The sequence below is a fragment of the Monodelphis domestica genome, chromosome 3 (assembly GCF_027887165.1).
Source record: "Monodelphis domestica isolate mMonDom1 chromosome 3, mMonDom1.pri, whole genome shotgun sequence".
Lineage (NCBI taxonomy): Eukaryota > Metazoa > Chordata > Mammalia > Didelphimorphia > Didelphidae > Monodelphis > Monodelphis domestica.
Genome location: NC_077229.1, coordinates 205,586,450 through 205,658,538, shown reverse-complemented (window position 1 = coordinate 205,658,538; position 72,089 = coordinate 205,586,450). Strand labels below are relative to the sequence as shown.

The 72,089-nt window shown below is 35.2% G+C and overlaps 1 protein-coding gene across 1 annotated transcript; it reads right to left on the bottom strand.

Annotated features, from left to right (window-relative positions):
• Nucleotides 1–13,517: 13,517 nt before the first annotated feature.
• Nucleotides 13,518–61,264, bottom strand: TMEM170B (transmembrane protein 170B). Its single transcript, XM_001377209.5, has 3 exons — nucleotides 60,783–61,264; nucleotides 23,822–23,992; nucleotides 13,518–21,150 (listed from the first exon to the last, which is right to left on the bottom strand). Exons 1-3 carry the CDS (start codon nucleotides 61,117–61,119, stop codon nucleotides 21,020–21,022), a joined length of 639 nt encoding a protein of 212 aa, XP_001377246.3. The 5' UTR covers nucleotides 61,120–61,264; the 3' UTR covers nucleotides 13,518–21,019.
• Nucleotides 61,265–72,089: the final 10,825 nt, after the last annotated feature.

The window sequence follows — 72,089 nt, the reverse complement described above, 5'->3', positions numbered from 1 at the left end:
TCCAATTCCAACCTGGCCCTCATGCAGGACAAGGTATTCATCTCTACCACTGAGGAAAGAGGCTCATACCAATGGGTCACATCAATCACAATTCCTGGTAGCAAGAATCCAATGAAACCTTAAGTTTTAGAGACAACATTGCTTCAAGGAAGACTTTGTTCTCACTTTCCAGTCCCTCAAGCTCTACCCCACTCCCTCACCCTGCTCCATTCTTCTAGACAACACTCAAATAAAATAGGGCTACTAAACCATACATACTGACTTTACCACTGATTAACATTAACCACATTTTATTATATTCTTATTTATTTTATTAAATATTTAAAATCACATTTTAATCTGTTTCAGGACATTATCAGAAGTGTTACAGGCTGTAATGTTTGCCACCTCTTCTTTGGACCCAGATTACATAAAAATTTACAATATGGATAAAAATCTATTCATAATATCTTGAATTCCCTTCCTCTTCAGTTCTGTGTATCTCTGAGTCCACAAAACATCATTATCTTAATAACCTGAGCCCCAATTCAGATTTTCAAGATGAGGTTGCTGTAATTACTCTCTAGAATTCTTTCCAATCTATTCAGACTTTCCATATAGGCAAGCAATAGAAATATTCCTCAGATGCAATCACTTGATTTTCCCCCTTTTCGTTATACTTCTTAGGGTTTTGTTCAATCTTTTTTTAATTTTCCTTTAAAAGTCTCCTAAAACATATCACTAAGATCCTGCCTTTTTCACTATTTTAACTTATTCAACTTTAATCTCATTGCCAAAATTGTCCTCAAAGCCTGTTATAGAATTACGAGCATGGATTTAGAACTAGAAAGGACATTCCGGGTCATCTAAGTCCAGTGATTTGGAAGTGGAGATGTAGATGTTAGCCAGATCCCAAGAGATGTCTGATCCACCAATAGGAGGATGGGAATATAGGTTTAATAACAATCCTTTTTATGACAATCAGTTGTGAGGCACACTTGTCTCTAATACAGCCACATCTTTTCTTATCCTTCAATAATCCTCTACTCCACCCTTTCTTTGAAAACTATGACCTCCCATCTTCTGAGATGGGGTTTAATCCCTTAGAGCAGTTCTAACCTTAAATAAACTGATACTCACACAGGAATTGTGCAAGTGCCATTGGGAAAATCATGCCTCATACTGCCCTCATCCAACAAGATCACCTTGTAGTTTCAGTAGAAGGAGTGGTCTACCCTTGGATGGCTCTTGCTCTGCTTTTATTTACTGATAAGAGCCTCAGCCTCCCCTGTTTGTATCTTGGGTGGGACAGAGGCATAGTATAAGCAGGCATAAGTGGATTGTGATCTGGATTATAGATATTATTATATTATCTTTCCCCCAAAACTTCCTCCCAACATCTTCTAAATGCCCCTATTATTGTCAAGGGCACCACCATTCTTATAATCATCCCAAATTTTAAAACCTTAGTGTCATCTTCAACTCTATTTTCCTTCACACCACATCCATATGTGAATCAGTTGCCAAATCCTGTGAGTTCTATCCTCACAACTCTAGCATCTGGCTCCTTCTCTTTATTCACATAGCCACCACATTGGTTTAGGTTCCCATCACATTTCTCACCTGCATTATTGAGGCAGCCTCCTAATTGGTCTCCTTGCCTCTAGTACTTTTTCTCTCCAATCTTTTGGGTGCCGAAGTACTTTTCCGCAAGCTCAGAACTGATATCACTTCCTTACTCAAATTCCAGGGATCTCCTATTCATTCTATGATTAAATATTATTTTCTCAAATGTTTATTTTTATATGTTTTATATTATACCTAATTATTAGTACAGTACTACATGTATAGGGATAAGACCTAGACCTGTGAGTTCATCAGATATGGGGAATTCCTGGGTGAGCAAACTCTTTTGATCAATGAAGTCTACAGTTTCTCTGCACCTTACAGTTTCATGGAGTTAAAGCAAAAGTATCAGACCTGTGCCTGATGGCCACATTGACTCACAACACTCCCAAGTTCAGCCTGAACCAAAGTCAAATATAATTGGAAATATTTAATAAATAAAATTATAATAAATCATAGACAATATTGATATGTTGTTTTCCAAGTCAATATGCCAACTATAGCATTCTTCATGTGTGGTTTAAGGATTTCATTTCTATTTGAGTTTGCCACTGATCAAGAACACTGAGGTTAAGTGACTTACCCTGGGTCACACATCTTTGTAAGTATAACAATTAAATTAGTTTTTTCTACTAAAAGTATTATATTTTTAGAGGTTTATTAGAGATTATTAGAATTAAGAATTAAAGAAAATACAAAATAAGAAACCATGTGCTTAGGGCACAGAGCCCATTCACAGCCACTCACATCTTGCCTGTGTGTAGAGAGAGATGCATGTGCTTAGAAGCAGAAACAGAGAGACCAAGTAGGCAGTACAGTCAGTTTAAATACAATTTTTGTTCTCGGCCCAGGTGGGAATTCAGGTGATATTATAGGGAATTCTGGGAACTGCCAAGGACTTCTGGGGATTGAAGTCTGGGGTTCAAATCTCCATTTTTTACATTCCACCATTTGATCCTATTGGGAAAAGTTTCCCCAAAAGGATCATGAAAACATAATCAACTTAAAGATTACAATAATTTGAGGATAAGAGGAAAAGAACAAAACCAATAATTGCTAGATGCATTGACAACATTGACAAAAAGCCAGTTAGGGGGCAGTCCCCTTTGGCATGAAAGTATACATACAAATAAATGTTCAATCAACCATACCCAAAGTTCATTCTTGATCTTCTTGTGCATTGTACAGCTTGTGGTCTGGAGGCATCTTCATAGTGTCTTCTCCAAACAGTTCAGTTTCTGGATTCAGAGAGGTAGCATGTTTCTTAACCTAAAATTCTTCTCAAAAGGAATTTAAACTTTGCAATTTAAAATAATAATATTTTTACATTCCCCTATGAAGAGGGTGATTGAAAAATACAGAGATCATTTAGGGATGCATGGCTGAGTTAAGAAGTATATGAATCAATTGGCAAGAAAAATTAAAAAGACATCAGAAAAAATCCAAATAAAAAAAGATAATTTCCGGATGAAAATATAGACTATCAAAGTCTTATGTGTAAAAATTCTAAGTAAAGGAAAAATAAATCTATAACAGGTCCTTGAATCAGGGCTCAATTAAAATAATATAAGCAAGTAAGCATTTACCCAGTCAGTAGCAAGGACTACAGAAAGTTTGCCATGCTATGAAAGACAGAAAAGGAACTAGATTATAGTAATCAGGTTAGGAGCCAAGTTTGGGATACTCGTCTATAAGTATTTTCAGAAAGAGTGTGGATACAAGGAAGGCCTACGTCTTAACGTATGTTAAGCGTCACAACCTTGAGTCTTCACACTAGGTTCAAGTCCTTTGTATTGGCTTAGATGTACATCAATCCTTCCTGGATTTGTTTATTTGTTGACCTGTGTGCTCTTTTGGCACAATTCAGGTTTAGTTTTGCTTTTTTGGCCCTGTGAAATGGCTCTTTTCTATATATTGTCCTGGAATCAGACAGAATCATTAAGCAAAGTCCCATAATTTTTTTAAACAATTAGTGGCATCATTTTTATAGTCTCAAGTTTTGGGGGGCATGCATTGACATTATAGCAAATGTATTTTAAACTTATATTACTGCTAACTCAAAAAGGTTAAAGAAAATCTTAATACTGGTGATGTGCTTCAAATATAAAAAGGAGAGAAAAGATAAAAAACTGAAATAGTATATTGCACATGCAAGAAAATATAATAATAAAAGAGTTTTAAAATTCAAAAATATAGCTTATAATCATTGACACACTGTATCAGCTAAGAAAATATAGAATACAAGGCTTTCTCACCAAAAATGAGATCCGTTTCCTCTTCATATCTGGCCATGATCCACTGTGAGTACAAGCAAATGAATTTTACAAGTAACAGTATTTTTTAATAAAGAACAGTAGTACAAATATGTAGGTATCAATATTCCCAAAATTCTCAATAGTCCAGTTAATTACAATAGCAAACAAACCCACTATCATATTTCACATAAGTTGCTGTATGGTATTTTTAAAAGCCTATGAACTGTAGGATATTTGTCAAAATGTTTACAAACATAGCAAATCTTTTAACCTTGGCAAATACATTTTTAAACAAAGTAAAACTTATTTGGGCCTAGAACATCAACAAGGAATCTAGATATCATTCTGGTGGAAGTAAAGTGATGAGCTGAAGAGTTATAAATGAGATATGCTCCTCTTTTGGGAGTCTTCTAGGGGTACAATGCCCTGGGATTAGCTTCCCAGCTTCCATTCACATTTTTATAAATGTGGGAGTTGGGAATTATAATTGTATTTCACTTCAGCTACTAAAATGGGTCTTACTTACTGTTAGGAGCAGGCAAAATGACCAGATGTTAAAAATTTTCTAAAAACCATGTATAGCAATCCAACCAGAGGTTGCTACATAAAGATTTTCCTTTGTGGGTTGTAACTTGAGAAGGAGAAAGGAGTCTAAGGAAAATGGGTGATAAATGAAGACTCAAAGACAAGTTAATTGAAATAGGGAGTGGTGCTGTATCCTGATATGTTTCCCTTGAAAATTAATAAAAGGAAAACATGAGAAATAAGAAAACACGTGGAAGTAAGAATTCCGAGATAGACAGCACGTGGACAAGAGTGGTGCTAGGAAAGATAAAGAGAGATAGAAGGAAGATCTCCAAGGTTGCAGGAATCAAGAGAGAGAGTAGTGCCCCTCACCCCAGCATTGTGGATTGAGAGGTGATCAATGAATACGTAACATAGCATGTATGTATGTAACAGGCATGAATAGACAATGACAAGATCGGAGGAGGTGGGGATTCACCTGACATGCGCTTTTCAGAGGAATGAGGTTTGACAAGGTGAGTGCTAAGCCTTTGAGGCTTAGGCTCAGGAATTCTCCTGCCCTTAGAACTGTCTATACATTGATCATTAACTGATCTGATCAAGTATTTAATACATCAACCATACTTTCATGCCTGGTATGTTACACCATGTCTAAAGAACCCTTAAAATCAATTTGAGATAGTTAGCTCATTAAATTTTCCAAAGGTTGTTATACAATTGTAGCAATTTTCTGATGGAGTCCATCTATTCTCTATGTGACAATTTACAAAGTCAAAAATAGAAAAGCTGTTTTTATATGGGCTTACTCAATAATGTTTATTCAGTATTCAGTATATATTTTATTATTTATTTATTTTTTAAATTTTTATTTATATTTATTTTTATTTCTATTTATTTATTTATTTTATTTATTATCAGTTTATTCAGCATAGGGAAAAGCAACCGAATATAACAGTAGTTAAAATCCAGTACATTAAAATGATTCAGTATAACAGAATAATATTGAATACATTGATATATCAACTTAAAATCACCAAGTTAAATCTTAAAACAATCAGTAAATTCAATAGAATACAGAGATTTTTATAAAACATTGGAGTCTGAAATGCCTTAAAAATATAACCTCCAGTCTCTTTAAAGTTCCTTGGGTTTTTTTTAATTATCCATTTAGATGCCTATTATCAGAAAGCAGAAGATCGGTGAGGGGTAGGCAATGGGGGTTAAATGACCTGCCCAGGGCCACACCGCCAGGAAGTGTCTGAGGCCAGATTTCAACCCAGGACCTCTCATCTCTAGGCCTGGCTCTCAATTCACTGAGCCCCTGAGCTGCTTCCCCCATAGTGAGGGTGGGTTTTAGGAATCTCAATTCTTGCCAAAGAATTACAGGGAGTTGAAATTTTCCCCTGACTCTCAGGGGATATAAATAAAAGGATCAATGCAGTCAAAAGATATCCTTTTAAATACCCCATGCTTGTAACTTCCTGTTTGGAAAAGTCTCTTCCTTCTCTTCATTCTTATCCCCTGTGCCCCCTGCCCCTTGCCACATGGAGTCTAATCGTAGCCTAAGGAAAAATCACCCCCGTTTTTTTACCAGCTGGTTTTTGATCCTGAAGAAATTGGGTCTTCTACCAGCAGCCTGGGTCCTGGGGCTGGGCTTGGGGTCATGAGCCATCTGGGTTGGAGGCCAGAGTTGCTGGGGTCTGGATCAACTGGGCCAGGTGAATGAGAGAGAGGCCAGGAGCAAGAGTCGGCCCGAAGCCGAGGTGGGCAGCTGGAGCAGGATCGATCTGAATCAAACAGGTCTGGATTGCAGGCAGGAGTGAGATGAGTCAAGAGGCCTGATAAAAAACCTTGGAGAAACTTGGCTTAAAAAAAAATCTAGGCAGTAGCTATTAAAAGCTGAACTTAGTCACAGAAGAGAAAAGATTTAGGAAAGTTAAGAAGATTGAGGGTATTTCGTCACAACCAACGTGATTAGCCAAACTTAAAATTAAATTAGTTTCTCTTTTAAAAGTATTATATTTTTAGAGGTTTATTAAAGATTATTAGAATTAAGAATTAAAGAAAATACAAAATAAGAAAGCACGTGCTTAGGGCACAGAGCCCATTCATAGCCACTCACATCTTGCCTGCATGTAGAGAGATGTGTGTGCTTAGAAGTGGAAGCAGAGAGATCAAGTAGGCAATACAGTAAGTTTAAATACAATTTTTGTTCTTGGCCCAGGTGGGAATTCAGGTGATATTATAGGGAATTCTGGGAACTGCCAAGGACTTCTGGGGATTGAAGTCTGGGATTCAAATCTCCATTTTTACATAAGAAAGATTAAAATTCAGTCCTTCCTTACTCTGAAGTTCTCTTTCTATCCACCACGCAGGATATAAATATCATTTATAAATAAGTAAACATACACATATTTAAATAATTTAAATATGCACATTGAGTACATGCTCAAATGATTTCTAATGATTGAGGTATACAATCAAAAAAAGTTTGAAGATCAATAATTAAGTCATTCCCCTAATTTTTTACAGATTGTATGGGCAAATATTCATATATCATGTTTTAAAATTTGCAGAGAACTTAAGTTGTATCATTTGTTTCTCTTAAATGTATTACTATCTCCATTTTAATAATAATAATAATAATAATAATTAACATTTATATAAAGCTTACTAGTACCAGGCACTTGACCAAATACTTTACAATTATAATCTCATTTGATTCTCTAAAGAGTGAATCAAATTTTCTTTGTCTATCAACTTTTAAATTAACCAATCAAAAACTTAAGCACCCCTATTTAACACTAAGTAAGATTGTTCAAAAGTCACTTGCTAAAGTGGGTGACAACTCCAGAGGCCACTGCCCTGCCCTGGGCAGTGCTAGGCAAATTAAAAGACTGGAATTGGTCTCATAAAGTAGAGGAAGGGACAAGAAGTGACATGGAAAAAGAATTATAAAAAGTTCTGAACTTTGACTTCGACCTTAGACCTTGGACCTTGGCTCTTGGAATGCTTCTTGGAGGACTGCTCCTGGATGTTCTCCTTTGGATTTCAGTGTTGGAGGACTTCACCTTGGGACTTGACCTTAGGTCTTCTCCTTTGGAGTTTGTCTTAGTGGGTGAGTAGCTGACTTTCCTTTCCTGGCTTCTAGAGAGATTGGTTCTGGAGATTCCTGCCTTGGCTTTGGAAGAGACTGTGTTGGTATAACTCTAGCTGAAGACATTACCAGATGTGGGGAAGCCCCTGTGGGGCTGAGCCTCACTTCACCAGAGAAGAATTAGTAGGCTTGTTAAAAACCTATCTCTTTAGCTACCGCTTCCCATTTTCACTCTTTCTACCTCTTTGTAAATAAAGCTACTAAAAGTCATTTTTGACTTAAGTTATAATATCTTTAAATTGGCAACCATAATATTACCTTAGGATTCTCATATTTAGTCAAACCCTAAATCGAATTTCTTATAATTTTCAAAACTCTGAGAGGTAGGTGCTGTTATCCTCATTTTACAGATAAGGAGACAGCAGCAGAAAGAGGTTAAGTAACTTGCCTAGGGTCACACAGCAGATAAGTGTCCAAGACTAGCCTTGACCATTTGTGTCACCTTGCTGATTGGTAAGGAAACTGAGGTCCAGGGATGTTGTGACATCCAAATGGACATCAATAAAAAGGAGAAGAGCTGCAATTAAAATTCAGGTCTTCTGACTCCAGATGCAGTCTGTTTTACACTATATTACTTATGATTTTCCATTATCCTACAGAAAGATTAAATATAACAACAATATAATTAGCATTCATATAGCTCTTGAAGGACTGCAAAGAGTTTTACATATGTTATTTGATTCTCTCACCAACTCGGGGTGGGTTGGGGGGGAAGTGCTATTATTAACTCAATTTTACAGATGAAAAAAATGAAACTGAAGTTAAATTACTTGCCCAGGATTAAATAGCTATCAAATGTCTAAAATAGAATTTGATCTCATAATCTCCATGACTATAAATCTAGGTATACTTATTCTGAAATCTTCCAAGGCCAATTTACCCAAAGATGCCATAATTTTAGATCAGTGGTTCTCAAACTTTTTGGTTTAATCCTTTAACAATTACTTAGGCTCTAGATAGAGAACTTAGCCAAATTCATAAGAATATGTCATTTCTCAATTGACAAATGGTAAGAGTATATGAACAAGCAATTCTCAAATGAAGAAATAAAAGTTATCAATAATCATATGAAAAAATATTCTAAATCACTCTTGACTAGAGAAATGCACATTAAAATAATTCTGAGGTATCATCTCATACCTATCATATCAGATTGACCAATATGACAGTAAAGGAAAATTATAAATGTTGAGGGAATGTCACAAAATTGGGACACTAATGTATTATTGAGTCAAAAGAGATCCACAATTTGAAATCCTTCAGGCATAGTTCCAAATTATTCTATAGAATGGTTGGACCAGTTCACAATTCCACCAACAGTGTATGTGCCCTTACTTTTCCATCTCTCTAGCATTTGTTATTTTCCTTTTCTATCACATTAGCTAATTTGAAAGTGTGAAATAGCACCTCAGAGTTGTTCTAATATCCATTTCTGTAATCAATAGATAATACATTTTAAAGTTTTATTAATGTATTTTGCTTTTATTTTTACACTCCCTTAACTATCTCTTCCCCTTCCCTTTCTCCTTCCCCTTCCCTTTCTCCTTCCCCTTCCCTTTCTCCTTCCCTTCCCCTTCTGTAGCTTTCCCCTTTTCTAGCAAAGAAAAAAATTTTAAACAAAACTAAGTCACAGTAACTACCTCTATGTACCACACCACATACGTGTAGATCCCCAACTCTCTACTTAGTAGAGGGAACTATGTTTCTGTAACAACTGTCTCATAACTCATTGTTCATAGCATTCAATGGAAGGGGAATTCCAATGACATTTAATGTTATTTAAATAAGTGTAATTAGTATATATGTTGGACTACTGGTTCTTTTCCCTGCATCAGTTCATGAAAATTTTTTCAGGCTTCTCTGAATTCATTATATGTCATTTCTTATAGCACAAAAGTCCAGAACATTCATATGTAACAATTTGTTTAGTCATTTCCTAAATAGCAGGTACCCACTTTGCTGCCAGTTTTTTTTTTTTCTATTACAGAAAGAACTGATGTGAGGAAATTTCGATGTATAAGTGGACCTTCTATCTTGGACAACCTTGGGATTTTTATTCCAAGTATGATGAATAAGTCAAAATTTTTAAACAGTTTGGTGACTATCACACAAATCACTAACACATTTTTGATAATGATGATGATGAAAGGAGACTTTTTTTTTCATTATTTAAATTCAAATTTTACCTCAGAGACTTCTTAGCTATGTGATCCTGGGCAAGTCACTTAACCCCATTTCCTAGTCCATACTATTATTCTGCCTTAGGACAAGTTGATTCTAATATGGAAGGAAAGGATTAGTAAAAGATAAAAGAGATAAGGCCTTGAAGCTTTGAGATCTTTTTAATCTGCTTTGTCTTTCTGATGCCACATGATAAAGCATCTCATCACCTGATGTTAGTCTGGCCTATAAAGGGTTATAAAGGCTTAAAAATTAATACATTAGTTACCATCTAACCTTAGGTGAGTAATGAGTTCAATGTCACTCATTCAGAGAATTGGAAAATTGCTCTTCTAAGTAATTAACACCATGCTTTTAAATGGAACTTTTAAATCATTAGGGGCCAAACAGTTGCTAATTTTTTGAGAAAGGTTTATCATTTGCCCAAAAATTCAGTGAAAGGTAAGGAAAACTAAAAATCTCTGGCTGAATAAGATTTGAGAGAAGGAAAGTTAAAAGAACGATTGTTTTATTGTTTTTAATTGATCATGAAATTATGCTTTTGCTTTGACCTATCATTTACTTTCCATAAATCACTCTTCCAGAGTTTCTTCTTATAAGCAAAACCATGTAATATATGTAACTGAACAACACATACAACTTTTTACTCTTATAATTTACATTTCTGAAGAACATAAAGTAAGTTCACTTTTAACTTTAGTCTTCTGGAATCAATATGCATTAATTAATTAATATGTATTAACATCTTTATCTTTTTGTCGTTACTGCGTATGACATTCTAGTTCTTCCTTTGTTTTGGATCAAGTCATACAAGGCTTCCCCATAACTCACTGAATTCCTCCATTCTTCATCATATCCCTATACCACAGTTTGTTCACTCTTTGGGCAGATGATTCCTTTTGCTGCCTACAAATTGTTCTGTTATAAATATTTTGGTATATGTGCTCTTTTGGGCATTAACCTCCTTTGGGATATAAACCCAGCAGTGGAATTACTATATTCATGAAAATGAACAATTTAGAAACAATTTTAGAAACTAATCTTTCTGTCTCCATCCTCCATGGACTATATATCCAGTTGTATATTCCATAGAATATATATCCAGTATATTACTGGAGTAAAATGTATGATTGGTTCAGTACAGCTATTTTCTCCTATTCTAACATCATTTTTTCCAATTTTATAGATACCGGTTAATATTTTAGGGTTGTTTAAACATGATTTTTTATATGATGGTTGCCTTTTTATAGGTTTTTTATATAGTTGATAGTTTACATTTCTTACTTTGAATGTACTTCACATCCTTTAATCATACATTGATTTTGGAACAATTCTGAGGGAATATAGTTTATTCAACACTTTCCTTCAAGATTTGTCAGTGTGGGGAAACAAAATATTTTCTTTAGCCACAAGGAATTATCCCAAATTTCTGCATGATCAAATCTGCTCTTAAGAGGAAAAACAAAATCTGAATGCAAATCTCAACATGTCATCAACTTACTAGTTAGTTTCTTTAGTTCTAGTTTCTTTAACAGATCAAGTAACTTTTGGTGGCTTAGATACCAATAGATTCTACTGATAGAAGATATTAAGAGTATACTATATATGCTACTTAAGAGTACACCACAGGGCCGAGTATTTAATGCACCTCATGTTGACTCCAAAGCTTTCCCATCTACTCCCAACTATCAGACATTTAACACACCATTTCAAAAAAATTAAATGAGAAACAGTGAGGGAAAGTTCTAGAGGAGGCAAATTTAGGTTCACTGTTTGGTTACAGAGATAATTAGGTTGCCCAGTGGATAGAGCACTGGGCCTGGAGTCAGGAGACCTGAGCTTAAATTTGCCCTCACACTTACTAGCTGTGTGACCCTGGATAAGTCATTTAACCCCATTTGCCCTATTTCCTTATCTGTAAAAAAAAAAAAACAATGAACCCAAGAAGAAAATAGCAAGCCACTCCAATATTTTTGCCAAGAAAACCCCATTGACAATATGCTGATAGGTTAAGTCATGACTGAATGATTGAATCACAACAAATGTGGTCGCAGGACTCCAAAAGTGGAATGGTTGTCTTAGGAAGCAGTCAATTCTTCTTCCTTAAAAGTCTTACATTAAAGGCTTGTTGGCCACTAAGGGATTCTTGGTCAGGTATGGGTTGGACAAAATAGCCTTCAGTCCCAAACAATTATAAGATTCTATGAAACATATACTTTAGAACTCTGGATCCCTTAATTTGAGTAGTCCTACTCAAATTATGTACTAGTACTCTGTCAGTTTCTAGAATTAAAAAACATCCTGGAAAATATGTAGACATCTGTAACAGTCAGCTTCTTTTCTCCTTATAGGCAACATGGTACGATGGAAAGAAAAGTGGGTACCAGAGGCCCTACGGTCAAATCCCGATTCTATTTTTGCAGTGCACAGTGAATTCCGTGTGCTGACTGATATACTGTTTTGTTTTGTTTTGTTTTTTTAATGAGGAACAAAGAAGCAAGACTCCCAGGGAAACTTAAAACCTGCTTCAATCCTATTGATGACAACATTCCATGCTTACTTTCAATTACTTTATCAATTTTAATTACCTTCAATTTTGAGTTAATCCAAAATTATTTAATAAAGGCTTCAACTACTTTGACAGTGAATCCATACTCAATGAGGGTGAACCTATGGCATAGGTGCCAAAGGTGGCACACAGAGCACTCTCTGTGAACATGCAGCTGCTCCCCCACCCCTACCCCCAGACTTGGGCAGAGCTGCTCCCCTCCCTCTCTCTACATCATCCATCCCTCTGCCCAATAGCCCAATGGGAGTGCTTCCTACTTACCCTGTGTGGGGTAAGGGTGGAGGTAGGGGCACACCCAACACTCAATGGGGGGGGGGGGCATCGCATGCTCTCTGGGGGGGCTGGGCAAGGCACTTGGGGGATAATGGAAGCAGGGCCCCAAATTCCCGCCTCTAAAAGGTTTGCCATCATTGCCATAGTGAATCACAATTTTGGTGCTTTTTAAATCTGACTGAGATAAGAAAGGATTAGCTTGGATCTAATCCAATCAGGTTGTAGTCTTGGTTTGTCTTTGGCTTGGTCTTTTATTTGGTTAAGTAGCCATTCCTCTGGAGCTATTCAGTTACTTGCAAAATATGAGTGACTCCTAAAATCCTTTCTAATTATCAATTCCTAAAATATAGTCTACAGTTTGACTAACTAGTTTAAAAAATACATGCACATATTTAAAACATATGCACGCATATAGAAAAATAGTATTTCCAAGATGTACATAAATAAAAATATATTAAAAATCCAAGTCTGTTTCAATAATCTTATACAACACAATAATCTGTGTCCAAAAATTATATTAGCATACTAATATAGTTATTCCAATATACAAAAATTTCCTACGTGACAAACTCATTTAAGTAATTTTACATTCCTTATCTGAATCCCAGTTTGTTTCAGGTATCCATAGGCATCTTGCTTCTTGCTTGTTTTAACACAGGACTAGCAAACAATGGCTCCATTGCTGTAGAAGTCTTTAGTTGTGTAGCATATGTTCACTAAACTCTTTCAAAAAAGATCAGTCTGACCTACTCTAAAGATTTTACTTAAGCCAATGTTTGTCTGAACTACCCCTCTCTCTCTTCTGGCATCATCAACCTAGTTAATATGTAAGCCTGGTCTAGAAAACCCAGAAAACAGGCAGGGACAGAAAAATGAGACCCCAGGGCATTATTACCAAGAAATGCTTTACTCTCTTCCTTCACATTACCAGCATGAAAATAAAAACACGAAATAAGGCTTTTAAAGACAGGTTTATTTATAAGTGCATGAAATTGAATACCGAAAGTTTATTAAAATACTGTATATTACAAAGTTTTAATCCAATAAATCTGTAATGACATTTAAGTGCTGGATGTATTTATAACAGTTGTTTGTCCATGTTATTAAAGAATTCACCCTGTATATTACAAATGACAAGTACCATATATGGATCCCAGAAATGGTCTCATGATTAGACATTGGGTGATACAAATTGTGCATCTTTGCTTTAAAGCAATAAAGTGTAACTTGTAACCTGTCTTTGCAGACCAACTTTCTATAACCAAAATAATTTGCATATGTTTATTGCTGCCCTTTGAAGAAAATGGGAGTGCAAAGAACTTAAAATGAACAGCTAAGACCATACTAAGATGTTTACTGAAATTAAAATACATAAAATTCACTGCAAAACTTTTATTGTCCAAGAAATTATACTATATACAATAATGAAGTTTATACATGAATAGGGAAATTAAAAAATTGTTTTTATAAAATTAAAAATCAATAATATACAATATTTACAACTTTAGTTAATGTATCATAAACATAAATTTTATGCCATCCTTCAAATTAACTGAAACTGTATATGTAAACATGCAGTATACATACACTCATATAGTGTAGGTTATATTCTTAACAGGAGGGGAAAACCATTTTCACATAATGTAGGGTATTTCCAAGGATGTATGTTTTTACAGCATTAAATTACTTCCTAGCTTTTATTGTCCCTATCCTTAAGCTTCACAGTACATTAAAAATCTTTATAACAAAAATAAATCCCTGATGATAAACTTATTTCTAAGGGTTACATAAAATGTCTGCCCCAGGAGTTCAATATAAAACTAATGCTGCCACACTAGATTCATTGGCAATAAGAATAAAATAAGAATTTACATTTGATTTTCTTGGCTACATTCTTCCCCCTTACACATCAACCTAGTAGAGGAAAGCACAATAGAAAGAGAAAAAAAAAAGCCCTCGAAGAAAATAGTTCTCAATTATCACAAGCTTTAAATAATGGACGATAGCAGAGATAACTCAACCTCAAAATCAAATAGGTGAGTATAAGAATAGTATAAGTTGTCAAGGATTTTATTCTTTAAAGAGTTGGTTCAATTTCTTGATATTATACTTCACCACACTATCTTAAAACACAGTAATTTGAGCAAATCCTATTAATCCCTTCTTGATCCTGAATCCAGTAAATTTTCTTTGCAAATATATCCTAAATCTTAGAAGGCACTAAGACATCATTTAGCACTTTTAAAAACAGAACTATAATTTGCTAAATGATTCTTTAGTGGTCTCAGGATTAATATAGTTTTTAAAGTGAACTTTTTACTCATGGTGTCAGCACTTCCACACTGTTAAATTTAAAGATATAGATATTAACTGAAACTATAAGGTTTAATTTTTTTCTAGAATGATTAAAATCTAAGACTAGCAATTACTGTTACAATAATCTGGATTCAACCATATTACTAAATGAAAAATTTAGAGGATTCCAAACACTTAAATATTGAATACTACATGCATGTTTATGTAGCAACTCAGTGAAGGAAGTTATTTTTAATTCTGCATGGTAAATTCATTTAGTACAAAAAAAAATCTAGTTCTAAAAATTATTTCCAGCAATCACTTCTTAGAATAGCACTTTATCAAAGATAAACAAATGCTATCTTTAAAAGAATCATTCAAAAAACTTTCAATTTAGGAAGTAATCTTTTTTTTTTAATTCAAGGAAATCAATATAATTTGATTTCTACAAAGATACCTTGAAAATATTTCATCTCCAAAATACATGACAACAGACTACTAACAATTTCACTTACACACAAAATAAAAACATTCCTATTTATCAGTAATATTTTCAAACTAACATTTGCATAACTGAATTCAAGTTATAACTGATTAGAAAGAAATTACCAATATAGAGTAATAATTGGGAAAATAAAAACATAAAATAATGCAATTAAAGACATAAGAAAAGGGTTTTTAGATGACTGTTCATTACAAGTAGTATCTCTGTGTTTAGGTGTCACATATTACTTATGTACATATTTCCTTAAAAGGATGTAGTCATTTTGACATCAAGAGTATACTGGGTTAACATGTAAAAGTGCTTAAAAAAACATATATGATTTAACAAAATTGACTTTCCTACAGTATTCGTTTTACCCTAAAACAAAATAGCCAAAAGGCTCTAAAAGAGCATACTCTTCTAAACCAGGGCCATGAACAAAACTATGTGTGGTATACATAATTACATATAACTAAAACTTTAAAAAATTTCCAGGTAGGGAACTTTTAAGTAATAGCAAAAATAACTCTCATAATATCATCAAAGGGTGTAAAAGTCATACTTGTGTATTTATATGAATAGTAAAATGAGTTCCTTAATTTTAGGGCAAATGAAAATTACAGCCAATAAATCAACTTCAGTGTTTTCACTAAATTAGTGTAAAATTTATTGGCATATTTAATAAGTTACAATGGAAGTATTATAAAAATTAAGTATCATTCCCTAAAAGGAAGTTGATACCAAATCAAGTAATTTAATCAGCATCAATATTCAATCTTGACAATTAAAAAAAAATACTGCATTCCCTACAAAGAGAGACCATCAAAGAGAAATGTAACATTTGAGATCATTACCATCTGCAAAATAGGAAAGTAGGGCTAATCTAAGATCCTTCCTATTGCTTACAATTTTTAAGTTTATAATTTCAATCCAAGTCTTCAGTATTGACTTTCTGAAAAGGTTAAGTAAAATTTAATTTGATGTACAACATGTGGCACTTGTGCATGCATAATACAAATCAAAATGACATGATTCCTTTTGCTATAAAAAAGGTACAAAATATTTGGAAATTTTTTGTCTTTACTCACATAATTTCTTTCATTTACCCTCAATTTTACTCAAAAATTTTAGGGAGTTTTGATGGGATGAGATTCTGAGAACACTTGGTTACTAGTTCATTGCCACTATCCATAATTTTCATTCAATCTAAAATTTTCGCCTCCTTTATTAAAACAAGGATTCACTCACCCACATTTACATGTTGATTAAGTGCCACTGTTATTTGGGATATAATTCTCTCAGCATTTATTTATCAATTCTTTGCAATTTAGGACAAAATACTGCTTTAAGTAAGGTTGCCTTTTTAAATAAAAAAAGAAAAGTAAAAGAAATTTGCAAAATCACGTTTACTTTTAAGACTTAATTTTTAAAAAAATAGTTATATTACTTGTGCAAAAAATATCTAATTCCTTTTGAATGTCAAACATAAGCCTGAAGTACCTTTAATTCAAGGGAAGGAATAGCTCCAATCTTTTGAATTCACTGCTCATGTCTTCCTTCATAATTGGCAGTTATACTAAAGTGATTTTATAAAAGCCCAGTATATCCAGCTATAAGAGGAAGGAGAGCAATAGAGATAAGGAGATAAAAGTATGAGAAGTACCCTGGAAGGGGCAAAAAGGGGTGAGATTTAACTAATTCTATAATCTTTCTATTCCAGCCAGGGGGTGAACCTTATTTCACCTTTTGTCTAGCCAGTCAAAACATAAAAAAATTCAATAAATGAAAGTGCATTCAACTTAAAGAAATATCTGCTGATAATGATGGGTCCCTCAAAGTAGTGTTAGAGGCCAAAAAGGAGAAATGCCAAAAATAAATTGTTTTTCTTCTCAAGATGTTTGTGCAAGGAATATACCAAAAGGAAAACAGACAAATGTGATTAGATTTGGAAAAGTTGCAATGAACTCAACTGGTATTTCTTGGAAATTATGAATGACCACTCATTTTTGGCAATGACCCTATCTTCTTATAATAAGAATACGGAATTATATTTGATACTGAAAAAACTAGAAAAAAAGAATTGATAGACAAAAAAAAGCATGGGGCTCTGGGATATCATCTACATGTTTTCAGAATCTGGAACTATCTTGTTATATTTTTAATGGATTTACCCTTTTAAAGTGATTGTGTTGGTTAATAAATCAGCATACTTCCTTTCTTTTCAAATTAAAATAATAATTATAGCTGATGGTTACAGATCACCTTAGGTTTTGTTTGCAAAGGGCTTTATATGAACTATCTCATTGCATTCTCACAATTCTATGAAGTTTGTTATACAAATCATTTAACTTTCTTAAACCCTCACTATGAAGAAAACTCTACTATTTAATAAAGTAAATTTTTACCTTTAGAGTAATCAGTCCTTTTCTTTACATTATCCTAGACACTTAAAGAATAAGTTACTGAGGAAAAGAAAAATTACTGAATTAGAACTGTGTTTGCCATAAAGTATACAAAAAGAATAACTATTACAAATCCTTTGGCCTTTCCTTATCACCGGTAACCAAAAAGAACCTTTCCAAGGGGTAAGTTATTTATAACTACTTAGTGTTAATTTAGGCATCAGCCCTAATGAACAACAATAAACTGAATAAGTTGTACTTTATACAGTGAGCTTTGCCTATGGGTCAGAAGAAAGACTGACATCCATCAACTGCTTAGATTGGAAACCCATTTCACAATATTTCCCAAACATTTGTGAAAAGGGAGTGCAAAGTGCAAGAAACAGAATTCAAACTAGATCTATGAAGAGTAGGAATAATGGAAACATAGATGGTCAATTTAAAAGGTACAAGCTGTAGAAAAATGAATATATGAGCAAGTAAAATAAGGATGTTTTTGCTCTATCATAAAAACCTCTTGCCACTATTAATTCAGGAAATGTTTTCACTGTACAAACATTTCAACTAAATTCAAGCAAGTCTGAATGATTTAACATAATTGGTTGGTTCACTAGTCAAAACTGTCCACTAGAACATGCTCCTGTGTTTAAGAAACAATTTAAAAACGACTTTACTATAGCAGCCTTAATATTGTTTATGTAACACATTAAAACCTCAAAGGGAGACAAACTAAGCTAAAAACTATCAGCATGGCTATCAGAAAAATAACAAAGTCACACTTATCATCTGCTCTAACACAAAACATAGGCTATGCAAAATCACAGTAGAAATCACAAGTGATGACATAGCAAAATAAACATTAAGTGGGGCTGGGGAGGTGGGGGGGAGGAAGAGCACACTTAACACATCCTGGAAATGAGATGACCACAATATCCCTATACATTCAACACATCCAATTATACATCTACACTACAATAAAGACAGGAATTTAAAAACCTCTTTGGTCTGTTTCATAAATTCAACTAAGTTAAAATTGTTATTTTTAGAGCATATGTCCTTAATGAGCATGTTACAATATGATCATCTTGAAATTAAAAATGAAAATGCATTAAAACAAGTTAATTTTCATTGTTATGTTTAAAAACAATTTCAAAATTTGATTGGTGATATTTACTAAAAATGGGGGGGAACCTATTTTCCTTAATTTTCAGAATAACAAAAAAAAATCCCTTTCAATTGGACTTAGAAAAATTGTTTTTGGTTATGGTGCCTAAAAGGGCATATACCTAAAAAATTAAGAGAATATAAGGGGAGGCAGCAAGGTACACTGGACTAGGAGTCAAGAGACCTGGGTTAGTTCTGGCTTTATCACTAATGGTAATTGCAAACAAGAACAGTCACTCCACTTTTTCATCTGTAGTACTCCAGTTTTCCCAGATGATCATTAAATTCCTTTATAGCTTTAACAAGCTATCAAAATAAATTTACATGTATTATTATGTTGAACTATTTCTCCTAGTAAGTCAGACTCATATGTTCCATTTCTAACATATTCTTAAACTAAAGGATTAAGACAGCTCTACCCCAACAACTCGTTTGTTCACATAAACTATTAAGTTTCTATTTTTGTTTTGTTTCTGCTAAGATTTTTGATTACTTGGGATTTGAGGAGGAAGAGGCTAAATAACATTTTTTTCACTGTTTTGAATGGAATTGTAGTAAGCTTAATACCCAACTTGAACTACATTATGGCTAAACCGCAATTCATAAATAATCTGGGAGATTGTCTATTATTTTTTTATTTCCTGAAGTTTACCTCTCCTTCCATGTGCACAAATCATCAGTCATCCATAAGTGTAAATGGTACAGAACATTTCAGTAGGAGGCAGATTCACGCTATCATGTTCCTGTTTTCCTTATTTTCTAACTCTCTATAAACAATCACTTAAATTCTAAAGCCTCTTAAACTACTTTATACTAAAGACATGTTTCACATGCATACTACCTTAATCCTTGAAAAAAGAAACAAATCTTAAAACATCTGACAGTCACACTGAAAGTACAAGCTCAAGTCAATAATGGGTTAAACAGATGGAAATAATATAAATTTCCAATTCTATTACTGAGAAACTATATTCCAAATATTGTGTTCAGCAGAATTATAATGCTGCCATATATTCCAAACGTGATTTACCCCCACCCTTACTCATCTATAATGAGGTCTTACCCTCCCCACACTGCCTAATTTAGGCCACACTTTACAGTTAGTGCTTCTGAATGAAAAATTTCTAAAATGTTATTAAAAATCAAGATTTAACTGCAATAAGTAGTATAGTCCCACTGTGATATTAGGAAAGAAAAGCTTTCCTATGAGATACATAGCAAATACTTTCTTTAGAAGGGTTAGGGTATGCAACATGCATTTTGGATTTTTTTTTTACAAAATTTATAAGAAAAAGTTCAAATTATATTTTTTTGTGCATACACAAACTGTAATCCATGTCTGACTAACAGTCTCTGACTTCTGGATATAAACAGATAGGATATATGTGTGTTAGGGAAAATCATTAAAAGAGATTTATTTCAGATAGTGAAAATTATACCACATAGATCTACTTTATGAGTCTTCAGAGTGGTTTAGAGCTTTCCTTTAAGTATTTTTTCACATAAATTAGCGCAAATCACAATTATTCTTAGACAGTTATACTAGATCCCTATATCTCAGTAATGCTCAATATTAAAAATCAAGTAATGTGTACCCACATTTAATGGGTATTCAGCATTCTTACTGGGATTTAGTATTTTAAAAGTTAGTATTACTATTTTACCTGAATTCATGTGAAATATGTTCACAGCAATCCTACTTCTAACACTTGCAAATCACCAAATGATCAATGTTTAAAAAAAAAAAATTCAAGTTTGGCACATATCAGTTCTTCAGAAATGTCCCTGTACTTTATCACAACACTGTTAAGAATAATGATCATCACCCACATCACCCTGATTGGCAGCTAAACAACAAGGTGCTGTTTTCTTGTAGCTTCTTTCACATCCAGTGGTACAGCTGCACCTTGCCTGGGACAGAGGCACATAAGGTGCGATTCAGTAAATAGTGCCGCGGCGCAGACACTAGAGGGCAGTCTTTCCCCACAGCTCAAGGCCTCCAGACATGAAGAGCACAATTCACATTCTCAACACAATTTCTTATCCACTTGCTACTGGCACTACTGTCAGGGAATCTGCGCGTGCATTTCCTTCTATCAAGTGAGAAGTTCAAAGTGTTGCAAGGATCCTTGAAAAGGAGATGATTAATGTCAGTACAGTCTGTCCAACCCCTAACACCAATGCTTCCAAGGGAGCCATGTTTTTCCCTGCTACTCTGTAAATGCCAGCTACTGCTGCACCTAAAGGAGAAAGGAGAGAAGCAAAATGATACATTCGTTTATTAAATAATGGTGATCTGGATGTCCAATTATAATTTAATCTTGTTATTCATTAGTTTCTAATTTTAAAAATTGGTAAAAGGCCTTATTAACTCTTCTACAAATGTTTAAACTACAAGTTTCAAAAACATTTTTTCTATTAAACTTCAAGATCTATGTTTTACAAATGACATTCCACAGATTTTAAAAAGAAAAGGACTGGAGACAAGCTAGTGATACTCTGTTATAACTCAGGCCTAATGAATTTAATTAATATGCCTATGACTGCATAACTGCAAAGTTGCCACCAGAATCTGAGCCCAGATCTTCGGATTCCCAGTCTAGTGTTTTTTAAACTAAACTACCTATCTTCTTAAATGAGGGCTGATGCAGTTGCCTTTTGGATTGTCATTACAAATAAAACTCTAAAACTGAATACTAAATTATCACAATGTTCAAATGGTTTTAAAATTTATGTACTTTAAAAGAACCTATTATTTAACTGACTTGGGTAAATCTACTGATGTAGCAAAACTCAATGCCTTAGAAGAAAGTCTTCAAGAATTTTTATGACCAAAAATAGAAAATGTATCTGGTGGCCAAGATTCTGACAATTAGCCCCTCTGAACATTAACTGTTCCTTGGGTGGGGAACTTTGGGGGAAGAAAAGTGGTAGAATTAATGACAATTTGCTGCCAGATCTTTATTAGAAGCCTTTTTAATTAAATGGACCTGCTACACTTTGACCTCATATGAGAAAGTTTAGGAATTATGTTATCATATATTTCTTTAAAAAGTAGATAATTCACATAGACAACCTGGTTAACTACAATAATGATTTTATCAACCACATTACTGTCAGAGTAAGAACACTGGATTTTGAGTCAGGCAGGTCTTTGTTCAAATACCTGCTTTGTGACTTACTTGATCCATATTATGACCTTTCATCAAATTAATTCCTCTGATCCTAAGTTTGCTCATTGACAAAAGAGATTCTAATCCTCACAAAGAATTGTAAGACACATTGAAGTAATGTATAGAAAGAGCTTCAGAATCATGAAGTATTATATTGGTACAGTGAATTAAGATTCAAAGGATCTAGATTGTTACTAGCCCTAACTCTGCCATCAATTAAGCCTATACCCTTAGACAAACCATTTAACTTCGCCAAGTTGCACATGTAAAGAAAGGTTACTGTATTAAGTTCATATTCAGTATCATATTCAACTAAAACTGAAGTCTGAAAACAATATATAAAGTTAAAAAACAACAACAAAGACCTTAGAGTAACTGGCAATCATTTTCCATCCTCTTCAAGACAAAAATAAGATGGAGTTCGTTTACAGGAAAATAGCTGCATTCACTTTTCCAAAGATTTGTTTATTAAAGGTGTCTCACTGTCTAGAAGCAGTTTAAGCATTAATACAAGCTCAAAAATAATGCAATAAAAATCAACAAGTTCAGCATGTTTTAAGACCTCAATGAAGCTTTAAACAAGTGACTTTAAGGGAACTCATAATTCTGAGGTGAATTCAGATAACTAAATTAAGGAAAGTCTAGTATTACATAAGTTAAAACATTATTTTTCATTCTCTTTTCGATTAAGTCTAAATTCCTCAATGTGATACTCAAGAACAATAAAACAATAAAACTAAATAAACAATAAAAATCCTACCAAACCAACTATTCTCTCTATGCTGAAAAATACCATATACTGGTCTAACTCCATCATTCCCAAATATGTTTTCCTCCTTTTAAGGAAATGCTGATGCTATTTCCCTTGCCTAATGTGGCATTATTTCTCCATTTCCACTTACAGAATACTAACCCATCCTTCAAGGAGCATCTCAAATTAATGAGATTTTTCTTGATTGCCTTCAGTAGGAGATGGAAACTTCATTGTTTTCAACTATTGCAGTACATTTCAATAATCTTTTACTACTTATCACATTCTAACACTGTAATTCCTTCAATTACTTTAGGGTGGGAACTGTGTCGTTTATCATTTTTGTATCCCTGTTAATTAGAAATGACATTCAATAAATATTTGAATTTAACAAATGACATGAAAAATGGTCTTTAAAAAACAATACCTTCTGTCTTAGAATCAATACTAAGTGTCATTTTTAAGGCAGAAGAGTGGTAAGGACTAGACAGTTGAGGTTAATTGACTTGCCCAGCAGTTCATGCAGCTAACAACAATTCACCAAGCTAACATCTCCCTCCAATTAACTCCATCACTTTATCTTTAAGACAAAAGTTGGAAGAATTCTATATGCACTTACTTCTTTCACACAGATAAGTTATTAATTCTGAAATATACAATTATATATGGTACAGATTCTTGATTTCTAGTTCTAATATTTTTCCCAGATATAATTATTTACTGAGTTCCCTTCAAACTTCATATTTGAGGCTTAAATATCTTTGATTTGGGGGAAGAACAAATTAGATATATAGCTGTAGCCCCACCTCAATGTTCCCATTTACTCCAGGTTCAAGTTTATTGGGATGTCAACAACCCTGCTCCAGAGCTAAAAAATAAATTATATGTAAAAGACAGTACCTCTTAGAAAGTCATTATGTTTGATTATAATATTATAAAATTTTTGAAAAATTATGCTAAATTATATTTTTAAACAAACCAACTTACTGGTTATCATTGCTCCTGTTATGGAAGCCAGAAATCCTATGCTGACCACAATGACAGAGATGACTCTTCCCTGCCGGTGTCTCTGTAGCATGACAAACATCAATACTCCTGCAGCACCATGGACAAAGAGAGAAGAGAAGAGAGCCCACAGAAAAATCCAGTACCACATCTCTGAAAAGAAAATCAAAGCACTGTTAATTTTGTTGAATGACTGATATAAGACAAGTTTCTTGAACAAAGTTGCAAGATACAAAATGAATTAAAAAATACCAAGAATATAAGTAAAATGTTTTCACACTTTAAAGTGATATGTATATAAATGTCAGTTATTATTACCATCTGCATCTATATTTACTAATTCTATAATTGCAAAACTAGATCTTTTTAATTATTTTGTTGGTCTCTTTTTACAACAAAAGAAATGATGAAATATTTGGAAATTAAGTTTTTTAAGAATAAAAAACATCTATATAAGGCACGTACAAAACTCTGATAACCAAAATAAAAGCAAAGAACTGAAGAGATACCAATGTTCTTGGATAGCAAAAATTTCAAAAATCCATAAATTAATCTATATATTTATATGCTACCAATCAAAATATAGAGAACTTCTTTAATGAATTAGACAAAATCATAATATAATTATATGGAAAAACAAATGCCCAAGAATATGTTGTACAAATTGTTGGGATACAATGAAGAGTAAAGCTGATGGGGGCTTAAATATACACCTTAAAGTATATTACAAAATAGTTATTCTCAAAATATCTGAAAAAGAGAGAAATAGATCAATGAAACAGAACAGACATGCCATTCATCCAACCAAATGCATACAAAAGATTAGTATTTGATAAACCTACAGAAAATAACTGGGGAAAGGATTTATTATTTAATTTAGAAAAATAATTTGATAATCAGGCAGGATAAGGGTTAAACCTACATCCTATATTATGCACCAACCATAGTAAATTCTAGACAGATTAGAGACAACCTTTTAAAAAACACAATCAAAATAGAAAGATAATAGAATAAAGTATTTATCTTAACTGTGAATAGAAATTACTTTTTCAGTTCAATAAAATGAATTGTTAGGGATTGTTTAACTGCATAAAACAAACAAAAACACTGTTCAACAAAAGAGAAAAGAAATATTGGGGAAATGTTCATAACAATTGAGGAAATTTGGCAGCCAAAATATATAAAAAGCTATTCAAATCAGTGCTGAGTTAAACTGTGTCTTATCCTAATCCCTCTGAATGCTCCCCCTCCCCTGCCACCAGCTTCTAGTTAATATAGTAAATTTACAAATAACCAGTATAAAGTAAGACAAGCAGGAAGTAATGTTGCAAAGGGGAACCCAAGAGGTTATATATGCAATATCCCAAAAATCAAAGGTGGAAATTTTACAAACTGTATTTTGACCAAAAATCACATCCTGAGACTATATTGCTAAATAAGGGAAAAGAGACCTAAGTATTCCTATCAGGGATTTTTGGATTCTATGATATGTAAACCTTAGATAAATTCCAGATATCTTCAGCAATACCAGCAGAACACCAATAGTGCTGATAACTTTGAGATGATGTGGCTATGTTAATGAACTTTAACCCAGGGTGACATGGATAAGAGTTAACATATCCCCTACAAAAATCCTAGAAAAATGAGACCCCAAATTCCTATCCTTTGAGCACTGTTCTATCTTCTAAGGGTCCAGGCTGCTCCAGTGTTCCCAACTCATGTAACTGAAGTTACATGACTTTCTTCCTTATTGTCTTCTCCACATTGTCTGCCTTACTCTATAATCTCATCTACCTCCCAAAATTGTCTGCCTCTGTACCCCTAGCCCTTTTCTTACTTGACTTTGTACTTTCTGTGCCATTATAAAATGAATGAAACATTACACCCCACTGCCATCAAGGTCTTTCCTGTGAAGGACCCAAAGAACCAAGAGTGCCTGCCTCATTTCATGATTTTACAATTAATTAGCAATTCAAGTACAAAATGAATAAATGGCACAAATAAAAAAAACTTTTAAAAGAGATGGCCCAAAAGATCAATCTCATTAATAATGAAAATCATACAAATTAAAAACAACTCTTTGGTACTACTTTACACTCATCAAAATGACAAAAATAATTAAAAGCAATTAAAACTTGGATCTGGTAGGGTTATGAAGAAACAGGTACACTTGTACATTTCTAATGGCACCAAAAACTTGTATCTTTTCAGAAAGCAAATTGGCATTATGCAATAAAGGTTACAAAAGTAATCATCCTCAATTGTATTAGAAGGTTGGTTTGTGTATAATGGAGAAAGAGTAGATGATCCCAGAAAGTAGGAGGAGGGTGAGATGGATTCCTCCAGTTTTCTTCAAATATGTCTCTCCATTAACCTTGCCTTTATTCCCCTCTAATAACTGATTAATGGGTGAACCTGTTCCCTTGGGGAAGGAGAGAGAAATCAGCTCTCTCCCCCTTCAACAAGGAAGTCAATTTAAGACAACTGACACTTTATTCTAACAAATGGTGGTTAAGGGTAAGATAAACAAGATGTCTGCTGGTTGGAGTTTATAGGAAAGAGGGTAAGGAAAGTCCCTGTCTGTCTAAAAATATCTTTCTCCATCCCCCAAAAGCTGAGAGACCCAGGCTTGTCTGCCTGCTCTCTAAGAGGCTCAGGATTTGGTGATCCCTGGTCTTAGCACAGCAGAGCCAATGTTCAGACTTAGGGTATCCCAGGAGCTGTGTGAAATCTTCGGATGCTGTTCTTCTCAGGTTCTGCCACAACTCTTGGTGTCTTTGGGGGGGGGGGTGATTAGAATCAATGTGGTATTTTGTATGGCTCAGGAGAGAAATCTCTGATCAGCCCATCTCCCTTGGCTTTCTCAGGTAAGAGAGAGAAATCAATTGTCTTCCCTTGGAATCTCCTCTTCCCCTCAAGATGCCACCCCTGCTTCACCATCCTCTGCTATGGATGCAAACCTCAGCATGTCCTCCAGGTTCTGTCCCTCAAAATCTCTGGATCATTCCTCTATCACAACTCCTGCATTTTGTCTATAGCATGCAATCAACCTGATACCATGCTACTTACTTACCTTAAATTATTCCTATGTAATCTATCTATTCTGTTTACTACTCCCCCCCTTCCCAAAATAACAAATCTCTGCATCATTTCTCTATCACACCATCACCCAGTAATTCAATTGGGAAGAGATCTTGAAAATGTTACCAAAATCAAAGAGAGTATTTGTTCAGTAATTTTTACAACAGCACTTTTTATAGTTTTAAGAAACTAGAGGGGCAGCTGGATGGCTCAGTATATTGAGAGCCAGACCTAGAGATGGGATGTCCTAGGTTCAAATCTGGCCTCAGACACTTCCCAGCTGTGTGACCCTGGGCAAGTCACTTGAACCCCATTGCCTAGCCCTTACCATTCTTCTGCCTTGGAGCGCATACACAGTATTAATTCCAAGATGGAAGGTAAGGGTTTTTATAAAAAGAAAGAAAAGAAAAAGAAACTAGAGAAAAACTAAATTACAACAGGGTAATAGTTAATTAAATGGTGGTGCATTAACATACTGTAACAGAAAAGCATCAAAGAGGAAGGATACAAAGAAATTTGGAGAAATAGTCATAAAATAATACAAAACAACAAAAGCAAAACCAAAATTAAAACACACTGTGAGCATATAAAAGAAAAACTGAATAATTACAAAGAATTCCAAGTCCTCAAAAGAAATAATTAATAAACTTTATGATATTTAATTCACTGAACTTAATTTATCTGTAGTTAACAAGTAAAGAAAGCTGGTTGTAGTGATAGCCAATCTCAAATTTCTATTAAAACATTAAAAAAAATACGTGTTTTAAAAAATAGTAACTTTTCACAAAATAGAAGAAAAAACTTCAGCATTTTGTTTACTACAAAAATAAATTTCAGATTACAGGCCATTCTTACAATGACATTACACTGCTGCACAGATATGAGGTGCTTAATCTATTAAGCCAAAATGGATGATATTAAAAAAAAAAAAGGAGGTGAACAGATTGAGTGTGTGAATTAAAATTAAAGGCAGTTAATTCTGTTCAAAGCTTTGAAAATTTAAGGAACCTGAGACAACACGAAATGCCAAAATTACTTATACTAAAGTTCCATTAAGCTTAGCACTTTCTGAAAGCAACAAAAGGAAACTTGTGGGGAAACATCATCACTTTTCCTGCCCTAAAAAGAGGTTTGAGTAATATCCTAAAACTTCATTAAAAACAGAAATATATTAAAAATTATACATCTCTCTGCATGCCTAATACTTGGTTTAAGTAATTGTTGACGATTCTCTTGAGAAAATGAGTTGAATGGCAAGAATACTAGACAAGGAGTCTGAAGACCTGAATTTATCTGCAATCTATTTATTATTGATGTGACCCCAGACAATCCATAACTTCTCTGAGCCCCTCTTTCTTCATCTGTAAAGTGAGGATAATACTTATGCTTGTGTAAGTAAATAAAGTACTTTGGAGGGCAGCTAGGTAGTACAGTGGACAGAGTGCTAGGCCTGAGTTGGGAGAATCCAAGTTCAAATCTGACCTTGGACACTTCCTAGCTGTGTGACCCTGGGTGAATCACTTAATCCCAAATGCCTAGCCCTTGTCACTCTTCTGTCTTAGAACTAGTAAGATAGAAGGTAAGAGTTTTGGGGTTTGTTTTTTTTTAAGTACTCTGGCAAATTGTAAAGCACTATAGAATTGTGAATGATCATTCTGATTTAGACTTTAAGAATGATTGCCGTATCAATGGCATTCTGCTCCTGAAGTCTTTTCACTGCTATAAGAAACTTCCATACATTGTGTTAAATATTTTGAATTTATCACTATAATAAGTTTTGGGCACTTGATCTATTTCTACCAATTGACATTTTTTATTTCCTATTATCAAAGTGTAGGACCCTTGGCATCTGCCCTTGTTTTATTTCTGTCTTCCACAACAAATACAATATTTTAAAGTTGGAATGCTCATATAATGATTAGAATGTACGGATGTTACATATCTTATTTATATTAGGTGTAAATATATACTTCTTTTTCTCTCTTATGAGAATATCCACAACAGGAAAACTTGTGCTACAGAAACTGTCATAAAGTCATCGTGACCTAGAAGGAAGATATTAAACAGAAGGCCCAATCAGATTAAAATGTAACTGGGAAAGTTTGACACTAAGTATATAACATAGATAATAATATTCATGGTAGTTTCCAAATTAATATGTGGCCTTAGTGATTTTTATTTGAGTTTGACATCATTGGTTCAGAAAATTAAAAAAACAAAACAAAATTAAGGTGCTGATTTATATCATTTGTTAATATCCAAGGTATTAAATGCTTACACCAAATCCAGCAAACTCCAGCAATCATTCCTTCAATGTTTTAAGAGGTCTATCAAATACTCCTTAAAAATTTTCTATTACAGACAAAATTTCTTCAACTAATCTTCATAATGCATTATGTATGATTTTAAGTACACTTAACAAGAATTGTTTTAATTTGCATTTCTCTTACTACTAATGATTGAGGTTTTTTTCAAATGTTCATTTGTAATTTGCATTTAATTTGAAAGGTATTTATTCATTCATATCCTTGGAATGCATTATCAAGTAAACAGCTTTTGATCTTCTATTTCTGAAGTCAGGAAGACCTGAATTCAAATGTGATCTCAGATATTTACTAGCCATATGATTCTATGTCTTAATATGTTTGCTTCAGTTTCCTCATTTTCAAAATGGGGATAATGATGGCACCCCAAGTTTGTGCTGAGGATAAGATAATAATTGTAATATGTTTGGCTGTCATTATTATTCAACACTTGTGTCAAATCCCTATATATTTTGAATATCATATTTTAGAGGTGATAATGCAACTATTTTCCTAACTCTACAGATTGTTTTTATTCAGTCCTTACTGATTGTATTCATGCATTATAAAAAAGTAATTTAATAAAAACTATTTTATCCTTTATGTTTTCTTTTAAGAATTCTAACCTTAGCCACTGTTACAAAGAGTATGAAGCATGCTTGAAATTAGGGAAATGGGAGTTGGAAGACTTGGGCTCTAGTTCTAGCCCTACAACTTATTACCTGTGTACCCATTAGCAAGTCACAATCCCATCTGGCCTCAGTCTCCTCTTCTGCAAAACAAAACAATTGTACTTCTCTAAGTTCCTTCTTTTTCTAAATCTAAGCTTTCTATGATCCTGTTACCTCTTCTTTATGATTTCTCTTTTTTTAAATTCAGGGTATTTTCAGTTCAGTGTGGGATTAGTTGTTATCCTTTGTACTCAAAGAGAACCAAAATGGTATCAGTGGTGATATCTTTTGACTCATGCATAAATTGGATTAAAATGATGCAAGTTGCATAGTTTTCTGTCTCTTTCTTCCAGTTAGGCAAGGCTAGTGGCAAGACAAAAGTCAAGATGACCAGTAATAACCTGGGATATGGTGAATGACTCTGATTTCTTCCATGTCTAATCAAATTCCAGAGCACCAGCTTCTACCATCTTCTTAGACATTTACACAAATTATTCTCAGGAAGTCATTCTGCTGGGGAAGATATATGAATGCCTAGACTACCCCTCCCCCCCTTTAACACACTGATGAGTTTGAAGCTGTCAGATATCCTAAAACTTTTTTGTATTATGGATCCCCTTTGGTAGTATAATGAGACCTAAGGACCACTTCTTGGTTTACATTTAAATGCATAAAATAAAAATATACAAAATTACAATAGAAACCAAAGCAAATTCACAGACTCTAAGTCAAGAACCCCTCCTTGGAATTTCTATCAAAATTGTTTTCCACTTTCTCTGTGGGTTCTTGTCAAAAAGTTAGTCCTTCTTCTAGTGATTTGTTTGTGAGTTTTTCAGACACTGGGCTTTGTTTTTGGTTTCTTATTTTTCCTTGTCTGCTCTAATGACTTGTTTTTAATCAACATCATTCAGCTTTATAGTTTGAGGTCTGACTATGGCTCCTTCATTCATACTTTGTCTAATTTTCCTAAAAACTTTATATGTTCTGTTTTTCCAAATTAATTTTAACTTTGTGTAGAGATGAGATATTATTCCTTTGAAAATATGACTAATATATCATTAAAATGCTAATTAATTTAATTTATATTATTATTATAGAAATATATAATATATTGTATAAAATATTTTATTTTAAAATAATCTCATTGTAGCCTATAAACACTATAGGATAGTGTCTATATTTCCAATCTTTTAAGCCTTCTTTTATTTCTATAAAAAATGTTTTCTAGTTGCAAACACATAAATCTTGTGTATTAATATGTTAGTTTCCAGACATAGTTTATAGGAACTTGGAATGTAATTTCTTTGCCAATCCATTCATCTCAATTAGTTTCTTGGAAGACTTTTGGGGTTTTGTTTTCTAAGTACACCATAATATCATCTGTAAGTGATAATTTTGTCTCTTCTTTGTAAAAACGTATAACTTTAATTTTGTTCCTTCACTTTGTTATACTCTTTCTAGAATTATGTCAAATAATAAGAATTAGAAAGAACATATTTCTTTGCTTTAGTTTCAACTTGGAAAGTTTCTGATGTTCCTCTATTATAAATGATACTACTTTTTGGTTTAATGACTGAGCTTTTTACAAGTTTTAATATAAATGTTATAATTGTACCAAGAGTGTCTTTTGGCATTACTTGAAACCATAATCACGAGGTTTTTGTTTTTAGCATTTTTGATCATGAGAATAGTTTTTCTAATTATGAATCATCCCTGTCAAAATAATAAGAGAAATGAGAAGTCTTTCCCATCAGAAAGTTTACAAGCTAGCTAAAGAAGAAGGGACTCATATAGAAAAAAGCATATATGTTTATGAAGGGAGGTGAGGACTAGCATCTTCAGGGAACAGGATCAGGAAAAGTCTTGTATAGAAGTTGAACCTAGAACGATGAAAGAATTTGGAGAGAGAAGAGTACATTCCAAGCATGGAGGACAGCAGGAGAAAAGGCATGGAGGTGGGAGTACAACCTACAAAGAACAGTAAGAAAGCCAGTGTGGCAGGATACATGTCTATAGTACACATAAAAATAAAGTGAAATATACTGAGTCATATTTGTGATTTTAAAAAACCAGTTTGGCAGTTGTGTGAAAGTAAATTTGAAGAAGGAAAATAAGTGAGGCAGAAGGTCCAACTATAATAATATAATATATTCACTATAATAACTATAATACATCAAATAATATAGTCAAATCAACAAGCATTTATTTAATACCTGCCATGTGCTAAGCCCTGGGAACAAAAAAAAAAAAATCCACAGTCCTTGTTCTCAAGGAGAATATATTCTAACATAAAAAAGAAAGCATGTAAATATCTAGATATATTCATCAATTCATATATGGTGAACAAATATGAATAGGTCTATCATATTTAAAAAATCTGAATGATTTAGCAATCATGAAAAATGCCCAATTAGAGAAATGTCCATTTTAAACATTTTTGAAAGGGAAGCTAGGTGACCCAGAGGATAGAGCACTAGGCCCAAAGTCAGGAAGATTCCTCTTCTTGAATTCAACTCCAGGCCTTGGGATTTTGCTAGCTGTGTGACAATGAGAATTTTAACACTATTTGCATAAGTTCCACATCAGCAAAATGAACTGGAGAAGGAAAGGGCAAATCACTCTAGTATCTTTGCTAAGATACTCCAAATAGGGTCATGAGGAATTAGACACAACTGAAAACAAGTAAACAATAATAATTTTTTTTAACTATGAGGTACTACTACATACCTATCAGACTTAAAAAAAAAAAGGAAAAATAATAAACGTAGGAAGGATTATGGAAAAACAGGTACATGTCTGAACTATTGGTAGAGTCATGAACTGCTTCATTCATTTTGTAAAGCAACTTGGAGCTATGCCCTTTGACCCAGAAATAAAGAGATTAGGAAGATTAGGGGAAAGATATCAATAAGCTTGATCCAGGATTGATAATCAGGAAAACTTCAGACTGTCTCTTATAAACAGTATGGTACTTTTGGTGATCTCTAATTGCTCACTGCTAGAACTGTTCAGTTCTTTAACAACAATGTTCTCCCAGATGCTATATGACTACAAATCATAGAACATCATGATCTTGGAAAATCAAAATTAAAAGCAACTAAAATTGTAGTAGAAAGATGCATGGTGGGTATAAATGCTATATGGTGGAAGTAATATGCTAATGACAAAGGCTAATTTGCTGCCATTTCATATGTATTATGAAGATCTTTTATTGGGAACAATAAAGAGCATAAGTTATGCATAATATGCAAACAGACAAGAAATGGATAGCACAATATTGATCCATTAAGAACTTTTAGACACTAAAAACGATGGAAGAAGATTTATAATACATAATACATATAATACATACATATGGAGGGTTTATGGAAAAACATGACTATAAGTACATTCATAAAAGATAAAAGAGTGGGCAAGGTTCAATATGCATGGGTGGAAAGAGTACCTGCAGCAATAAAATCAAGGATCCTTTAAGGTATCCTTGTAATCAGTGGCATTGTTTCTTCCATCCCAGTTCCTTCTTCACTGTGTTTATTCTATCATTTTAAGTCTGAAAATCATATTTCTAGGTAACAGAGATAGAAGCAAAACACCATTTGTGTAGCTCTGCTTTCTCTGTCATCTGTTAACATTACACCATCTGCCACAAACAGTAAAGTGGGTCCATTCTTTGTCCTGCTTCTTCAGCTGAAGATAGCTTCCAAAATGCTTTTTATTATCTTATTTTCCTCAAGCCCAGTTTTGTTCTTATGTCTACTACTTGTGTGATTTTGGGCAAGTCTTTTAGCCTTTCTAGGCCTGTTCTGGCATACAGTAAGGGAGTTGATCTAGATGACCTCTATATTTCTTTTTAATTTAAAAATCTATAATTCTACCATCATTTGGGACTTTATTCTTATAGGTTCCCAATCACTTGTTCATATTATTCCTTAATTATATACTTCTACTTATGCCTTTTACATAATGTCATTTTTCAAGTGGAAAGTATTTAACAGTAACAATAGGGTGACATATAATTATATACTACTGAATTTATTGCTTTTAAATAATTTCTTATATTTTAAAAAACAATTTATAGTGGTCACAGGGGGCAACTGGGTAACTCAGTGGATTGAGTCAGGCCTAGAGATGGGAGGTTCTAGGTTCAAATCTGGCCTCAGACACTTCCCAGCTGTGTCACCCTGGGCAAGTCACTTGACCTCCATTGCCTAGCCCTTACCACTCTTCTGCCTTGGAACCAATACGCAGTATTGATTCCAAGACGGAAGGTAAGGGTTTAAAAAATACAATAAAATAAAATAAAGTGGTCCAGAGATATTGACAGTTTTGCTTTTATGGCACTGTTGTAGTTGATCTGCATGATGCTTAGTCCTTCAGAAATGGAGCCTCCAGTTATGACACTGTTCCTTTGAAAGAATAAAATCAGTTTTTTCTTAGGGTCTATTTTATGCTGTCTTTGGGAGAACACTGTGGCAAATAATAATAATATTAATATTAATAATAATAATAATAAGGTCCATCCTCATTTCCATTGACCTAGTTGTTCTGTATATTTCAGGTTCTTTGTTCTTGCTCACCTTCCTGGGCTTCATACAGACAAATGTCATCCTTTTCAAAGAAGGGATAGAGTAGCTTCTTCTAGAGTCCAGTAAACGACTTTGGTTCCTCAAAAAAATTCCAGAATGTGTTATTAAAGGAATGTTTAGAAAAGGAAAATGTTCTTGTCATGGATTGCTTACTGCTACACTGGCCTACTTTGCAGTTCTTTGAATAAGACAGTTCATATCTCAGTACCTTTTGTACTGGCTATCCCCAATGCCTGACCAATCATTTCTGCCTCTTAGTTTCTCTGTTTTCCTTAAGACTAAAATAATCTGTTTGAAGGGAGGCCTTTCTGTGTCCTTATAAATATTAACATTTTCCCCTTTTGAATTATCTTCACATATTCTGACTCTAGCTTTATGAACCTAGATAATTTTGAAAATCTTACTTTCTTTTATTTTTTCAAAGAAAGATCAGCTTTTTACACTTTCCTTTCCATTAATCCATCAGGCCTATTGAAAAAAGTAAGAAAAACAAAACCCCTTCTGAAAACATATGTAACCAGGCAAAATAAATTCCTGCACTGGCCATGTCCAAAAAAGATTTTGTCTCAGGATTCCCTTTGAGTCTATCACCTCTCTATCAGGAACATGTTTCATATGAGTCCTTGGGAATTGAGGTTGGTAATTATGTTGATCCGAGTTCTTAAGTCTCCCAAGCTGTCTTTATGATATTGTTGTTGTATAAATTGTTGTTCTGAGTCTAATCACTTCCCTCTGTATCAGCTCATGCAAGTCTTCTTAGGTTCCTATGAAACCATATCTTTTCTTTTTTCTTACAGCACAATAGTATTCCATCACATTCATATACTCTAAGTTACTCCAGGAATTTTCTAAATGATGGGCATTCCCTTAGTTTCCCATTCTTTGCCACCAAAAACAGAGCTGCTTTAAAGTATTTTTGTACATATCTCACCTCTTTCGGGTATAGACTTTGTATTGGCATTGCTGGGTCAAACAATATTCCAGTTTACTAGCTTTTGAGGCATAGTTCCAAAAATTATCTAGGCCAAATGGTTGGGACACACTGATCAAAAGGTATTTTATCAAGGGCTAGCCTCATCATTAATTATATGGCCATTTAAATGATCAGAAAATTCACAATTAATGCAAGTTCAAATAATATAATTTGATTGGGTGTGAATTATAAAAATGTTATCGGGTCATATTTAACAGAAACTAAAATTCAGTTAATGCAATGTGTATGGACTACTTGAAAATTCTAATATATCATTCTGATATCAGCCTGTACTTGTCTATTGTGAACTTTAAAACTACTCCACCCTACTCAGACCTTACTTTAGAAGATTTGATTTAGCTATTTCCTGATTGTAACTATGGAGATACTTGGTCTAACAGAATCAGGAATGTCTTGGGAACTCTACATTGCTCCACCCTACTTAGTCTAACAAGGTCAAGCATGTCTGTACCCATACTCAAGGATTAAGTATCTAGGAGGATGGCCTTCAACAGACACATGTAGAAACAGCTGACAGACCCTTGGGCTGTCCCAAGTCAAGCTAAGCTACCATTGGTACAGATGAGACGCAGGAAAGTGATGTAAAACCGTCTATATAGGGCATGTCACTTCCTCTCTTCGGCCCCTTTCCCCAGAGAGGTGGATCTGGCTGATCACTTCCTGTGAGCAGCTGGGTGCTAGCTCGATCTTGGAACTCAGCCTGGAGGAGCTCCCTCAGACAGCTTCCTTGAGACAATCTCATGGTGAGTGATAAGACTGACTCCCTTTTTCCTTGGGCCCCCTTGGCTAAGGCCTTTAATTCCTGCCTGGTTCAGCCTGAGCCGGAGCAGTTTTAATTAACTCTTTCCCTCTCTCTCTCTTCTCCTTAATTCCTTCTCTCTATATTAATTAAAATCACCATAATTTCCAGCTGACTTGGGTATTTTATTATTTGGAATATCCCATGATGACCAATTAATCTAGATTTTAAGTCACAATGCTAAAATTATCTTTATACTATCATCCTGTAGATATGATATGCTCCTGTGTTCCATATTACCAACAGTTGGGTTATTTTTTTTTTAAGATAAAAATGGACATTAAGAAGAATACAGATGGAAACAAAGTTAATGTGAAAAAATGGAAGAGGCTTGTTATTACATTAGATCAAAAATATGATGTAACTGAATAGCATGAATCTGGACACTAATTTTGTGATAAGATGTCAGAATGCCTAATATACAGAACCAGAATATTATAAAACAAGCAGGAAAAATAAAAGGAAATGGGAAAGTTGCATTAACTTTTTGTGGCTTACAAATAACTACAAAGAGAAGAGTTAAAATAATGGAAATAGAATCTCTTTTAGTTGTACAGATTTAAGATTGCAATAAAAAATGCATTCTACTTAGCTAGGCAGCTGTTCAGACAAAAGCTTCAAATTTACTTAAGGAAGCAAAATAAAATAAAAATAAGTAGACAGTGAAGACTGCAAATATCTGTAAGTTCAATCATTTTAAAAACAGAATTCAAATGCATAATTTAAATTTAATGGAGAGGTGGCCTGTGCAGGTGAGGATATAGCAGCCTAATATGATGTTTTTTTAAGAAAACAACTGAATAAGCTGAATATGCTAATCAAGAGATTTTTACTATGAATGGACAGATTATGGGGAAAGATGCCTTCCAGAATTTATATATTTCAGAAAAAATAAATGGATTTAAACTATCTAAGGATTACCTAACACGTTTATTGGGAGATAATACAGAAAGAGACTTAAAATTAAAACCAATAAGTTTATCTGTCCTGAAATTTTCATGCTCTGAAAAGTTTCAACATTCTATTACTTGCAGTTTTCTAGTGGTCAAATAAATAAGAAAGCATTTGTAACCAAAACTTGTTAAACACTTGTTTTCAAGTTATTTTAGTACTGCTGTTGAAAAATAATTCAAGGACAGTAGTATCTTTCTTAAAGAATTAATGATTTCAGATAAAGTTTCAGGTCATCCAGCTATACTAGTTTTATGTGCGAATGTGTATGCAATTTTGCCAATATGTTGTTTACCTACCAGAAATTTCTTAAGATGTAAGAAAAGAAAAAGCAGTTCACTTTTTTATGGTTGATAAAATATTTTAAAGAACACTAGTAGTTGAGTGAATTAAAAGTATTTTGCAATTGGTATTGAGTAATTTAAATTTTGTTTTCAATTTTGTTTTCTATAACTACACTATTACTTTGTAATAATAACAATAACAACAAACTTGCCATTATATTATAGTGAAAAAATTTTAAAACTTATTTTTAATTTTTTTTCTTCAAAATAGTGCAAATTCAAATACTGTAACCATTTCATGGGACACCACATCTGTTATTCTGACTGATTTCAATTTCAAAGAACAAGATTATCCCTTTCCAAAGTTAAGCTCATCTCCCCATATCTCATCTTGGGGAAGGTACAGAATACAGGACCTGGAATCAAGCAGATTCATCTTCCTGTGTTTAAATCCAGCCTCAGACACTTAACTAGCAACCCTGGATAAAATGCTTAAACTTGTTTGCCTCATTTTCCTCATCTATAAAAAGAGCTGGAAAAGAAAATGGCAAACCATTCTAGTATCTTTGCCTAAAACAAAACAAAACAAAAGCCCAAATGGGATCAAGAACAGTGGGACACAACCAAAAAACTACAAGAAAAATTTCATCACCATGCTACTAACTCAAGCCTTAACATCACCTTACCTTGTCACCTCTCCTGAGATTTGAGGGATGGAGGGTGAAGTGCCAAACTCTTCCCAGTGCCTTTCTTTACAGAGTACAGAAACTGCACATTTTAGCTCACTCCATTCTGAATCTGCTAGTCTACCTGGCTTCAACTCTTGGAAACAAGAAGCCTCCATACCAGGTACCCCCTGGCCTCCTGCCCCCTTCCTTTCCTATCTCCTTTTATATCTTTTCTCTCTCATTTAGATTAAAAGTTCCTTGCATGTTGGGACTATTTGTAGTAATTGTATCTCCAGTACTTAGAATAGTTCCTGACACATAACAGACCCTTACTAAATATTTATTGGATTGGATTAGGTTATTTGCACTAAATGGAACCTGATTGGATTACAGTATTAACCTTAATTTTTTTTTCTTCTCTAAATCAGACATGAGCAAAATTCACCTACAAAATATAGTTTTTCTCCTTTACCACTTTACTACTGCTAAATAAGAATCAACATGAGTTCCTTTAAGGACAATGCCAAATTAACTTTCATTTTCTTTTTTTAAATGATTGCTAAATGAGAGAATATTTTTTAATATTTTGATCAAAAGCAATATTTATTTATAATAGATGCTTATTAAATTCTTCTTTGACTACCTAATTATAAAATTGGGGGTTGTACTAAATTATCTTCAAATTTCAACTCTAAAATTCTCTGAATCCTATGTGTCCTCCTATCTTAGGAGCCCCTGATTCTGGTTGCTAAATAAGAGAAAGACTGAGGTAGAATTGATAGGGATTAAATTGAATTAAAAAGGAATATCTAGAGAGAGATATACCTGTTCTTCTTTCTCTCTCCCTTCTCCTCTTTATCAGCATAACCTTTATAAGGATGACAACTAGATAGATATAGATAGATAGATAGATAGATTTAGATAGATAGATATCCCCTATCTTTAGTGAGTCTAATCCTATATCAACCATAATCTATTAAATATTTCAAACTGGACATCCATGAACTCTCTAAAACAGAATTCGTTATCTTCCCTGACCAAAGCTACTTCTTGCCAAACTTACTTCTTTTTGTCAAGAGCACTCTTATTCTTTTAGTCTCCTAGATTCATAACCTGAGTATATCCTCAACTTTTCACTCTCCTTCCCCCCATGTTCTAAATGAGGAGGCAAATTTCGCTTCCTATAACTTTGAAATTTCTTAGTGTATGACCCCTTTGCTATACTCACCCAGACACTACCTTAGTTCAAGTCTTCCTTCACTACTTCTCACAATGACTGGTGAAATACTCTCACTGGTCTTCCTAATTCAAGTTTCTCCTACTCTAATATATCTTCCACATAGCTGTCAAATGGATTTTCCTGACCATGTCATTTACCTACTCAATTAACTCCAGGGTCTTTACTGATGCCAGGATCCAGTATAAACCCCTCTTTAGCTTTTAAAGACCTTTACAACTTATCTTCCTAGCCTCATCACACATCTTTCCCAAATTCTACAGTCCAGGATCACGGGCCTTCTCCATGTTCTTCATAGATAGCACTCAAATCTTCATAGATAGCACTTTCCCCATCTCTGTCCCCTTGTACTGGCTATATTCCCCCATGCCTGAAATGTGCATCCTCCTCCCCCTTCACCTCTGAATCCCTTAAATTCTTCAAAGCTCATCTTAAACACTAGCTTTCAAATGGTGTTCTTCCTGATTGTCACAACTGATGGACCCCTCCCTAACAACTATGTATTTATTCTACAAATATTTACCCCACAGATACTTCTCATACTTCTCTATGTATGTATTATTGTTTTCCAAGAGAACATAATCCCTTTGGGAGCAAGGATTTTTTCACTTTTCCCTCTCTGTATCTCTAGTCTAAGATGTCATACCTTCTCTCTCAGCCCCTGATACACTGGTCTTGAAAGAGGAGTCAGAATACTCCTTGCTCCCCCTGTAACTTCCAGACTATCCCCTCACCTCCTTAATACTGCAACTTTTGCTCCTTTAAGGCACACTCAATCCAAATTATGGTAACTACAGACCTCTAAGTTATTTTCTGTTTTCAAGTCCAGAACCTGGCTTTACCACCTTCTTCTATTCTGTAAAACTTGTCCTTATACTAGAGGGGCTTTAATATTTATCTTGATGCCCCTTCGAGCTACTCAATCTCTCAATTACTCTTTTAAATCCCATAACGTAATTCTTCACTTCATATAGCAACACAAAAGATGCTCACAAACTAGAGGCCACTCTAGTATTCTATTTCCTTACTTAGAAACTCTGATATTCTCCTGTATGAGCACAAATGCCTATCATGCTACCTGCTTCATATCTCATTTAAACTAATCTTTGCCCTCACCAAGATTCTCTAATCTTTCCACCTCTTAGTACTTTCTCAGGCCATTACCACTATTCTGACTTCATTCTCATCCACCTCCAACCTCAATCTAATATTTAGAATCTCACCTCTACGATGTCCTCTGCTCTTGAAAGCCATGCTTCCTTCTGCTCATCTCTTGCCAAACTGTAGCCCTGGATTATACTTGTCTCTTTTAATCCTCCTCAAGAGCCCCGGAAGTCTCATAACAATGCTGACTGGTTTCAATACAAATTCACATTATTCAACTTCAAGTAAGCTCTAGCTGAAGAAAGTAGAATTTTCATTCCTCCCTAAATGATTCTCTATTTCCATTGAAGCTCCTTCAAACTTTTTCCTTTGTGAAGTCCCAAAACTCTACTTCCCTCTCTTAGCTGAGGAGCTTGCCTCTTACTTTGAGAAAACAGAGACCATTAAACATGAGCTCCCTCTTCTCCCCTTCTCTTCAACACAAACCCCTCAGCATCATCTCTCATTCACCCCTCCTTCGTCTCTCACAAAGAGATAATCCTTCTGTTTGCAAAAGCCCAAACCTCAATATGTGCACTTAATCTGAACCTTCCCATCGTCTTCAGCAAACTACAAACTCAATCATCCACCTTTTCAAAACTTTAACCTCTCTTATGAATTGGTTCCTCTCTTAATGCCGTCAAAAATGTCAGTCTCGCCCATCTTGAAAAAGATCTTCATCTTCGCCATATTCACCTCATGCTATAATCCTATATTTTTTCCCTTTCTCAGCCAAATTCTTTGAAAAAGCTGTCTATACTTGCAATTTCCACTTCTCTCACTCACTCCTCAACCATTTGAAATGTGGCTTTTGATTTAGTCACTAAACTGAAACTGTTCTTTCCAAAGTTACTAATAATTTCTTCAACAGATAATAGATATGATGGTAATTTTTCAACATTCGCTTTCTAAAACTATCTTATCTAAACCTATCAGCTTTTGACACTGTTGTTCATCCTTGCCTCTTGAATGTTCTCTCCTCTCTTCAGTTCTTGCAACATTATCCTCTTCTAGCTCTCTTCCTGACTGTCTCTTTTGCTGACTCATCATCCCTATCACATCCCTTTAACTACATTTTCCAAAAGTCTATATCAGATCCTTGTCTTTTCTCTTTCTACACACTCTCTCTCTAATCTCATCAACTCCCATGGGTATAACTATCTTTATAAAGATGACCCCCCCCCAATATATGTGTGTGCGTATATCTATGTATATATATCCCAGATTCTCCCGACTTTCAATCTCACATCATCTGTCTACTGGATATTTTAAACTAGATATACCAGAAACATCTTTACCTCAACACATCCAAAACTTAACTATCTTTTCCCTAAAACCTTCCTCCTCTTCCAAAAACTTTCCTATTTCTGCTGAAGATACCACTATTCTTTCACTTTCCTAGGTTCATAACCATAGCATTATCCTCAATTCTTCATCCTTCCTAAGCTATATATCCAGTCAGTTGTTAAATACTGCTGTTTCAACTTTCACATTTCTCATATTCAATCCCTATTCTTTACTCACATAGCTACCACTTTAGTTCAAGTTCTCAATACCTTTAACTTAGAATATTTGTAACAGTCATGTATTTAGTCTTTCTACCTCAAACCTCTCACCACTCAAAATACTGCCAAAGTAATTTTCCTTAAACTCAGATCATGTGAGTCCTCTATTTAATCAAATTCTGTGGCTTCTTATTGCCTCTTGGATAAAACAAACTTTTTTATTTATCTTTTAAAATCCTGTACAACCAAATTTCAAACTATCTTTCTAGCTTCAGTGAACACTGTTCCTCGTTTTTAATCTAGCTTATAATGGCCTTCTCACACATGGCATTCCATTTCCTTACTCTGTGCTATAGTACTGGCTCTCCCCGTGGCTAGAATAGATTCCTTCCTAACTTCTAATTAACATAGTCCCTCTCTTCTTTTAAGATATAATTAAATAAGGTTGTAGTCAAAATGGTAAAGAGGTACTTGACTGAGTTCTCCCAAATTCCCCTTCAAACAACATTAAAATAATTCCAAGAAATGAATTCTAAAACTGCAGAACCAAAAAAAACAACAACAACAACAACAAAAAACGATAGGGTAGAACAATTTTCCAGCCCAAGACAAGTTGGGAAAGGTCTATTTCATTGGAGTAGGAACACAGTCTAGCACAAACCAAGCATGAGCAAGCCAGAAGCAGAATGTAAAAGAGAATAAATAGACAGATGCTATGTCTTCCAGAGCTCTCATCCTACCAATAGTAAAAGGATCTGAAAACTGGTCAAGAGATTATAGAGAACCCTTTACTGACACCAGGAGTAGTGCTCTGTTTCATTGCCCATTATGTGGTTCTAGGTCACAATACTAGAGCAAGGAGGAGCACTAACAGGAGCCAGGATCCTGTTAACAGTTTAAGGGAGGAAAAGAGTCCTTGTGATCACTCACAGACCACAGTATAGGCCAGGAGAGCAGTAATCACACCCCTTCTTGGATCACACTATGTTGGAAGAACTGAAAACTGTACGGACTCCCAGAATTAGCTTTGAAAACAGCAGCACAAAAAACCTGAAGCATGGGATGGTAATCCCACTACCCTAGGAGAAGAACACAACTTTAACATAAAGTAAAAAGTGAAGAATTAAGTTAGAAAAATGAGCAAACAACAACCGAAAAGAACCTGATCATATAAAGTTATTGTGGTGATAAAGAAGATGAAAACAGATTAAAAAGACAACAAAATTTCAATTAATCTCAAGCCCTGAAAAAGCTCAAAAAGAAATTTTAAAATAAAAAAAAAGGTAAAAGAAAAAGTGAGGGGAGGCGAATGCAAGGAAATTATGGGAAAAGGGTCAATAACAGCATGGTAAAGAGGCACAAAAAATTAATTCAAGAAAATAACATCTTAAGAAAAATAGAATTGGCCAAATAGTAAAAAAAAAAAAAAAGCAGAATTGGCCAAATAGAAAAAAGATTTGTATAAATTCATTGAAGAGAAGAACTCATTAAAATGTAAAATTGGTCAAAAAGAGGAAAAAGAAGCACAAAAATTCACTTAAGAACTACTTTCAAAAATGCATTGGCCAAACAGAAAAGGAGGCATACAAGCTTACTGAAGAAATCATTCCTTAAAAATTGGAACTGAGAGACTTCCGGTTAAGATGGCTGCTTAGAGAAAGCTGAAGTTCAGATCTCCGGAAAACCCTTCCCGACCGATCTCAAACTAGAAGCTCCTAAGGCGCCGAAATTCAAAACGATCAACAGCACAGACCCTGGGAACCCTCCTCCTGGACCTGGACCCGGTTCAAAAGGTACGGCTCCCCTTAAAAGCCAGAACCCGAGATCCCTCGGACCTCAGGGGTAGGAGCGCAGAGTCCAAGGCTCCCGGAAGCGGCAGCCGCGCCGGGCTCAGAGAGCAGGGTCTGAGGAACAACAACCCTCAGGGTCTTCTACCCAAGTCCCAGTCCGGGTGAAAGTTACTGCCTGGGGCTTCCGCTGCAAAGAGCCGGTTGGTCAAAGAGCCGGTAGGTCCGGGTGAAAGTTACTGCCTGGGGCCTCCGCTGCAAAGAGCCTGTCGGTCCGGGTGAAAGTTACTGCCTGGGGCCTCCGCTGCAGAGAGCTGGTCAAAACAACAGCAACCCTCAGGGCGGGCAAGACAGCCTCACAGGCGGGATCCTGCTATCCAAGTCTCAGTGAAAGTCTGTGCTCTCGGAGCTTGGGGAAGCGGCAGCCCATCCCCCCGCAGGCCAACGAAACAGCCTCACGGCCAGGGATTCTGAAGGCAACTTCCGGAAATCGAGCCAGGGGGAGAGTGTGGCCTCGTGGTCAGACCCTTCCATTCCAGTTCCAGTGAGGCATATTCAGTTTAACCCAGGGAACGCTCATAGAACCAACATCTGCCCAGGACTAAAGCCTCTGATCACCAGACAAAGACAAGAAAAGCCAATCCTCCACGTTCAGAGATGACAAACTCCACAGAAGCACAGAAGCCCCAAAATACCAAGAAAAATAAGAAGAAAGGGGCGACTCTGGACACATTCTATGGAGCCAAAATACAAAATACAGAGCAGATAGAAGAAGATATACAAGAAAATTCTCCAAAATCTTCCAAAGGAAATAGAAACTCTCCACAAACCCATGAAGAATTTGAATCAGAAAGGACCAAAAAGATGGAAGCCCTCTGGGAGGAAAAGTGGGAAATGATGCAAAAGAAATTCACGCATCTACAAAACCAGTTTGACCAAACTGTAAAAGAAAACCAGGCTTTAAAGCAAGAACTAATAAAGCAAAGCCAAAACACCAAGAAATTAGAAGAGAACATAAAATATCTCACCGACAAGGTGATAGATCTGGAAAACAGGGGGAGAAGAGAAAATTTAAGAATAATTGGACTCCCAGAAAAGCCAGAAATAAACACCAAACTGGACATGGTGATACAAGATATAATCAAAGAAAATTGCCCAGAGATTCTAGAACAAGGGGGCAATACATCCACTGACAGAGCTCACAGAACACCTTCTACACTAAACCCCCAAAAGACAACTCCCAGGAATGTAATTGCCAAATTCCAAAGCTATCAAACAAAAGAAAAAATCCTACAGGAAGCCAGAAAAAGACAATTTAGATATAAAGGAATGCCAATCAGGGTCACACAAGACCTTGCAAGTTCTACGCTGAATGATCGTAAGGCATGGAACATGATCTTCAGAAAGGCAAGAGAGCTGGGTCTCCAACCAAGAATCAGCTACCCAGCAAAACTGACTATATACTTCCAAGGGAAAGTATGGGCATTCAACAAAATAGAAGACTTCCAACTTTTTGCAAAGAAAAGACCAGAGCTCTGTGGAAAGTTTGATACCGAAAATCAAAGAGCAAGGAATACCTGAAAAGGTAAATATTAAGGAAAGGGGAAAAATGTTATCTTCTTTTACTCAAACTCTCTTCTATAAGGACTACATTTATATCAACCTATGTATACTAATATGTGGGGAAAATGTAATGTATAAATAGGGGGTAAAGAAAGACCAAATAGAATAATGGTTCTCACACAAAGATTCACAGGGGAAGGGGAGGGGAAGAAAACTCCTATAAGAAGGAGAGGAAGAGAGGGGGGGGGGGTTTACTTAAACCTCAATCTCAGGGAAATCAACTCTGAGAGGGAAAAACATCCAGATCCATTGGGATCTTGAATTCTATCTTACCCAACAAGGGTAAGGAGAAGGGAAAACCAAGGGGGGGAGGGGGAGAGGGAGAACAAAAAGGGAGGGAAAGAGAGGGGGGAGGGGGAGGGAACAAAAAGGGAGGGACTAAAAAGGGAAACATCAAGGGAGGGGACAAGGGGGACTGATTCAAAGTAAATCACTGGACTAAAAGGTAGAGCCGAAGAAGAAAAGGTTAGAATTAGGGAAGGCAATCAAAATGCCAGGGAGTCCACAAATGACAATCATAACTTTGAACGTGAATGGGATGAACTCACCCATAAAACGTAGACGAATAGCAGAATGGATTAGAATCCAAAACCCTACCATATGTTGTCTTCAAGAAACACACATGAGGCGGGTTGACACCCACAAGGTCAGAATTAAAGGATGGAGTAAGACCTTCTGGGCCTCAACTGATAGAAAGAAGGCAGGAGTGGTAATCATGATATCTGATAAAGCCAATGCAAAAATAGACCTGATCAAAAGGGATAGGGAAGGTAATTATATTTTGTTAAAAGGGACTCTAGACAATGAGGAAATATCATTAATCAACATGTATGCACCAAATAATATAGCACCCAAATTTCTAATGGAGAAACTAGGAGAATTGAAGGAAGAAATAGACAATAAAACCATACTAGTGGGAGACTTACACCAACCATTATCAAATTTAGATAAATCAAATCAAAAAATAAATAAGAAAGAGGTAAAAGAAGTGAATGAAATCTTAGAAAAATTAGAATTAATAGACATATGGAGAAAAATAAATAGGGATAAAAAGGAATACACCTTCTTCTCAGCACCACATGGCACATTCACAAAAATTGACCATACATTAGGTCACAGAAACATAGCACACAAATGCAAAAAAGCAGAAATAATGAATGCAGCCTTCTCAGATCACAAGGCAATAAAAATAATGATTAGTAATGGTACATGGAAAACCAAATCTAAAACCAATTGGAAATTAAACAATATGATACTCCAAAACCGTTTAGCTAAAGAAGAAATCATAGAAACAATTAATAATTTCATCAAGGAAAATGACAATGGCGAAACATCCTTTCAAACCTTTTGGGATGCAGCCAAAGCAGTAATCAGAGGCAAATTCATATCCCTGAAAGCTCATATTAACAAACAAGGGAGAGCAGAGATCAATCAATTGGAAATGCAATTGAAAAAACTCGAAAGCGATCAAATTAAAAACCCCCAGCAGAAAACCAAATTAGAAATCCTAAAAATTAAGGGAGAAATTAATAAAATCGAAAGTGATAGAACTATTGATTTAATAAATAAGACAAGAAGCTGGTACTTTGAAAAAACAAACAAAATAGACAAAGTACTGGTCAATCTAATTAAAAAAAGGAAGGAAGAAAAGCAAATTCACAGCATTAAAGATGAAAAGGGGGACAGCACCTCCAATGAGGAGGAAATTAAGGCAATCATTAGAAATTACTTTGCCCAATTATATGGCAATAAATACACCAATTTAGGAGAAATGGATGAATATATACAAAAATACAAACTGCCTAGACTAACAGAAGAGGAAATAGAATTCTTAAATAATCCCATATCAGAAATTGAAATCCATCAAGCCATCAAAGAACTTCCTAAGAAAAAATCCCCAGGGCCTGATGGATTCACCTGTGAATTCTATCAAACATTCAGAGAACAGTTAACCCCAATACTATACAAACTATTTGACATAATAAGCAAAGAGGGAGTTCTACCAAACTCCTTTTACGACACAAACATGGTACTGATTCCAAAACCAGGCAGGTCAAAAACAGAGAAAGAAAACTATAGACCAATCTCCCTAATGAATATAGATGCAAAAATTTTAAATAGGATACTAGCAAAAAGACTCCAGCAAGTGATCAGAAGGATCATTCACCATGATCAAGTAGGATTCATACCAGGGATGCAGGGCTGGTTCAACATTAGGAAAACCATCCACATAATTGACCACATCAACAAGCAAACTAGCAAGAACCACATGATTATCTCAATAGATGCAGAAAAAGCCTTTGATAAAATACAACACCCATTCCTATTAAAAACACTAGAAAGCATAGGAATAGAAGGGTCATTCCTAAAAATAATAAACAGTATATATCTAAAACCAACAGCTAATATCATCTGCAATGGGGATAAACTAGATGCATTCCCAATAAGATCAGGAGTGAAACAAGGATGCCCATTATCACCTCTACTATTTGACATTGTACTAGAAACACTAGCAGTAGCAATTAGAGAAGATAAAGAAATTGAAGGCATCAGAATAGGCAAGGAGGAGACCAAGTTATCACTCTTTGCGGATGACATGATGGTCTACTTAAAGAATCCTAGAGATTCAACCAAAAAGCTAATTGAAATAATCAACAACTTTAGCAAAGTTGCAGGATACAAAATAAACCCACATAAATCATCAGCTTTTCTATATATCTCCAACACAGCTCAGCAGCAAGAACTAGAAAGAGAAATCCCATTCAAAATCACCTTAGACAAAATAAAATACCTAGGAATCTATCTCCCAAGACAAACACAGGAACTATATGAACACAACTACAAAACACTCGCCACACAACTAAAACTAGACTTGAACAATTGGAAAAACATTAACTGCTCATGGATAGGACGAGCCAATATAATAAAAATGACCATCCTACCCAAACTTATTTATCTATTTAGTGCCATACCCATTGAACTACCAAAATACTTCTTCACTGATTTAGAAAAAACCATAACAAAGTTCATTTGGAAGAACAAAAGATCAAGGATATCCAGGGAAATAATGAAAAAAAACACATATGATGGGGGCCTTGCAGTCCCAGACCTCAAACTATATTACAAAGCAGCAGTCATCAAAACAATTTGGTACTGGCTAAGAAACAGAAAGGAAGATCAGTGGAATAGACTGGGGGAAAACGACCTCAGCAAGACAGTATACGATACACCCAAAGATCCCAGCTTTTGGGACAAAAATCCACTATTCGATAAAAACTGCTGGGAAAATTGGAAGACAGTGTGGGAGAGACTAGGAATAGATCAACACCTCACACCCTACACCAAGATAAATTCAAAATGGGTGAGTGACTTAAACATAAAGAAGGAAACCATAAGTAAATTGGGTAAACACAGAATAGTATACATGTCAGACCTTTGGGAGGGGAAAGGCTTTAAAACCAAGCAAGAGATAGAAAGAATCACAAAATGTAAAATAAATAATTTTGACTACATCAAACTAAAAAGCTTTTGTACAAACAAAACCAATATAACTAAAATCAGAAGGGAAACAACAAATTGGGAAAAAATCTTCATAGAAACCTCTGACAAAGGTTTAATTACTCATATTTATAATGAGCTAAATCAATTGTACAAAAAATCAAGCCATTCTCCAATTGATAAATGGGCAAGGGAAATGGATAGGCAGTTCTCAGATAAAGAAATCAAAACTATTAACAAGCACATGAAGAAGTGTTCTACATCTCTTATAATCAGAGAGATGCAAATCAAAACAACTCTGAGGTATCACCTCACACCTAGCAGATTGGCTAACATAACAGCAAAGGAAAGTAATGAATGCTGGAGGGGATGTGGCAAAGTAGGGACATTAATTCATTGCTGGTGGAGTTGTGAACTGATCCAACCATTCTGGAGGGCAATTTGGAACTATGCCCAAAGGGCGACAAAAGAATATCTACCCTTTGACCCAGCCATAGCACTGCTGGGTCTGTACCCCAAAGAGATAATGGACACAAAGACTTGTACAAAAATATTCATAGCTGCGCTCTTTGTGGTGGCCCAAAACTGGAAAACGAGGGGATGCCCATCAATTGGGGAATGGCTGAACAAACTGTGGTATATGTTGGTGATGGAATACTATTGTGCTCAAAGGAATAATAAAGTGGAGAAGTTCCATGGAGACTGGAACAACCTCCAGGAAGTGATGCAGAGCGAGAGGAGCAGAACCAGGAGAACATTGTACACAGAGACTAATACACTGTGGTATAATCGAACGTAATGGACTTCTCCATTAGGGGCAGTGTAATGTCCCTGAACAACTTTCAGGGATCCAGGAGAAAAAAAACACCATTCATAAGCAAAGGATAAACTATGGGAGTGGAAACACCGAGAAAAAGCAACTGCCTGAATACAGAGGTTGAGGGGACATGACAGAGGATAGACTTTAAATGAACACTCTAATGCAAATACTATCAACAAAGCAATGGGTTCAAATCAAGAAAACATCTAATGCCCAGTGGACTTACGCGTCGGCTATGGGGGGTGGGGGGGAGGAAAAGAAAATGATCTATGTCTTTAACGAATAATGCTTGGAAATGATCAAATAAAATATATTAAAAAAAAAATTGGAACTGAGCAAGTGGAAAGTAAGACATCAAGAAGCAATAAAACAAAATCAAAAGAATGAAAAAATAGAAGAACTATTTCATTAGAAACCCATAAAAGAAAATTTTCCAGACCTACAAGAACCAGAGAGCAAAGTGGGAAGAGAAAGAACCCATTGATTTCACATCAATAGAAATCTCCAAATGAAAACTTATCACCCTTATAGCCAAAATCAAGGTCAAAGAAAAAATAAATATCCAGCAGCCAGAAAGAATTCAAGTACTGAAGCAACACAGGTAAGGATCAACATAATTTAGCACCCACAAAAAACATGGAATACAGCATTCCACGAAATATAAATGCTTAATGACCAAAAATAATTTACCCAAGAAAAAATAGTATATCCTACAAGAGAAAATCAAACTTTTAACAAATACTACACTTCAGATGTGTTCTGACCCAAAGCACAGTACAGTGGGGCTATCTCCTCTAATATTCTAGACAACAAAGCTTTCAATGTAGTAAGAAGTTATTCTTTTTGAGTGTTGTATAGCAATGATTCTCCATGGAATATTCAGAAAGATTTTTTTAAACTTAAATTTCTGATTTTACCCCTATTAAATTTAATCTTGGTAGTTTCAGTTCAGCATGCTAGACTGTCCAGATGTTTTTGAATGGCAACTATGTCATTCAAAGTTCCTGATACAAATATCAGCTTTATGACACCAGCAAATTTGATAAGCATGCCATCTACTCCATCAATCAAATCTCTATGTTGTTGAACAAAATGGGATCAAAGATATCCCTGTGCAGTACTTTGCTAGAGAGGTGACATTAGACCTATTAACAATTACTCTTTAGGTCCTGCCACTCATCAAGTCCTGAATTCACTTATCTATACCATCATGTAGGCCATTCCTTTCTATCTTGTTCACAATAAAAAGACTGTCAAAAATGCTTTATTCAAATATAAGTAAACTATATTACATATATATGTATATATATATACACACACACACACACACACACACATATCTACAAATCCAATGGCCCTTCAGTGAAAAAAACGGAAATGATGCTAGTCTGGTATTGTCTCTTCTTGAGTCATTCAGTGACCATCATTTCTCTTTCTAAAGGTCAACAGATCATTCCTTTAATAATATGTTCTAGAGAGCAGTAGCAATTAGAGAAGAAAAAGAAATTGAAGGCATTAAAATAGGCAAGGAGGAGACCAAATTATCGCTCTTTGCAGATGACATGATGGTCTACTTAAAGAATCCTAGAGATTCAACCAAAAAGCTAATCAAAATAATCAACAACTTTAGCAAAGTTGCAGGATACAAAATAAACCCACATAAGTCATCAGCATTTCTATATAATTCCAACACAGCTCAGCAGTAAGAACTAGAAAGAGAAATCCCATTCAAAATTACCTTAGACAAAATAAAATACTTAGGAATCTATCTCCCGAGACAAACACAGGAACTATATGAACACAACTACAAAACACTTTCCACACAACTAAAACTAGACTTGAACAATTAGAAGAACATTAACTGCTCATGGGTAGGACGAGCCAATATAATAAAAATGCCCATCCTACCCAAACTCATCTATCTATTTAGTGCCATACCCATGGAACTTCCAAAAATTTTTTTTACTGATTTAGAAAAAACCATAACAAAGTTCATTTGGAAGAACAAAAGATGAAGGATATCCAGGGAAATAATGAAAAAAAAAATACAAAGGAAGGGGGCCTTGCAGTCCCAGATCTCAGACTATATTATAAAGCAGCGGTCACCAAAACAATCTGGTACTGGCTAAGAGACAGAAAGGAGGATCAATGGAATAGACTGGGGGGCAAGCGACCTCAGCAAGACAGTATATGACAAACCCAAAGATCCCAGCTTTTGGGACAAAAATCCACTATTTCATAAAAACTGCTGGGAAAATTGGAGGACAGTGTGGGAAAGATTAGGTTTAGATCAACACCTCATACCCTACACCAAGATAAATTCAAAATGGGTGAATGACTTGAACATAAAGAAGGAAACTATAAGAAAATTAGGCAAACACAGAATAGCATACATGTCAGACCTTTGGGAAGGGAACAACTTCAAACCAAAGCAAGACTTGGAAAGAGTTACAAAATGCAAAATAAATAATCTGGAATACATCAAATTAAAAAGGTTTTGTACAAACAAAACCAATGTAACCAAAATCAGAAGGGTAGCAACAAATTGGGAAACAATCTTCATAAAAACCTCTGACAAAGGTTTAATTACTCAAATTTACAAAGAACTAAATCAATTGTACAAAAAAATCAAGCCATTCTCCAATTGATAAATGGGCAAGGGACATGAACAGGCAGTTCTCAGCCAAAGAAATCAAAACTATTAATAAGCACATGAAAAAGTGCTCTACATCCCTTATAATCAGAGAGATGCAAATAAAAACAACTCTGAGGTATCACCTCACACCTAGCAGATTGGCTAACATGACAGCTATGGAAAGTAATGAATGCTGGAGGGGATGTGGCAAAGTGGGGACACTAATTCATTGCTGGTGGAGTTGTGAATTGATCCAGCCATTCTGGAGGGCAATTTGGAACTATGCCCAAAGGGTGATAAAACTGTCTGCCCTTTGATCCAGCTATAGCACTGTTGGGTTTGTACCACAAAGAAATAATAAGGAAAAAGACTTTCAAGAATATTCATAGCTGCACTCTTTGTGGTGGCCAAAAATTGGAAAACGAGGGGATGCCCATCAATTGGGGAATGGCTGAACAAATTGTGGTATATGTTAGTGATGGAATACTATTGTGCTAAAAGGAATAATAAAGTGGAGGAATTCCATGGAGACTGGAACAACCTCCAGGAAGTGATACAGAGCGAAAGGAGCAGAGCCAGGAAAACAATGTACACAGAGACTGATATACTGTGGTACAATCGAAGGTAATGGACTTCTCCATTAGTGTCAATGCAATGTCCCTGAACAATCTGCAGGGATCTAAAAAATACTATCCACAAGCAGAGGATAAACTGTGGGAGTAAAAACACCGATGAAAAGCAACTGCTTGACTACAGGGGTTGAGGGGATATGCCTGAGGAGAGACTCTAAATGAACACTCTAATGCAAATACCAATAACAGGGAAATGGGTTCGAGTCAAGAACACATGTGATAACCAGTGGAATCTTGCGTTGGCTATGGGAGAGGGAAAGGTGGTGGGAGGGGGGGAGGGGAGGAAAAGAAAATGATCTTTGTTTCCAGTGAATAATGTTTGGAAATTACCAAATAAAATAATGTTTAAAATTTTTAAAAAATCCAACTGAAAAAAAATAATATATTCTAGAATTTTAGCAGAAATCAAAAGCAAGCAACTCAGCCTCTTCCCTTATAAAAAAAAATAGCTCTCTAATTCTTTGGTACCTTTCTTACTCTCTACTATTTACTCATTAAACTGTGAGGTCCTTACTACATTGTGTTCCTAGAGGGCAAGAATTGTCTTTTGCTTCTTTTTTTTCTATCACCAGTGATTAAAACAGCACTTGGTACATACTAGGCTCTTAGTAAATGCTTACTGAATAACTACTGGCTTTTAAGGATCCCTGACAATATCTGAGCAACCACACCTGTTAGTTCTACCAGGAACTATTGACCTATAGCCTTCTCTTACATCTTTAAAAAATTGTTATGGAATGATCTATGAACAAATTTACTGTACCCTTAATGAATACATGAGAAGAAAGCATACTTTCACTGATTATTCTTTAAAATAGAGCACATCTTAAGTTACACAACTGAAAAAATGTAAATATAAGATTCCCCTGTGCCTAATTAAAATTTGTTAGTTTAAAAAAATTGGTCTATGTAAAGACTCTAGGTGTCTCCTGGGCATCTTTAACATGGTTCCCCTTGTTACTTGAAACAATAACTTTCAGATTAGAATGTCAAGGTAGATGATCTGAATGGAGCAGGGTTTTGAAAGCCTCTACTGTAAAACAAGATACCTTATGTTTTTAAAGCAAGTCCCCAGTTTGATGTTCCTTAAGTTACACTTTAACAGATCTTAAAATTATGATTTTTCAAGTACATCAGTAATATTATATATTTTATCTGAAGCTACCCTCAAAGACTATATCCTAAGTTACACACAGGTTTCTTTCTGATCTATTTGACAGAATGCCAAAACTCATGAAGCCATTCTTTTCTTTAGTATATTTAAACATGCTGTTATAACCATTGAGCACATTATGACATAAATGCAACCACAGAAATAACTGTTCAACAATCTTCTGGTTATCAATATGATGTGAAGCATAAAACAGGAAGACTTACCAAAAGGTATTTGCCATTATCACAAAAGATGTACAAGCATAATCTAAAGAAGTGTAGCATATAGATAAATAGTAAGATTCCCTAGACAGCAAAGGACATTGTGCTTATTGAATCAAGTCCTGGCACATGAACTGACTTCCTAAATTAACACAATCCCCACCTCCCAAATGGCCATTCTGGACAACTGGAAAAAACGATAGGGGGGAAAAATGAATATTATCTAGATGATGAAATGTAGTTAAATGGAAAGTCTGATAATTTGGCCCAGGGACTGGCAAACAATGGTCTCAACCATTTTTTGTAAAGGCTCAAAAAGCTAAAAAAATGCTTTTTACATTTTTAAATAAAGTTTTCTTGTACTCAAAAAAGTTAAAAATAATTCTTAGCACAAGGGCTATACAAAAACTGGCTTCCCTAGATTTATTCTTTAAACTTGAGTTTGCTGACTCTCAATCAGTAAGTATATTCTGAAAAGTTACTTAACCAGTTGTGATCAATGACTAACCATCAATCCTGAGGTCTTAATTCTTGAGTATGAAACATGACCTACCTCCTGGCTGAGAAGCGATGGGACTCTGGGTGTGGACTGAGGTATATTTTTGGGACACAGTCAAATCAAGAATTAGCTTTGCTTGGCTATGCATATTTTTTACTAAAGTTTTTTTTTTTCAAGTGGGGAGAAAGATGTGAAGGAGAGAATATAAATTCTTTTTTTATTAAAAAATAATTTTTTAAACAAAATCATTTGACCATGCATTTTTTAAATACATTGAGGTTAATAGAGAACTGAATATGAAGTAGAAAGCAATCTAGTCCAGATGCTTTTGGACACTAACTTTGTCCTTCAGTTGCTTTGTTAACATTGTCATGCTATTGGGATTAACAAAAAAATCAAATGGAATTACAGTTCAATTTTACCTGACTAACTATATAATTAAAAAGACATTAAATTAGATTTCACTTCTTAAGCTCTTCCTCCAGCCAGCATTAATCTCTGTGACACTATTTGGGGGAGAAAACATTTAATAATGATAAAACACTATGGTCTCAGGAAATTCAAAATATAAGGTAGCTAAAGGTAATGCAATAATTAATATTTAGATAGCATCCTCAAGTTTTCAAAGTGCTTTACAAATATAATCTCATTTTGTCCATGTAAAAGCCCTGGGAGGAAGCTGCTGTTATTAATTCCTCTTTACAAATGAGGAAACTGAAGTAGACACAGATTAAGTAACTAGAATATAACTAGTTATAAGCTAATAACCAGGGTCATACAGCTAGTGTCTGGAGCTGGATTACAATTTATTCTTCTTTACTCCAGGTTCAGCAGTCTACCTATTGTGATATCTCTCTGTCTGATAGGGAAAGACTCAAGATAGTTTATAAGTAGCTTGTAGCATGTTATAAAAGAAGATTTACACACACAAGGCAACATAAAAAACATCTATCACTGCCATGAATGACCTAAAAAGGAGTTGACTTAGTTGCATAGAATGAAAGACAACCAGTGGACAAGTCAAGTGCTACACCAGAATTCATAAAATATTAAAATATTAAGAAGAAATTCTCTATTGTGTTCAGTAGATTCTATATGAAGGCATTATGGAAAAACATGAATATGAATCACAACAAATGGGAATACATGAATGAGTTGCAATCTGCATCAGTAGATGATATATTAAGAACATAAGGTGTCCAGATATTAAGCAGATTGTTTGATTAACAGACCATTCCAAAGCAGAACTGATAACATTTTTTTTGGTAATATACTTCCAAGAACCACATTTTCGTCAGTGTAGGCAGTCCCACTAACACCTCAGAAAGCAATCTATTGATATTGGTAACCTTTGAAAGTTAGCCTCAACTAAAATAATTAAATTATATTTATTTAAAAATTAAAATTTTTAAGATCTGTTAAACTGTTACTTAGGGAAGGCATATCAAATGAAAGTCTTGCTTTAAAAGCAAAGCATCTTGATTACAATTGATTGCACTCAAAATTCTCTAACTCTTCAGTTTGAAAGCTACTGTTTTCAAAACAGCAACAAGAAACCACTTTCAAAGGAACTGTTGTCATCAATGAACAATCAAAGGAAGTTGATATTGCTTATCACAGGCCCAAAATCAGAAATTGCATATATTGTTTATTGTATCAGGGATTAAATCAAAGAATTATTAATACAGGGTTACAATTGTACAGTGGGAAATCCCTGGATACTACAATTGAACCAGGTTTATTTTGGAAGTTTCAAAGGAGTGGGAGAATTTCAAGTGGCACTGTAAAATGATGGATTAATTTCTATAATTCCCTCATTTACGACTAGAGTTCTTAGGAAACCTATACTGAGTGTTAATGTGTCTATCTTGCTTTTCTATTTGTATCCTCAAAGCTTAGCACACTGTAAGCACTTAATAAATACTTATTTACTTATACATTTATCCAGTGCCTATGTAAATATTTTAAATTAGTATTTCTTAATATAGTAGTTTCTATATTGCACAAGTTTAGTGTCACTGTATTTGTATTCAAGGAGCTGTCTCTATCAATAGTCTTCAAATAAACAAATTGTTTTGTTTTTTGAAGATTATCATACTCAACATATTAGAATCCAATGGTTCCCAACCTCTACAACCTTTTAATTTTATAGCTTTGCATGACAGTAATTATACTATAAATAGCCAGTGATTAAGGGGATGGGGGAGGGGGGGTGACAATGCTGAGAACGGATTCCCTAGCTTCACTAGAATCCACAGATTCATAACTTGGAAACCACTGGTAGAATGGAAAATGATAGACCCAAGTTTAAATCTAAAGTCCGACATGTGTTATTTATATTAACTTGGTCAAAACATTTCATTTCTCTATACCTCAATTTCCTCTTGTGTAAAAAAGTTATGATACTTGCCTTTCTTGCTTAACAATGTTGTTGCAAGTAAAGTGCCCCATAAATGTGAACTATTATTAAAGACTCAAAATGTTTTAAACAATGTGTTGAGACAAAGCAAAAAATAATTTACTGTTTTCTAAATATAATTTAAAACACTTCAGATATGCTAACACCTCACTTCATGAGTATATATATATATATATATGTATATACTTAGTAAATTCTTGCTCTCAAGGAATCCAGATCCTTAAAGAATAAGCAACTTAGGCTAGCTTGTTTTCTACCTTTTGGGATATAAACCTTTCTAAAAATGTTTTACATACCACCCTACCTTCTGAAATAGAATATATTAAACCTAATTTAAATTTCTTTGATGACAGGGTCATTTCAAATACTGATTACAGTACTGCATGATTATACTTTCAGAACCTACTGTAACCTATGTGTCTTGGTTCACAATAAATTTCCCTAGATCTCCTTTGCCCTTTTCAATCATGAGGCAGCAAAGTACCATGGAAAAATTCTGAATTTTGAATAAGAAGACCTTAGCTGGAATCAAACCTGTATGACTCCCTTTATGTGTCCCTCGGCAAGTCACTTAATTTCCATGAGCTTCATTTCAGTTCATGTGTAAAATAAAAGGATTTGAATTAGCCACCTTATGAGGGCCTTTCCAGCTCTAAATCTAATAGTATGTGTTTGTTTAAGTATATGTCCCCTACCTTATAATCACACATGTCAATTCAAATTTCTGAGGATGTACTAGCCTGTTGCAGCCCTTCTTCCAGGCTAATCTGCTAATGAAAACTCCAAAATAAAGTTTGTTAAAATTTCATGTAAAGGAAGATTAAACAGGTTCTGATTTGAAGGCCATTATTAAGGACTGTAATCACATATTTTGGTTGTTCAGAGGTCTTTTTTTTTCTTTTCCTTTTAATCCTCAACTAAGTTCCAGAAAAATGAAGTTACCTGGAGCTAAATCAAACCCTGGAGAAATAGAAGAAAGAATCTGTAATAATTTGGTTTATGTTTCTCCTTGGGTGGTGGCCCTTACTAAGAGTTAAATTATAAAAAAGCACACACCTCTTATTTGAATATAGCTTAGACTATAAAAACCAGTTATTATCTTAATGCCACTTTGCCCAAAGACAATGCTTAAGACCATGGTTTCAAAGTGAAGCTATCAAGATGAATCAGTAACCTTAAATCCAAAAGAACGTTAACTTCCAAATGATGACAACTAACTTTAAAACATGCTTGCTTATAATTCACTTCAAATTCCTCTATCTACTTCCAGAATTTAATTCCATATAATGTAAAATATTAATTTGTTAATTTATTTTCATTTTGGGTACAAAGGATTAGTATAGTGCCCACCACACTACCTTTTTCCTACATACTGAAATACTAATGTTTTACAAAACTGGAATGCACCTAAGATATTTTCAAGAACTAAATTCTGTCTGGTATTTCTGGGGTGGATCCAGAAGGCCAGTGATTCCCTTTTCTTTGGCTTTCTTCTTCTTCTGTCTGTCCTTGCTGTTGCTGCTGCTGCTGCTACAGAGAAGTGGATTTTAACAGTGCTGGTGACTTACTACTGGATACTGTTTGAATCAGAGGACTCCTGTATTGTAAGATTCTTTGGCCCGTTGGCCCTATTCCTACAAAACTCCCTAGCCTTAATTACTACTGTAAGAATTTAGTTTAGAATAATTATAGAAGGTATAAGGGTTTTAATCTCTATTTTGGGTTAAAAAGTTAGGTATCCCCTAATTCCCCTTTTCCCTTTAGCTAAATAAACCTGTTATTTTAGATATATAGTTAGTTTTGAATCCTTCTTTTAACCCACCTATTATAATACTCAAGTTTATTTTTTGAGGTACTAAATACTAAGTAGCCATAAAAAGCAGCTTGAACTTCTTATATCTAAAATCATTTTTAATCTCAGGTCACTTATAGTGCAAAGCACATAACTGGTTATATCTTCATTTGTAATTTTAAAATATGCTTTTAAAGCTGTGTATGTTAATAAAAAGCAATCTAACTTTCATATTAAATGCTTCACAAAACAAAACTAAGTTAGCTCTCATATATGTACATATATTATATGAATTTTTAAATTTTCTTTAATCTATTATCAAACTAATTTCTATCAACTGTGAATATGTAAAGAAAGAATGGTGTGGTAATATTAAATTTTAAAGGGCTTAGAGGGAATGAAGCTCCACCACTATTCCAGATTGGAAGGCAAAAGTAACTACAGTTTAAGTTATTGTGCTTATAAAATAAAATGGGGTAAAAATTCACTGTCCTAGAGAGAAGCTTCATATAATTCTAAAGGAAATTACATACCACAATCACATACACTTAAGTTAAATGTTTCTTCTCTAATTAGACCTTGAGTCCTGCACTGCTTTCACTGTAGTCTAATTCATCAGAAATCATGAACCAACTAAATTGCTGAAGCAATCTGACAACTTGGTTTGTCTGATCCAAGTTCCATTATATTACTTGAGAAGATCTGAAACAAACAAACAAAAATATCCAATCTCTTACTCCTCACACACTCCCTCCCAAAATGCAACAACACCTAAAAAAGGATGTCTGGAAGGAAATAAACTATTTTGAATCCTAGTCACTTCGCATGCATAACTAAAATATCAGTACTACTACAGAGACTAAATAGCCTTTAAGATACCCCCAAAGAAGTGGACTACAATGCTTCCTATACTATTTAAAGAAATTAATTGCAGGAGGGGAAGGGGACTGGGATAGAAAATTAATATTCTCCACCTGAAAGCCCCCAAAAGTAATACATTTCACTGGAAATGGAGTCAGTGCTAAACTTAGGAGTCAGAAAGACCAGAGTTCAAATCCTGCTTGGGTACTTACTAGTTTTATAACTCTTACTTAACCCTTTTTGGCCTCAGTATCTTCATCTCTAAAATAAGAAAAATGATAGCACTTACCTCTCAGATCTATAATGAGGATTGAATAAACCTTAGAGCGCTATATGAAGGTTACTATTATTAATAGTAGTATCCTCCAAAATTGGAAATCCACTATCTGGGGGGGGTGAGGGTGGAAGGGAGAGAGGAAAGGGGGATGAGGGCATTCTTTTTTAGCCTAATAAGTTCTTATCCTTTGTTCCGTGAATCCCTATGGCAATCTGTTGAAGGCTATGGACTTCTCTCTGAATGTTTCTGAATGCACAAAATAAAACACAAAGGAAACCAATTATCCAAAAATATTTTTTTAAAAAGACCATCACGGAGGTCTGGTGAAGCCCCCCCCCCCCCCCCCCGTCCTAGTAGGAAAGTGGCAGAGGGGTGAGAGAGATATGTCACGAACAAGCCAGGAGGAGAGACATCACTGCCCCCCTCCGGTTCCAACCCCCTGGATTGGCCCACTAAGGCTCCCCGGGTGCAAGAGGTCTTTGGGATGTGGGGCGCTGACTTTACCCGTGAGGTTCCTCAGCACCGTCCCGTGGGCCCAGAGACTCAGGACCTGCTGCACCGACAGGTTGATCATGGAGTTATCTGCACCCTCCGCCTTCATCTTCCCCGGGGGGCGCCCGCCGCTCTCTCCGCGGCTCCGGGGCGGCGGGGGCTGCGAGGCTCGGGGGGCGGCGGCGGGGGGGCGGCTCCTCCAGGCCTCCGCCGCCGAGGCCGGGGGCGGGGCGCCGCGGGGGCTGCTGCTGCGGCGGCGGCTGGGGCTGGGGCTGCTGCTGCGGAGGGGCCGCCGGGGGGGTCTGCTCAACGCGTCTCCAAGGCAGCCCCCTCCCCGCCGGGGAGACATTGAGGACAGCTGGCGGGCCGGGGGAGGGAAGGGGCCCCCGAACGCAGGCCCTATAGGACCGGGGAGAGGCCGGGAGGCCGCCGCTCCTCTTCAGGGACAGTGTCGCGCCGCGGGGCCCTGCAGGTCGAGGAGGAGGCCGGACTCGGACCGAGAAGCTCCGGGTGACAGGCAAAAAGCAGGTGTGGTGGCCGTAGGGATCCCGCTCATCGCCACAGAAGCTAGAAGAAGAAGCGGAGGAGGAGGTAAAGGAGGAGGAGGAGGAGGAGGAGGTGGCCGCGGCGGCGGCGGCGGCGGCGGCACCTGCCACCCGCCTGCCCGCCCGCCGGCCCTTGACACTCGAGGAACCGCCCCCTCCACCCGGGGCCGGCGACCCCCCCGTGCGCGCACCTGCGCGCCCGCGCGTACGAATTCTGAGAGCCGCCAGCCCCGCCTTCCTCGCCTGATGCGCATGCTCATTCTGCCTTCACCCACGACTCTCGTCTCTTCTCTCTTAAGCGCGCCCCACAGCGCTTGTGTGGAGGTAGGCGGGGTAGGGGTGGGAGCAGAGAGAAAAACGTCAACAGCGCCACCGGTCCGATCTTAGCCCTCGTTGGGTGTAGAAAGGAAACTCCGCCCCTTATACACAACACACATACACACCGAGCTTTTGACACCTCCCTCCTACTTAAAGAGGAAGCAGCTGGTGGGGGTTGAAGATGGGAGCCAAATGGAAAAGTAGTGGGTAGCCAGAGCTAAGACTTTGGGATGAGCGAGTTCTAGTTTTGGAGAAGTAGCTGCCCTCTTTAGGTCAGTGTCCCCTAGGAGGCTGCATGCGCGTTAGGGTCTCAGTTCCATTACTAAGAAAGATGTTTTCAATAAAAAATTTCCCTTAAAGCCCTTGTAGGAAAATACAAACATCCTGAGGAGTGGAGGGTTTTGTCCAGCGTGTTCTTTCTGGGAGGACGAGGAATCAGTTTATGTTTTCATAGGATTTCTTACCTGACAAGGGTCATATTTTTATACTAAAGGAGCAGTAGAAGCCTTTATCCAAGACCTCTTTCCCTTAACCCAGAAAGATGAGCTTGAAGATCATGTTTTGTTTTAGATACGAAGTGCAAGAACTTGAGCTAGGGGAAAGCACTGGATTTGTAGTCGGAGGACCTTGGTTCAAACTGGTGCTCGGGTCACATAGCAAAGGTCTCTTTGGACCTTAGTTTCTTCAAGGGTTTTATGATCTCTAAGGTGCTTCCAGCCCTAAATTCTATGATTCTCAGTTGACTTGGTGGTATAATAGAAAGCAAAACTAGAACGAACATGGAGAGGTCCCCCACATGTCAACATTCCTGGGATGCCATTCTTCCCCAAGGGGACCTGCCTGCCCTGGCACTGGCTGCCCAAGCTGCCTGCCAGGCTGGGATCTGCTAGTAGGCATGCTTCTCTCCTGGTTGCCTTTACATGAGAATGGTACAGACTGCCCTGCCATCTCTGCTTCCTATGGGGTCTTAGGAGAAGAGAGAAGGCAGCAGAAGGTGTAGCCAGAGTCATTAGGAAGGAGCTGGCAAGCATCATGCATGGTCTGGATTCCTGGCCAAACCAAGATGGAAGCACTTTAGAGATCATAGAGAAGCACCTTTTCTCTTTTCTGAAGAAGAAGCTAAGCATCCTGACAAAGGCAAGATGAAGGAGAGGGAACAGCAGTTATTTATTAAATGCTAGGCACTATGTTAAGGGCTTTACAAATAATATCTCATTTGATCATGACATAGTAACAAGAGGACTTACTCTGACTACAAAGTATCAGTATTCAAATTCCACCTCTGACACTATCTAGGATTGTATCAGAATGAAAGGATTGTTGTTTGAGGTCCAGTTCTATGGTCTCGTGAAATCCTCAACATGCAGAAGAGAAGGAATTGGCATACTCCTTCACTCTTCCCTCTGATCAGATCTGTTATCATCATTCAGAAACTGCCTATCTTTCTTCCTTTTTTTTTTTAAACTATACTTTTTGTCTTAGTAGCAACTCTAAGACAAGTACAAGGGTTAGGCAAATAGGGTTAAGTGACTTGCCCAGGGTCACACACCTAGGAAGTATGTGAGGCCAAATTTGAATCCAGCTTTTCCCATCCTCAGAGCTTGGCACTCTATTTGCTATGCTATCTAGCTTTCCCCACTCTTCCTTCTTTAAAGTTTGTTGCATCCTATCCAGATCCTTGTTGTCATTTTGATACCTCTAGGTCCTTTTCCTTCCTCCCCAAATAAATTTAGTACCTGGATCATTGTCTTTTCCAACCCAACCCCTGCCCCATTAAAAAAAAAAACCTGGCATCACAGTTCTTCACAAACACACACACACACACACACACACACACACACACACACACACACACGCACACATGCACGCACGCTCACATATGCTCCTGAAAATATAATAGTGATCATATTTTAGGCCCCTCCGCATTTTCCACAAAGAAATTTGTCTTACAGATTATAATTGTCTCAACTTTGTCTTTTATTGCCTTATAGTCTATTATTGTCTTATAGATTATAATTGCTCTTTATAGTTCTAATAAGACCCAATTTACAACATTCTGTGATTCTCAAAAGTGATCAAATATCTCCCTAATGCTTAGCAGATAAGAATATAATGATATATAGTATTTTAATTTATAAGCATTTATCAATTTTATTTTTATTTTTAACCTCCACGCTCTAACCATTGCACCATGGAAACCAAGATTTTGTTCAGAATTATGACTTCTCATGAGTATATGGAAATTAGAAAAAGGTACCTCAGAAATCATCTGGTGGCTACAATTACAGATGAAAAAACTGTGGAAAAGATAGATAAAGTAATTTATTCAAGGGAGCAGAATTTGGACTTAGGTATATTCATAAAAGTTTTTTAGTTCAAATTTAATATTGAACCTCAGACAGTCCTTTTGAGATAATGGGCATTAGCCCATAATCAAATATGTTGAAAATTACATTTACACACACCAGTCATCCTTCCTCTTATTTGCAATGTGTTCATCACATTTCCGCCCTTTACTCTGATGGTCAAAATAGATGATAGGGAAGTGAAGAAATCCAGACTGTAGCAATACAATATACTGTCAATGCCTTTGTTAGAAAACAACAATTTAAGTAATCATATTACTTATGAGCTGATAACTATTTTACCAATTTACCAGGTGGCAACACCCTAAAAAACAAAATTATAATTAATTCTATGCAGGATTTCTAGTAATGATCTAGCCCCAGAGAAACTACATTTAGTAATAATAGATTTGGAGTTTGAAGAGAAGAGTTCAAGTATTAGCTCTGCTATTTACTCTGGACTCAGTTGCCCTGATCTGTACAATGAACTACTTAGATCAGATGACCTTTTTAGTTCCCTTCTATCTCTAAAATCCCATGTGGTCAAATAGAAATGTTTAGAAAGCAATCTTAAAGATCATTTATTCTAATGCCCTCATTTTACATAAGGGGAAACTAAATCCTATAGAGATGAAATGACTTGCATGAAGTCTTTCAGGAAATTAATTGCAAAACTGGGACCTGAAACTGTCACCCTAACTTCTATTGCAGGACACTTTCTACTATGCCATACTGCCTGTTTTTGTCCTACCACAATTTCCTTCAGATTTTGGTTGGGGTGACAAAGTTGGATAGAAAGTTTGTTCAATGAGGCTGGTTGTTATGATTCTTGTTGAACAAGATTCTACTAAGGGCATCCATTTTGGTTTTGCTCTAGATTTGGGATTATATGAGTATGGAGAACTGCTGATTTAGAAATTTTTGAGAACACACACCTGCAGACACCTTTTCTTCATCGCCACAGACAGACATCTCTTCTGTAATTTATAATCTTAGAGACTTGCCTAGATAAGTCAATAGTCAAATACATTTCTTGGGTATCTGCCTAGGTTCCAATAGCTAGAATAGAATATATCATAGAGAGAACCGAAAGCTCAGACTTCTTAACCTACTAGCCCTCAGTCTACTTCTGTTCCTTGGTGCCTTTCTATATATATCCCTATAATCCATGATTTTATAGCACTGAATCAATGAATCAACATTTATCAAGCCCCACCATGCCAGTGTGCTGGACTTTGGGATACAGATCCCAAAGAGAAATAGTTCTGGCAAGTTTACATTCTGCAGAGGATGATGTAAGAAGGAGAAAAAATGCAAAGGTTCATAGACAAGTTAACATAGATTCTATACAAAATAAATACAAATTGATCTGGGGTAGGAGACATTAACAACTGAGGATCAAATACAATTCTGAGGTCTTTCTGAGTTTCATTTATTTTCTCATTTATGTCAAGGATGTTTTTATTAGCAGTTTATTTGAAATTTTCATTATAACTCATCATTCAAAGCACATAACCTAGAGGATGTACTTGTGGTTTTTTTTAAGTGATATTTTGCTTCACAATTTAAAAAGTATTTGCAACTTCGTTTATTTTTTAACATTAGGAAACAGTATTTAATGGTATTTAAATCTTAATATCTGAAAATGTGAAAAAAAGGTATCATAGTAATAAATGGTCTCATTCATCCCTATGAATTAAAACCTTGGAATTTCTTTGGAATAACATAGATCCTTGAATCTGAATGGCTTAGAGGCAATTCCACAAGGGGGAGAACTAAGAGATCAAGTGGTTTTTCTAAGTTGTTTCAGCCCTGTGATTTCATGTATTATCTAACCAATAATATACAACCCATTCCAAATATACTTGAATGTAAATAGGAAAATACATATTATTAAGCATTCCCCTTGCTAATTTACTACAATAAGCCCACATAAAAGCTTTTAAACTCAATTAAAATATAAAGAGAAAACTGAGCTATTTAGACAAGCATAATTTTCAAATCTATTTCCTACTCTATCCATTCTTTTCCTTTCAAGGGTGCACTGCATTACCAATGCCATCATTACATTTCATTTGTCTCTACATCTTGTACTACTTACATGAGTGGCTCCAACTCTGGAGGATGGGTTCATTTAATCCAAAACCTGCCAAAATTTATTTTAACATCTTCTTTGTGCCATACAAGTTGATATACTAGCATATTTACATAGTACATATGTATTCCTTTGAGATTTTAATGAAAGACATTCATAGAGTTTTAGTAATAAAAGGAATTTAAAACTGATTTTACAGATAAAAGACCCAGGACTATGAGAAGTTAATTGATTCTCCCAAGATCATTCAAGTAATTAGTAGTAGAGCCAAGTTTAAATTAAAGGCTGACATCACCAAAGATTTAACTATGGGTTCCCTGAAAAGCCAAATCACTTAATTTATTTGGTATAGATTTCTCTTTAGCTAGCATATCTCATTATTCAGCCTTGTCTGACTCTTGGTCACCCCAATTGGGGTTTTCTTGGCAATTCTAGAGTGGTTTGTCATTTGTTTCTTCAGCTCTTTTTAGAGATGAGACAAACAGGATTAAGTGACCTCCCCAGGACCAAATAGCTAGTGTCTAAGAATAGGTTTGAATTTAGAAAGGTGTGTCTTATGCAGTGATCCTGAACAACTCTGAGGTATTTACGAGAAAGAATACTATCCACATTCTGAGGAAAAACTGTGGGAGCAAAAACACAGAAGAAAAACAACTGCTTGATTACATGGATTGAGGGGGATATGATTGGGGATGTAGACTCTAAATGATCACCCGAGTGCAAACATCAACAACATGAAAAAAGTTTTTGACCAAAGACACATGTAATACCCAGTGGAATTGCATGTCAACTATGAGAAGTAATAATTGACCAATTAAATAAAACTTTTAAAAAATTAATTTAAAAAATGTAAAAACAAATATGCCAGGATAAAAAAATAAAAATATACAAACAAAAAACAAAAACAAAAGCAAACAAAAAAAGAAAGGTGTCTTTCTCACTCCAGGCCTTACAGTCTATTCAAAACACGTCCTAGTTGCCCAGCATCCTACCTCATAGCTGATTTAGGATTATAGGATTTAAATGTCAGTCTCACTCCTCTACCTCCAACTTTGGTTAGTGCCTCACATGTCTCACTATTTCAGGCAGCCTCTTGCCAAGCTTCATTTAACTCTGTGAATCTTAAAACTGCTCAGACTCTACCTTAGAACATTTGGTTAAGGCTATTCCCCATTTAAACAATGGAGATATTTGATCAGGAATGTATTGGGAATTTTAACATTACTCCACCCATACTTAGGCATACTTTAGGGGAAGATAAAGTTGTAAAACTCCTTACTGAACAATGAAAAAGTCACTAACTCATACTTATAGTGAGGCCAAAACCTTAAGCTAGGTCTATTTTTAGATCTAATACAAAAGGGGGATAAGTATCTATAAAGGTTAAATTAATCACTAAAAGGTCAAGCAACTTACAAAGGACAAGCTTAGCAAGAGGTGTGAAGTTTTAGTCTACTCAGGGAGGTGATTAACAAAAGAAGATGTGAATTAAGAATGGTCAGTCCTGTGGAAAACATCTACTGTGATTGGTAGATGTGAAAATTTAGGGGAGGTGACATAAGATAAATTTCTCTTTAAAAGGAGCTGGCTCTCTCAACTTAGAGTGAGTTGGATCTCGGACTAGTTGGAGTAGCTGGGCCTCTGAACTTAATTGGAGTTTTGCTTGGGACAAAATCTTGTGGTGAGTGGATAAAAGACTTAGTTTTCTCTCTTAAAGAGAAAGGCCTAGGTCATTTGGCCTAGGCCCTGGGCCTTTTCCTACTATTTCCTCTTACTCTGTCTCTCTCCCTTCCCTTAATTCCGTCATTCGTATTAATTAAAATCTCCATAAAACCCAGCTGACTTTGGTATTTCATATTTGGGGATTTTTCCCATTGCAATCACTTATTTTTGATATAAAAATCAAGACACTAAAATTATTTTTACAGTTTTGGCAATTCACAATCTTGAACCCACATTTTCGTGGTCACAACTCCTAATCTCCAATTCTTCTTTTGCATCCTGTATCAAAGAGGTCTTAAAGTCTCTATGTCTTAAACCTTATTGTTTATTATTTTTATATTTTTTATTTTATTTTATTTTTTTATTTATTTATATATTTTTTTATTTTTATTTATTTTATTTTTATTTATTTATTTATATTTTTATTTTATTTTATATATTTTATATTTATTATTATTATTATTGTCTGAGAAATCTCAGACTTTTAGCTCCTCATAAAAGATAGACTCTGTGTTAGAGGTTGCTTCAGAAGGGAGTATGTTCCATCACTCTAAAAATCTGAAAGAACGAGCTGTACCTAGCTGCTGAGAATCTTTATAAGAAGGCCTTATTCTGATATGGATTAAATTCAGGAAGGAGTCTATGAAATCCTTTCCATCTTGGTGATACTGATAACTCAGCATATTAGCAATATCATCAGTGAAAGTATCCCTCCACCAGTACAGATAAAGCCACATCATCTAATCTGTGCAATTTTCTATGAGCCCCAGATGGAGGATTTACCCAATTCCCTTGAGATCTTCCTCTTATTCTCTTAATATTTCATGGATACCAGGGCAACACTCATCTGTCCACTAATTTATAGGCCTTTGTTCTTCTTTCATACTTAACCCAACTCCTTTTCCAATTATATCCTTTTTTAATGATCTAGTGTGTGAAACTTCTTGAATGCAAGTTGACACTGCCACCTGCTTATGGCCTTCATATATTTATCTTTCACCTTTTGGGCCACTCAATATTTAAGCACTACATAGCATTACTGGAAGAATATTGGTCTTTAAAAAAGATAGCCATTTGTGATCCTGTTCAGCTCATAATTATTAAAAGCTATGATATTTCTCATAGTTGATATTATTCAATCTTTCCTCTGTTCAATTCTGGGCCCAGTTCCTCTTCAGTAACTATCCAAATTTATATATTCTGATCAACTAACTTAATGAATTGTCCATTCTTCTGAATGTTATACTTTGGGCAATATACATTCTTCATCTATGTGGTTTTTCCATGTGGATTGTTACACTAATCTCTTTTGAGAGATCATTTATCTCATCAAGGAGATATAGGGATTTATATCTGGAACAGACCTACCTACCTGAGAGGTCAGGTCGAACCTCTTTATTTTGTAGAGTAGGAACCTGAGGCACAGAGAGTTTAAATTGCTTGTTCAAGGTCACATAGATAGCACATAGTAGAGCTAAGATTTAAACTCATTATTTTCTGTCTTCAAATCTAGTGTTTTCCTCTAATATTCTATGCCCTAAAGAAGTCCTGAAGTGTATCAGAACTTGCTATAATTAGAACAGCATCATCTACAAAGAAGAGCATCTAGAGAATCTGATCAGCTATAATGTTTCAGATACATGGGGGAGATCTCACCTGGAAATAGACACCATTTATAATGTAAAGTTTCTATAAATTCATACTACAATGCTTGATAACATTGTAGCCCTTAGCTTAAGATCCATTTGCTTCAATTTCTTTGTGAAAAATAATATTTTATTATCTACCTCACAGAGTTATTTTGAGGAATACATTTTTGTAAACCTCAAAATGCTATGTAAATATGAGTTGCTAGAAATGCACTCTAAGCTTTAACCAATTAACTCACACAAATACCTTCATGGAACACTTCCCTTATATAAATTGAAGGCTGCACGGATAGACCTATATAATCAGTAATGCCATAATGCCCCAGTATCATAGATCTTGAAAATCAGAGCATATGATAGGAAAAAATAGAATTGAAACTTGATCTGCTCCCTCTCCTAAGGAAAAAGAAAGGAGAGAAGGAACTATGTAGACTCTGGGGGTAGTTTTCACCCATTCAGAAAAAGAGGATGAGAATTAAAACAATTTCCAAAAGAAAAAGGCTAATATTACACCTTGTCATAGTTCACATGCTGAAAATAATACTTAGTGATGAGTGATCCTTGTGGAAGTAAGCATTCAAGTATAAACTCCAACTTCTTTTTTTTTTTTTAATCCTTACCTTCTTTCTTATCCTACATACTAAGCATGGGTTCCAAAGCAACAATTGAGGTTAAATGACTTGCCCAGGGTCACCCAGGTAGAAATATCCAAGGACATATTTGAACCCAGGACATCCTGTCTCTAGGCCTGACTCTCTATTTACTAAGCCACCTAGGTACCCCTAAATCCCAGCTTCTTCACATTATGTTCCTACTTTCAAAACTTTCATAGTATACTATTATCAATTCCTGTTAATTTTTTTTTTGTCAAATACACAGGCATATAATATTTTAACAAACATTAAAAGCAAATGGTATACCAGCTGTTTGTTTTTTTTTTTAGAATAAAAACAAATTCAGGTGGGACAAATGTAAAAAATAGAAGAAAAATCTAACCAGGACTTTTCATCTCTGTAGAGTTTTTATATTTATACCTTAAATATATTCCTCAGAGTCAAGAGATTTTCTTTACAATAAATCAAAGAGATAAGGTAAAATTTATTTTTACTAAAAATATAATTTCTACAAGGAAACTACAATAGTGAGATTATGGGAATTCATGTTCATTGGAGAATGAATAAGTGAAAATTGCTTGGCATTATTACAAAAGAAAAAATAATCTCTTTGATTGATAACCTTAGAAATTCAGCAATTTTAAATTTCTCAGATAAAAAATTTGCAGGTATATTTCTTCCATCTCTTATGTAGGCAACAGCATATCAGATTCAATGATCTAGACATTTCTTTTCCAAAGGAGATGGAATGTTAATTTCATATAGGAAAGAGGGAAACTGCTTATAGATCTAAAAATGTGCTCCATCTTCATCTTGTTCCTTCCATGATGTATTCATAGTAAGTATAAGGTAGATATGTTTTGGACTTATACTATTTCTATCCCCTGTGTCTTCCATTAGAGTCCTTCCCCTTCCAATAATGTCTGCACACAAGATAATTTCTCTCTCTCCGATTTCTACATAATGTTGTTTATTTCAAAACTAAATAAGGAAATCCAATTGATTTGAATTTATGTATTGTCAATGAGGTTGTAAGAAAAATTAGGAAAAAGTGATATGGTGTTTCTAGTAAAAGAATTAAACTATCTATTGGGCCATATGTATAAAACTCAAAGAAAATATGACAGGTGGCAAAGTGTCCTATCTTTTCTTTTTAATTACTTTTTATTTGGTTTTTATGCAGTCTTTGGAATTTAGGAGTAAAGAGTTGGAAACTGAGAAGAAGGATTATAAATTTATTTCTACAGAGGTTAGCACAAGGCTAACTTGTGCTAAATGTGCTAAATATGCAAAAATAAGTACTTAATAAGTGCTTTGTTTTCTAATAATGATGATCTGTTTAAAACTCTTGCTTGGGTTCTCTGAATCTATCAATATGATAAAGGAGCTATCATTATCATCATAATCCAAGAGCCATTTTGCTCATGGTGCTGTTACAGATTAATTAAAACAGATACATCTGACTGGTTCACTTATAAAATAAGCAAGGAAGAAGTTAAGAAGATGGATAGAGTTTTATAAAAAGTAAATATAGTAAACCTCTGGAGAAAATTGAATAGTAATGGAAAGGAATGAAGTTTTTTCTCAGATATACATGTTTCCTACACTAAAATATGACCATATATTAGAGCATAAAAATTCACAATCAATGCAGAAATTCAGAAACATTAAATGTACCCTTTTCAGATCATAATGCAATTAAATTATATTCAACAAAGATCCTTTGAAGCATAGGTTAAAAATGAATTGGAAACTAAATAATTTAAAGAAACTAGAGTGAATGTATCAAAAAACAAATCATTGAAACAACCAATAATTTCATTAATGATAATGCCAACAAGAAACTCACTAATATTCGTAGGATGCAGGCAAAGCAGTAGTTGGGGAAATTTTTATATCTTAAGAAGAGAAAGAATAGATCAAAGAATTGGGCATGTAACTAAAAACAACTAGAAAAAAATGTAGTCTCTGGTTAACCACCAAAATATAAATTCTGAAAATCAAAGAAGAAATTAATAAAATTGAAATTAA

Excerpts from the sequence above, each read along its gene's own strand:
- TMEM170B (XM_001377209.5), bottom strand. The coding sequence starts at position 61,119 with ATGTCTCCCCGGCGGGGAGGGGGCTGCCTTGGAGACGCGTTGAGCAGA. Across the intron at positions 23,993-60,782 it reads GGTGCTGAGGAACCTCACGG|AGATGTGGTACTGGATTTTT; the intron begins GTAAAGTCAGCG and ends TTTTCTTTTCAG. Across the intron at positions 21,151-23,821 it reads AACAGGAGCAATGATAACCA|GTGCAGCAGTAGCTGGCATT; the intron begins GTAAGTTGGTTT and ends TTTCTCCTTTAG.